The sequence below is a fragment of the Sipha flava genome, unplaced genomic scaffold, assembly GCF_003268045.1.
Source record: "Sipha flava isolate LNK unplaced genomic scaffold, YSA_version1 241_pilon_pilon, whole genome shotgun sequence".
NCBI lineage: Eukaryota > Metazoa > Arthropoda > Insecta > Hemiptera > Aphididae > Sipha > Sipha flava.
Genome location: NW_020272889.1, coordinates 1 through 58,322, shown reverse-complemented (window position 1 = coordinate 58,322; position 58,322 = coordinate 1). Strand labels below are relative to the sequence as shown.

General features: G+C 26.6%; 2 protein-coding genes and 1 pseudogene across 7 annotated transcripts; 2 read left to right on the top strand and 1 right to left on the bottom strand.

Moving 5' to 3' along the window:
- The first annotated feature begins 2,160 nt into the window (after positions 1-2,160).
- On the top strand, positions 2,161-18,102 carry LOC112684139. 3 transcript variants are annotated; one of them, XM_025555471.1, is made up of 9 exons: positions 2,161-2,285; positions 2,973-3,028; positions 7,020-7,103; positions 7,284-7,484; positions 8,777-9,437; positions 12,296-12,636; positions 13,357-13,505; positions 13,601-13,840; positions 17,914-18,102. In XM_025555471.1, exons 2-8 carry the CDS (start codon positions 2,990-2,992, stop codon positions 13,821-13,823), a joined length of 1,698 nt encoding a protein of 565 aa, XP_025411256.1. In that variant the 5' UTR covers positions 2,161-2,285; positions 2,973-2,989; the 3' UTR covers positions 13,824-13,840; positions 17,914-18,102. The 3 variants fall into 3 exon arrangements, with proteins under 3 accessions (XP_025411256.1, XP_025411255.1, XP_025411257.1); XM_025555470.1 differs by lacking the exon at positions 17,914-18,102 and having other exon boundaries at positions 13,601-13,890; XM_025555472.1 differs by lacking the exons at positions 2,973-3,028; positions 17,914-18,102 and having other exon boundaries at positions 13,601-13,890.
- Positions 18,103-29,842: 11,740 nt separating this feature from the next.
- Positions 29,843-50,135, bottom strand: LOC112684129 (nose resistant to fluoxetine protein 6-like). Of its 4 annotated transcripts, XM_025555456.1 has the most exons (14): positions 49,712-49,795; positions 41,857-42,016; positions 37,615-37,835; positions 37,063-37,280; positions 33,266-33,357; positions 32,977-33,170; positions 32,564-32,727; positions 32,333-32,501; positions 32,068-32,261; positions 31,531-31,672; positions 31,257-31,446; positions 30,686-30,828; positions 30,429-30,538; positions 29,844-30,137 (listed from the first exon to the last, which is right to left on the bottom strand). In XM_025555456.1, coding segments are annotated over exons 2-14 (1,929 nt in total). In that variant the 5' UTR covers positions 41,858-42,016; positions 49,712-49,795; the 3' UTR covers positions 29,844-30,046. The 4 variants fall into 4 exon arrangements, with proteins under 4 accessions (XP_025411244.1, XP_025411241.1, XP_025411242.1 ...); XM_025555455.1 differs by lacking the exon at positions 41,857-42,016 and having other exon boundaries at positions 29,850-30,137; positions 49,712-50,132; XM_025555459.1 differs by lacking the exons at positions 41,857-42,016; positions 49,712-49,795 and having other exon boundaries at positions 29,843-30,137; positions 37,063-37,219; positions 37,615-37,730.
- On the top strand, positions 35,006-35,880 carry LOC112684130 (annotated as a pseudogene).
- Positions 50,136-58,322: the final 8,187 nt, after the last annotated feature.

Below are 58,322 nucleotides of genomic sequence, written 5' to 3'. Positions count from 1 at the left end.
ATGGTTTATAGACTATGAAAAAAATTAAAATAATATAATTTGCCTTAATCCTTCAATAACTATTCAATAAATTACAAGGATTATTATACATTAGTAATTTAAAACTAACTACTGCCGGTTTTCTATCCTAGATTAATGAAGAATTAAAAGGAGATTAAAAAAAAAAAATAATAATAATAAAATTAGTAGTGTAGTACTGCTTATACCATGATTAACGGTGTAAGGAGTAGTTGCGCATCATCTGCTAACGTAGTATTACGAAAATCTCATCAACATTGTTTTTATAGTACAAAATTATCTCAAAATTGATGATACTCAAAAACACACTATCACTAGTCAATACTACAATTTTTTGTTGGATCACTTATAGTTAATGTTCGTGTATAATTGGTAGATTATAAAATTATTTATTATATGGTATTTATGACCATTCGTCATGAACGCGTAATAATTTTGTACATGAGTATCAGATTTTATGAAATTTTTAGTATGTATTGAATGTACTCCTAAAACTTCATTTAGGTCAAATGGAATGTAATTTATCTTGTCAAAAATGTTGTTTTAAATATGTTTTCAGATGGCGCATTGAGAAAAAAAAACATTACGTTTTTTACATAAACGTTTGCTATCTATAATTAATATATTTTTTACTTTGAAATGAATATCTTAAAATAATATAATGAAAATTTCAATTGTAATTGTCAACAATTTAATGTTTTGGCATATTACGCATATTAATATTACTACTACTACTGTTATTACTAAATAGTAATCATTTGGAAGCATAATACGTTAAACACTAAACTTTCGTTCGTTATTTGAAACAGAATTTATATTTTGTTACCTATATAATTTTCAAACCGTATTAACAAGTACAATTGCAAAATATTATAATTGTGTTTAACTTATTTTCGCTCCGCCGACCGAAATCAAAACAGAAATTTTATTCGTTTTTCAATGGTCAAAATCAATAATTCGGAAAAATTATTTTCTAAAACAATTTAACGATTAGAAAAACTCGTTAAACCAACTCGAAGCGTTACACAATGTTTTCAATGTTGTAATCGTATAGATCAGTGTGTGCCAGATCGATTTCAGTACTTGACATAAAAAAGTTCTGTTCTTCAAGAATTCGACTACACCATGTCCAATAGGAAATGCACGATCGAACTAAAATTTGATTAAAGACGTCACAAGCTACACGTACACGTGTTGCGTTACGTTGTCGCAATATGATATTGGAACGTAAGCCGACGGAGCGGTTAATTCAACACCAGTTGTTTTAAAATGCGTTCATCACGGTGATATTTGACCGAAAACATCGGAGCGGGCGCAGCGGATTCGGACGTACACTTCGGGAAATCGCTGGTTCAACATATAATGCGCGGTTCGTGCGCGGTTTTGATTCGCAAGCCGGCAACCAAAACTGGTATCGCACGTACACAGTTCGTGTAAGTTTCGAACGCGGTGCAAATTTACACGGATGTGCGTATTGACGTGCCGTGGTTAAATACCCGACGGGTAGGTAAATATTTTGGCTATTTACCCACTATAATATTTACCTACCAAAAATTTGGGTAAATATTTTTTTTTTTTACTGTCCAAACGTAATCATTTTTATTAAAAAAATTTAATTTTAAAATCTGAAGCGTTTTGGTTAGTTTTTAAATTCTTAGATTTATTTGTTTCCCCGTTAAAAGTGGTATTGGTTTCAAAGTGAATGAAATTAACAAAAACTTCATGAATATAATTTATCTACTCTTATCATCAGTCTTGGAAAAACATGAAAAGTCAGGAAACAATCATAAAAAAGTATTGTGATATCCATGTGATTGGGTTTAGCATTAAAAATAAATTTACCCAATTTATCGGGTAAATACCGGGTATTCACCTGAAATTATATTTACCGGGTATTTGGCCATCACTAGGTGTGCGCCACGACCGGTGGGCCGATCTAATAACGCGGGTAAACGTGTAACAATTAAAAGAGTTAATTTTTATCGCGGAGTCGATTTCCACACAGGAGTGGACCTACGGTCGCGTTACGACGCGCGTTCCGATGGGTAGAGCGCAGATCCCCGTCCGGGGGGTGGGGGGAGGGGTCCACCGGTATCGGCGAGCGCGCGCGAGTGTTTCGCTGCAAACGAGATTTCATTGCAATCCAAACGGTCGTGCGCGTAACACGTGTTATACTGCGCTCGGCCCGCAAGCATTGCGGTTCTGTGTTTCGTGTCTACAACAGTTAAGCGCATTCGGCTGCGTGGCGGATTCGCGACTGAACAGAAGTGAGTAAACGCAAGCTTGTACGGTTTTTGTTTTTGTCACATTTACCCCCCCCCCCCCCCCCCCCACCAACCCACGCTTTTGACGGGAGGGCGATGAAAAACCTACACGTCTCGTTATTTCGAAATGAACTTGCAGTTCGATGGAATACTAGTAACAGAGTCGTAATATAGTGCATAGCGCGCAACGGTGCAATTTTCGACAGTATATTTATAATTTTTATCAGAACACGTCTGAGATTAAAAAATGAGTTCAATTCATATTTGGACTAGAAAAATAAAATATGTTATTATATCACGCGAAATCGACGGAGTCGGTGATTTAAAGTCGAAATGCCTCCAGTACACTTCGTTCCGCATAACAAAGTTGATTTCGGTTTTAAGTATAGCCAGATAATTGTAATTTGAGATGTAATAATATTATGTACACTTATCATTATTTAGTATGTCAGTTTGAATGCGCTAGTAATTCAAATAATTATACATATTCGTATGACAATGGACAGTTTCTATAAATATTATAATTCTTTAAATATACACGATATTTTGTATTTTCCTTATTTTAGCGGAGGCTATTATGAAATAATATCATGAATTATGAATATTTTGATCCATTGTCTAACGGTTGTACTTGTATTAAGCAATTGTAATTTCTATTTTATTTAATTCTATACTATTTCGTGTTTTCAGAATAAAGCATTATAATAATGCTTAAATGCATTGACAATACAACAGAGTTTTATAAAGTATGTTTTTATTAATATAAGGTATTTTTTGGGAAAATTCTTCTTATTCTAGTCTTTGCTAAGCTATAGATATATTGTACACAAAATAAAAAAAATGCTTTTGAACAGCAACAAGTCCAAATTCGATAATACACTTTTGTTGTTTGTCCGTTATATGCATATAATATAATATTTCAGATATACATAATTTATTGTCGAAATAGAGATATGGAATTCATTTAGTTTTTTTATTATTTCCCGTCATAATGTAATTTATACGATACCGTATATGATTCATCGTTCAATGTAGTGTACATTTATTCCAAAAATTGTACACATATTCTATGGGTTTTGAGTAAACGTTTAAATTTTGTCGCATCAAACTAAAATAAATTAATGATATTTATTTTACGAATATAATTTTCCTTCTATAAATATATATTATTTAATCCTACAGTATGGGCCATTTTCGGAAAAATTCGGAAGGATTACTTTAGTGTTTTGTGTCCCGAGTTAGTTCATTCCCAGAGGTTTAATAAAATCATTTTTAAACACCTATTTTCAGTTGAACTAATTAAAACAGGACAGTTAACAATAATAAACAGTAAACACTGTATAACTCTCGTTTCTTAAGGTACAGGTAATTATATAGTATACCTACCTTTCGTTAGCATAAAATAAATAATTCTTGCTCATTTAATACGTTAAGGTTTGAATTAACTATACATGAGTCATTAATAGTGTTTGATTCGTTAACAATGGGAGTATTATATATACATAAAACAATTTAATACATTATTGGTGATTAACATAGTTAACCGAAGTGATTATTCAAAAGAATTTCAAACATAAATAATGAATATGTACAATATTGTACATTGTACATAGTCAATGAAAAATTGTTATTACGAAATTTTGACTTCTTTGTTTTCATTTGCAATAATACATTTAAATATGAACTCTAATCTCGTAGCAAACATACGATTAGATGTTTCTATTTAACTTTAATTAAAAATATTAACTATTTAACTTTTTTAGCAAGTTGCTATTGTTTCATTTTATTAGAAATCAAAATGAAAAGGTGAATTGAGACAAAACACAACAAAATTGTCCAACGATATAGTTTAAAAAAAATAGGTTAATGCTACGAAACACAAGTATTGATGAAAAATATATATAATTTTATATTCATATAAGCAGGAATTTTGGTTAAATTTGTTCATCGAAATATCCTACATAATCTATATATACTATTATGTCATGATTACGATCTGTCCGAAGCCAATCAATAGTTTTGCTCTTCCTGTTCATTGTTATTTATCAATTATCATTTTGCCATTAATGTGATACCCTTTTTTTAATTCTATTATGTATAGTTCTGTAATAGGATCTTTGTGATTATTTAATTATTCATTGCAATATAGTTGTTATGTCTTAAAGCATTAAACACCTGACAAATGATTCACATGATAGATGCGGTTAGATTGTAAAGTGATTAGGAATAATAACTATAAGTAAAATAATGTTTCGCTTGAGGAAATTCCTCTCCCTTGAATAATCGTGACTTTATGTTTTCACGTAGTACATAGCAGAGTAGAAGAACAATAATTCTATAATTAAAGATACACACATAGTAAACTGCTAAGTTCATCTTATATAATTTAATAAAAAAAGTGACGTTAGTACTAAAAATATATGAAATGCATAATTCTTTACTGATAAAAATACACAAGAGTCTGCGATAAAAAGTAATACTTATGTAAACAATCAATAACTTCAAATTCCGATTAAATTAGATATAATGTATTTATATTAAATATATATGGTGCAATAAAAATAAAAATATTTGCACATAATGAAGTTGTACTACTATTTTTTATCTATAATATTTAGATGATTTTTGTTTGGTGATAGACTATAGTTTTATTTTTGTATTTTGTACTTATAATTAGTACAAAAATCATTGCTATTCGTAAACCAAAAAAAAAAAAAAAAAAAAACAATAAAAATGTTTAAAACTTATACTTACATCATATTTATAATTCCTTTACATATAATACTTTATGAACTAAATTCCATGTCAAAACATTTAATTTCATTGCATCATTGTAGTTAATTATTATTGTCCGTATTTGAATATAGATATATTTAATATTGTACGAAATAGGACTTGCAAGCAATTTCTTTATCTCTCATTTTGCACATACTGGTCAATTTAATTAGAAAGTATTTTATAATACGAAACAATGTATGAGTTACAAGATTTATAAACCATAATTTTTATTCCCATACTAAGAAAACCACATATTTGGCATTTTGTGACCATATATATAAATAAATATGAACGATTTAGTACTGCTATGTACTATCGATTTCTATATTTTTTAAACTAAATCGGGTTGTTATTGAATTTAATTAATCATAACCACGTGAGCTGGTTGATTACTATAACTATATTGCTGATAAAAACGAAATATCACAACATCGTAGTGATTTGCGTGCACTTTATTAGGATCAATTTACAGCTCGTATAAATTGCGGTTGGTAAGTGATATTATTTAAATCGTTTGATGCGGGAGGATAGAAACAAATTAATTTCCTGTACTTTTAGTAGGACGAAATATTCCATAGGTAGGTACCCTCATTGCCATTAAATAATGACAATCAATCGAACACTTTGTTACTAAATATACAAGTACGAGTATGTATTATAATTGTTTTCGTAATACATGCAAATATCTATCGCTTTAACCTTTGTTGGTTATATTTTTTTAAAATAATACAACATACCTTGAATCATAGAAATAGACATATTTTTAACATTGTTGTAATTGACTGTTGATTTTAAATACAATTAAAATACCCAGGTACGTATTACGTATAGAAAACTTTGATAATAGATATTATTTACAATCATTTTGAAAAAGAAACAGGTTTTTATTATTCTAGACTTATTTATCTTTCATATACTTCAGAGAACTATTACTATTTATTGTATACTATTATACTTATTATTTCTAAAATGCGAAAAATTTTTGATGCTCAACATAAGGAATTACTATATGTCCATTATACAAGTGTGTTAAACAGACCGTAATTAATTGAAGACAAAAAAGAAAATAGATAATATAATATTAAGTATAATGTGCATTACACAGTGTACAGATATTAATGTTGTATTTTATTTCACAAAAAAAAATCTGAATTATACAGTTTTATTTGAAATCATTGAATTATATTTTTACATAGGTACTGGTTTAAATTTTTTAATAAATTATATTTCTTTTAGCATATTTTTTTTAGATAAAATAAATATTTATACTTAATAATAATTGTTTAGAATATCTGCTCAAAATAATTAGTTGGTAATTCCTATTTTTTTCAATAATAATTTAATTTTTAGGGATCCGGATTTTATTGTTTCAATCATTAATACTCGATTAAGAGTTTTCAATGGTTCTTTAAGGACAGACAGAAATAATGGTCAGGCGGCTACTAAATTAATGTTTCCTATGCTATACGGAGTAAATAAAACACTACTCTAATTGGTGTCAAGAGCTGAAAACGACATGTACTTTTTTATTTCATAGTTTAATTCAGTACATGAAGTTTGTTCAAAACATTAAATTGTGGACGTTATATAGTGAAAAAAAGGTTTTTGCCTAATTGTCTATGGGAATAAATTGGAATTCACTTTATAGGGGCGGAGTTATCTTCAATAAAGAGACGCCAATTTTCGGGTTTCTCAGTCTGACCCGTTCTATTATGCTTTTGCTCTTTCAATAAGAATTGTAAATAAACATTGTATTTATATTTTGTGTGTAGATAGTAGATAAGTGATGAAATGTTGGTGCACAGAATGGATTAAATGAAATAAATAAAAAAAAAAATAAAATATCACGACAGTTATATAATATATTTCACGCGAAACATTCGGCGATATTGTATATTATATTTTATAAAATAAAATTGAAAGCAAATGTGCACCATAACAATTGATTGTATTTTATAGATGTTACCGGATATAGATAAAAATAAGCCTGAAAAACAACCAATAGTAAAAATGGCTGGTTATTTGGAAAAAAAAGGTAGAATGGTTAGTATAAAATTAATTATTATTGTGTTAAAATATTAAAAAATGCATTTATTTATATATTTACGAATATATGAAATTGATTAAATTATAAAAAAAAATTTTTATCTTTTTTTTTTTGTTATTATTTTTTAAATTTATTATTTTATTATATTTTATATTATGCCTGTATTAATTTTACAGAGAGTAGTTGGCGTTCGTCGTTGGAAAAAAAGATGGTGTGTACTTGAAGGAAAACTGTTGCTGTACTTTAAGACTCAATTAGAGTACTCTCATCATTTGTCACCTTGCAGCGGTTCAGTCAATATGGGACTTGTATTGTCTATAACACCAAGGGGTCCGTGTCAACTTCAAATTGTCACTAGATCTCAAATTATAATCTTTGTAAGTTTTTTTTATCTCAATCTATATGATATTATTAAAGCGTAGTATTCTTCGTCAGATAAAATTCCTAAAAACAACATTACGATTTGATACAACATAACAAAAATATTTATTTATAGTTCATTTTGATTTTGAATAAAGTGTACACAAATAAAAGAATTATTATTTTTAATGATTATAATTAAAACAAAAAAGTATATAAAATACAACATTGATATGATTGTTATGCTTGCTTTTATTATAACGGTTGTAAAATTGTAACTTTATACCTACTATTATATCAATGTGAGTTAATAGTTTCTATACATTTCAATTTTTTATAAAGAACTATTTGTTTGTATTTCATAAAAATTGATTATTTGTTTTTTATTTAAATATTCTAATGATATGAATTAAAAATTACTATCAATAATTATAGAACTGTTAAAATTTAAGCAAAATGTGTTAAGGTAAAGAAATTTTACGGAAACTTTATGTCATCATTTATAATATAATAGGTACCTGAAATGTTAAATATTTTTTGTATTTTTCCATTGTGTTTCTTAAGAATAAAAATTATAGGAGGAAAAAACACTTATCTTGAACAAGAAATTAAAAAAAAAAACGGTAACCGTTATTATTTTGATTTATAAATGAAATATGAAAGTTTAAATTACATTTAATGAAAAATTTATCGAGCAATTACAACTTAAAATTGTTTTTCTAATTATTTATTATAACATACATTAATTATGATTTAACAACTGTAAAAATGTATATGTATAAATAATTTCTATAACTTTAAAATATAGTGATTTAAATCTTAATTATTTAATATAATTTGGATGTTAATATACATGGATGTATAATATACCTATTTTGATATCTATTTAGAATTGGCCAATTAAATGTACAATTATACGGTATACGTTTTTTTTGAAAACTTAATGTTTTTTTTAATTTAATTTTAACCGATTCTCATTATTCTTAACAATGTTATCATTCAAATAAACAATCAAAAAAATAAATTTTATAAAGCATAACAATATTATTAATAGCTCTAAAGCTTAAATGTCGTGAAAGATAATAAGCACACACTGAAAACAAATTATTGTGAAATAAAATATAGGCTATATATTACATTAATGTGATGATGTTGAAGCGTAAAATTAAGCGTATTCAGCAATATGGGATAAAATGTACTTAGATAAAGAGAATGAGTAGCTATTACATTTTATTAATATTTTCTATAAATTAATCTAACTGGGTTATTTTGATGCTTAAAACCGTTGATTTTGCTGTACATTTTCTAGAGAACGAAATCGAAATCAGAACAAGATGAATGGTTTGTTGCTTTGCGTGATGCTAAAAATAACAATCAGAGTTATACTAAACCTAAAGATAAAAAGTCATCCATTATGGAACTACACCGTCGGATGTCTAACCGGATATCCATGGAGGTCAATAATTTTAATTACCATATCATTAACGAAAATCACTTGCGGTATGGTAGATCGTTACGAGATTCGTTTGATGACATATTCTTCGAAGTGGGCAAGAAAAACGGTCTTCATATTATGTCGAACAGGAGATCATCCGCTTTGCGAAAATCCGAATCTGACAATCGAATCAGTTTTTATAAAGAGATGCATGGCCTCGTACGAACTAACACTATAACGGTGGCATCTCCTGTGATCAGCGAAAAGGAGTCTTGTCGTTCTAGAAGTTTGTCATACGAAAGCATTTACTTTAAGCCACAGGAAAAATATACGTCGATTGAACCCGCGAAATCACAAAGCTGTAGAGAACTTATGCCGAATGTCGTGCATCGAGTATCTAAGAAATGCATGAACAATAGTGTATCGAAAAGAATGAGTAGGTCGGTATCGTTCTTCCAAAAACGTTGTGAAGATTCCGATTCAGACGACTATGATTACATCGAAATAGATGGTATCAAGCAAAAATATTCGAAACGTAAGTATTTATACATCCTTCTAATATTATAACATACCAAGGCCGTATCTAGAAATTTTTTTCGGGAGGGGTCCAAAATATGTTTATTGTAATTTTATTGAATTAATATTTTAACTTTTGATATTTGGTTAAAAATAAGACAGAAAAATATTTAATCTTCTTTTGTTAAAATTAATATATTTTCATATAATATTATGATATAAAATTAAAAGCAGTCAATGATTAATTGGAGCTTAAGTCATTTTTGAGTGAAAATATTTATGTTTTTATTAAAAATAAATAAGTATTTTAAACATTCGTAAAATATTGAAGAAATTTCGGCGGGGGGAAGGGGTACAGATACCCTGGACTCCCCCAGATACGGCCTTGTAACATACTATATTAGGTTATGGAATAAAATGGTTATTTCTAACGACTAACATAACGGCGTTATGTAAAATTTAGATGTTAAACGTAATTTTCAACAAATTTTAATTTTTAATTTTTTTATTTTTAAATATCTATTATAATTGATACTGTTATGGACTTCTGCACAAACTAAAAACAAACTTTCCAACCCCATATTATTTAATACTCAAATCTTATCTCAGTCAGCGTTCGTTCCAAGTAAATTTAAACAACTCAATTTCAAACCAATTTATAATTAACGCCGGTGTACCCCAAGGAAGCGACGTTTCTCCACTTTTATATCTAATATACACTGCAGATATACCTACGTCCTCTTTTACCATCCTCAACACTTTTGCCGATGATACTTGTATCTTAGCCTCCGATTCCGATCCCACAATAACAAGCTTCAAACTTCAACACCACCTCAACTTACTTGAAAATTGGTCCACACTATGGAAAATAAAAATTAATACAACCAAATCTAGCCACATTACTTTCTCCCTTCGCTCAAATAACTCAAATAATGTCCACCAGTCAAACTCTACAATCAATCATTACCTCAAACCAACCAAGTTAAATACTTAGGGCTCATTTTCGACAGACGATTAACTTGGAAAGATCACATATTCGACAAAAGAAAAAAAACTTAACTCCAGATTACATTTACTACGTCCTCTCTTACGATAAAAACTAAACTTAAAACCCAATATTCTTATTTACAAAATGTTAATCTTTCCCCTTTGGTATTATGGTATACAAATTTGGAGTAATGCCGCTCCAAGTAGCATACAAAAAAATGCAGTCATTCCAATCCGTCTGCCTTCGCACTATCACAAAATTCCCCTGGTTTGTTAGTAACAAAACCCTACACTCAGACCTGAAAATAAATTACGTAAACCAAGTCAAGAAAATCGCTTACCAAAAACTTCACAAAAAATTTAGCTCCCATATTAACCTCAACATTAGCTTCCTTGCTACACAACACATCCCGGACAACCTCCCACGTAGACTCAAACGTAAATGGGTTAGAGACCTCCTCCATTAATTCAAGTAGGTAGCTCCATTGGGAGCCCTCCTACATCGTGCTATTTTTCATGTTATGTAATCCTCCGCATCACTCATACTTGTTGTGCTTAATTGTATAGTTGTATATTTCATATTTAAATAAAAAAAAAAAAAAAATTGATACTGTTACACTATAACAGAAAATATCATGTGTAGTAACGCATAAATATATATATATATATATATATATATATATGTATATTTATTTTTTTATAGCTGTATTTAAATTAATTGTTCAAGGATATTATGTAGCATGAATAGTTTATGTTAATGTGGTTATGATAGTATAATAATATAATATAATATATAAATTGATAAATTTTTATAATCAATAACCACAAATATATACATTTGTACTAAAATATTTAGAATTATTAATGACGTTATCTTAAATGGAAGTGATTTTATGTATTCTAAAACCATATACAGATAAAAATTCAAGTACATTTAATAGAGGAAAGTAATAATACTTTGGCAAATTGCCAATTTAAATTTTTTGTATTGTTTTAAACATTCGAGAAAATCTTACTTTCTACTATCTATGAGTATATATTAAACATTTTAAAGTCAAAGGTTTTTAAATCTTATAAATATGATATTTACTAACTTGCGTATACATTTCATAACACTGTTGACACTTTTCTATCGTTTTCTGGTTTGATATTAGTATATTCATATTATATATTTCAAATACATTAATTTTTATGCTTACCAAAAAAAAAATATAATTGTTTAAATTTATAATTTAGATGATTCATTCCGCTTTATAAAATATTTTATTTTTCATGGAAACCAAGATATTTTAATGATATGTTTTTTAATGTATGTTTTAATTCATATTATTTTAATATAATAAATTGTAATAGCATATAAAATGTCAATTAATATTTTTTTTGCTATTTAATTTAATACAAATATAAATTCTGAGATTTCATAAAATATATAAAATATAGTTACCAGGAAATTATTTTAACAAATGTCTAGGTTATTGATCTAGATATTTTTGAGCATAATTCTCTAGATAGAAATGAAATAGAATTGCACGATCCTATGACCATTTAAATCTACATCATAAAAATAAATGTGTATTTTAATTGTATAGTATATGTGTAATATATGTATAATACATGTGTAGTATATGACAATATATAGTACATATGATAATAATCTCTAATTAGCAAGTCTCATATTTGTTTCAAAATATGAATTTTGATACAAAATTCAATCGGGTTCTGACATTTGCCCTTAATATATAATATAACGTACTCTTGTACCTATTATTTTACTTTATTCTTAAAAATATATTGTAAATAAATCATGGTTATTTAAAAAAAAATAATTAATTATAGATACAAAAGCTGCAAATATAATAAATTAATAAAACACATGTTGTATATTTTTAGCAATGACAAATATCAAAGAGTTGGAACAGTATCCTAAGTTGCCACCTCGATTAGTTGAAAAAAGAGGAGAAAAAACCACGTTATTGTCGACTGATACACAGTCCAAAGAATTTCCTAACCATGAAAAAAATGTAGACGTAATATACTCCTATGTAAATAATGACCGTAAGATGAAAGTTTTGACAAGTGACTCAGATTTAATACTTGAATCCGGAACTGAACAATCGGTTGAAGTAGAAGACGAGCCACCTCCATTGCCTATAAAAAAAAAATATAAACCAGAAACATTTGAAGAGAAAAAACAATATAAAATAGTTGAAGGTGCTTACGTTTTTGAAAATGTAAGTATTCTATTGATTATCTGTTTTCAATAGTTTCGTTATAATTTTTAAAACGAAGGAATTTAATTAATAACACATTTAGATATTTGATTTATGCTATTATACTACACAATTATTAGGAATATTATGAATTCTAATGTATAAAAGTTATATTTTTTCCAAATATATGAAAATTAATTTTTGTCAACTTCAATTATGTACTCATTAGATATTTTTTGGATATATTTTATTTAGAAAATATTTACAAAGCATACATATTTACGGTATATTTATATATATAGTAAGCATATATATTTATTAGTATCAATAATTTTCATTGATTTAGTAATTTCGGTTTATGCACACAAGTTTGAACTATTTCTAATGTGAATGTCACTGGTGTTTGTTATTTATATCAATATATTATATAGTGTTCACTCAAGTCATCGACATTTTTAATTACTACACAAATATACATCGATGGAACAAAACAATGTATAGTATTAGCTATATCGGAGTTTATTGAGGTATGAGTCATCGTCACACTCAATTATTTATGTGCATTACGCAAAGGGATAAAAAGAATAGTATTAGAATATGATACGCGTATCCTGTTTCTCGTATAACAACAACACAATGTGCGCTTTTATATACATGCTAATATTAAAACAATGATTGTGCATTTGAATGAACGTAAGGAATTCAGATTTGCTTTTAAATAAACAAAATTTGTATTCATAGGGCAACAAAGAAGTTATTTACGACGTTCCTATTCCTCATGGAAAACTCATTGAACAATTTCGTCGGTTGTCCGTAGCCCGTTTATCACCAGTTAAGCGTTATGCGGATAACACTATCTATGATGATTCATTGGAGTCATCGCTTTACGAGTAAGTTTTGCCGAACAAGTTAAAATACGTCTAATATATATATATATATATATATATATATATATATTAATATTTTTTATTTTACTTTCAACTAGAACATTGCAAATGACACCTGATTCGCTGGAAATCGCAACAATGTTTCCTACGTATAAAAGATGGTCAAACGATTCTGGTTTCAATTTCGATGAACCCAATTCCTTTTCACCTGATCAAACTCATTTTGAGGATTCATTGGAGCCGGTCATAGCCATGATAAATCATGATCGCAAAATATGGAAAAACGTGCCAAACATCAACTCAACCGACTACTTCCGTTGACTATATATTTTATAAATGTAGGTATTAAAAACTGTATATACGTGTTTTGTTTTATTTTTTTATTAAACTTTCTATTAAAATAGAATTAGTTATAATTTGTGTAATATATACTGTAATATTATATATGATTTCAAAAACATTTTCCAATTAGTATAGAGTTATAATAATATTTATCAGGAGCAAAAAAAAAATAAAGATTCAAATGTGTTCCTATAAGAAAGGATTTATTATTAAAAGTTATTAAATTTATTGCATTTTTAGGAAAAAAATAAGATGCTACATATTAATTATTTTTAACCATTTATATTTATATTATAAAAGTGTTTCATTTTACGTGGATGAATGGATTATAGATTTTTTTCTATAAAAAATGTTCTAAAACACTGATATATTACAAATAAATAAATAAATAGTGTAAATGATCAATGTTTATTATTTAAAAACAAAACATTATATAATTTATAATAATATTATATTATAATACTGAAAAATTAAGATAGGTACATAGTATTAAAATTGATTGTATCACAAGCGACCGATTTCGTGGATATGTATGTTAACAATAATATATTGTGAATTATTAACAAAACTTTTTCGTTTTTAAATGTTATAGTCTCACATCATACGTGTACTTATTACTTGTGCATCTAGGTGTACCATAAAATTTGTAGCGATTTGCGGGTATTAAACTAAAAACATATTGTAATATTAGATAAAGTAGCGCACATTAATTGAACCGCAGACTAACCACCCACACATGGTGATGTTATACCTTATTACCAAGGTATTTCTTTAGCAGATATCATATTATATTCGCATTTTAATTGATGTTTTATAAAATGTGTTAATTCTATTTGATTTAACTGGCTTTAATTTGAGACGTAATTCTAACACTTAACATTTTCGTAACTTGGATAAAAACTAAAACGCTATTGTTGTCATATTTAAAAACAGTTATAAAAAATAAATGAAAGGTAGAAAAATATTGAAGAAACGCAAATGAACGTTCTGAACCTCTATTATTTATAATTCATTTTTATTATTAGTCATTTATAGTTTTTTATAACAACGAACGTTTATAAAAAAATTAATAAAATTATATAATATAATATACATTAATTTATTCTGTATTATTATACATTGAGTTTATAGTATGATTAATTACATTACTATATAGCAGGGGTGGTGAACCTATGGCACGTAGACTAAATTTTAATGGCACATGCAAAAAATTGAAATTATTAAAAATTCTACAAAAAAAAAAAAAAATAAATTATAGTATTTATAAAATGTTGGTTATAAGAAACTCAAAGAAACAAATCATATATGATTTAAAAATGATAATATTCCTTATGCTCTTATATTTTTCATCAACTTTAATTAAATCGAAGGAAAGAAATATTTTAACCGATGAAACAATTGCTGTTTGTGTTTCACTAAGAATTACTAAAATGTAATAAAAATAATATAATAAATCTGTAATTTTATTTTTATTCTTAAAAATTATTAGAATTATTAAAAAATATTCTTAGAAATAGGCTTTTGAACCAAAAAAGGATCACCACCTCTAGGTACATATTAAATAATTTAAGCAGCAATATACTTGTGAATTGAATAACAAATAAATACTGTAACATATAAGTATATAAATAAAATAACGAAGGTTATTTTTAATATTGTTATTGGGGAAGTACTCCCGCAGAGACAGAGCTATGTGTGTGAGTACAGGCAAGCAGTTATAGTCACAAATAGAAATTAAAATTTGGTTTTATCTTAATTAAATTTGAATTGTTATCATACGTAAAATAATTCTGTTGTATTAGTTATGAGGTCATTGAACATAGAGTGAGATGATTACAGACATAGATTTTGTTTTCAATATTTTATAAATATTCATTTTTAAAGGGATTTTGCTGCCTTTAAGTTATTGGTTTCTAAAAAACTTTTAGAAAGCCACCTAACGATTGTATATTATATAATTCCTCTACAAATATACATGTGAACTGGGATCATCCGCATCATGATCCTTTCTTTGCACTTACAAAACAAATAACAGTTTAACCAACGACTAATATTATACTTAAAGATTAAAACGCTCGAAAAGTATGCAGCAACAATGATCACCAGAGTTCAATATGGTCGAATTCGGTTCCGGTTATGTTTTGCTCTCGAATTTCACTCCAAAAGGCGCTGACAAGTCGAAATGCCTTTTCCAAATCTGTTATTTCGACTAGGTACATCCGTATCCACGATACCGTGTAGCGTGGTAACGTATTTGTTTCGAACGTTTTTCGGACAGGACGAGTTGACAAAATCAATTTTTTCTTACGTTATAAATTGTATCGATACCTCCGTTGCAACCAATTCGGCTCGTTCTTGGACGATTGAGTTTAGGCATAATTCGTGTACTAATAATAGCATAATCGTAAACCAAAAATGATATTTATAATTATTTCGTGCTTATTTTATTATTTACATTGGTTATAAATAGAAATTCCATTATTAAATTACAATTTATAAACAGATAAAATAAATTAAACATTAATCTGGCACTTATTCTATTATTTACAATGGTTATAAATGGATATTAATTATTATTAATTAGATTTTATTTATTTAGTCATAATTCCAAAAATAATGTGGCTAGAAATTTGAAACTCTTACCCTATAGCAAAGGTATTTTTTTTGGAAGTAATACAATTTTCAAAAAGTACATTTGATTTAAATATAGAACTTTAAAAATACCTAATTTTTTAAAAGCCTTTATTTAATAACATTTTTATTTTTGTATATTAAGAGAGAATGTAATATCACTTAACTCATATACTTACACTTAACTTATAAATAAGTACTTACTTATTTACCGATACTGAAAAAATTTTAAAACAATCGTTAGTCTGAAATTTATTTCATAAGCGTAAATTTTTATACTTACGATTTTTACATCAATTTTTAACATTAAACGTTTATTCAAAAAATTTGGTCCATCTAATCATAATGAAACTTTGAATAATAAATATTTGGTTAAAAAATAAATAATTTTCTTTGTCAGACAGTAAAATGTTAAACAGTTTGATAAGAAAAAAACCTACCGAAAATTAGACTAAAAATGGTAAAATATACTTATAAATCGTTGATTTTTTTACTAAAACTTTTTGATAAAGAAATAACTTATCATTTCCTTAAAAATCAGTATATCTACTACTATGTTTGCCACTCGTCCCGGTGTTCCGGCTGATCATTCAGATTATCCCAGTTAATAGAAGCTGATAGAAAATAACATTTAATATTATATTATTTAATAATAAAACATAGAATAATAGAGTGCATTATATAATTATATAATATGGTAATCTAATCCGTATGGTTGTATACAATAATAATGTATTTTTGTATTAGTCAATAAAAATTTAAATTACAAAATTATATACTTACTTTGTTTTCATATCAAAATAAAAAAAAGAGTCATTCGATAGGTTCTATAGGTTTAGTTTTAAGGATTTCAAAATCTGGTATCCTTACCTATTAATATTATCCAGTTTGAAGACCAAAAACACGAAGGTCGAACTTCCACCACCATTATTCAAATAATAAATTTATATATTTATATAATAAAAACTCATATAGTGATCACACTGTATATAGGATTTTCTATAATCGTGCCTTGAAATCATTTAAAAAATATAATTAGGTATCAAGGTGCCATAAACAGATTATCTGTTAGATATTCTGTTATCTCAGAAAAATTTTTTTTCATGGCCGTGGCCTACTGTGCTGATAATTTTGTGGTTGTTATCGTATTTTTCTATCAATGTATTCAATCAATGAATTTATTTAAAGTAAATAATACTTAAATTAGTACTTTTATTTATTGGTATTTATCTTAGTATTACCTAAGTAACAAACTTATATAATATAATTTTAAAATGTTGTGTATGATAAATCTAAAATCAGAGAAAGTGTTATAACTCAAAATTCAAAATTGAAATTAGAAAAACGTTCACAATAAATATTACAATAATAAAAAAAAAAAATTAGCTGTTTTCTTTATTTCAATGAAATATACAAAAGTATTGTATATTTTTTTTAGTGTTCAAACCTTATTTACTAAAGATAAAAACCATGTGAAAATATTTCCGTGTATGTGGAATTTTTTCCCGTATACAGAAAGTTTTATTTCAAGAATACAATTTGACGTCCGTACACGGAAACTAATCGTATGGATTGTTCGTATACGGATCCGATTCGAATGATTTCAAGAATAGACTCCCTGGTAATGACTATTTTGTTTATCCATTTGTCGTTTCAGAAAAATAAAAGTCAAATCTTTTTATGTTTTTATTATTTTGTGTTGTAAATTGTAATAATGTAATGCATATAATTAGTAAATTTGTAATATTAATATTATTTTGTATGTTTATTAATATATTACAGTTCACAATGAATATATCATCTATCTTATCAATTAAGTATTAAATATAATTAATGTTTATAAAAAAAATTGTAGCAACAACTACTGTTGTTGCTACAATTTTTTTATTAACTTTATTAACCAGTATTAACTTTTATTCAATAAAATTGATATTTCAGCAATACTTGAATGTTTCGTGGAGGTTTTTATAATTTACTTGATTCTTCCTTTGAAATGTCGATACGTATTACGTTTTCAATTGGTGATTCATTTGTATTTGAGGAGATATTTTTTTTCCTACAAATGTTAAAAAAGCATAAATATAGTTGATTCTTATATTTTTAATATATTCAATATTTTCAATTGAAACTTATCATAAATTTAAATTTTACTAATTTTATTTTTATGAGTGATATATTTATTAAATTATCTAAAAAATAAGTTAAGGAAAGTTAATTTTTAATTAACATTATTAGTTGAATTTGTTTGAACACATATAATCATCTATATTTTTCCAAGTGAACCTATAATATTAGTGATATAGTAATTTCATTCCATAAAATTAGACTTTAACAAACTAATAAATCATCAATAAAAATTAAAAATATGTTTCCAATCAGTCTAAACAAAATTAATCTTGATCGTTTCAAATAGTTTATCTTTTCTTGTACTCAACCTTTTGATTGGTCTTGTAGTTTGGCATCCGCTTTTCACTCATGTACCACTTCCTGTTTTCATCCAACCTTTTGGGTTCTATCGTCTTGTTCTAATAGTTTTGAGTATCTATTTGCTTTCATCTATTTCACTGAATATGCTTTCATTTGTGTGTTCTTACAAACTCATTCGCAGCATTCTTTAATAACACCGCATTTCAAAGCTTTCGAGGACTCTTTGATTAGTTTTATTTAGTATCCATGTTTAAATTATGTAAATATTTACAAACGGACTGCGGTTTGGACCTCACTGGCTATATGAACTAAAATTGAGCGCCACTGTATAAGTTTGTGCTCGTTTATTAACCACACTGGAGAGTCGGGAATATCAGTGAATATAGTCACACATATGCAGGTCGAAAATAGAATGTCACGAGTCTATACTGCACTGGTTATGGGAGCGATGATTATCAGCGTGTTGACTTGTTCTTTTATGTAACTTATGAGACCATAGTCAGCATCGTACAACTCATAGGTTGTATATTTAACATGGTTCGATGGTTTTTTATGCATTTTTAATGATGATGCTATGGATGATCTCAAAATGCTATCGGTGTTATTTCATATTAGCATATTAAATAGTTTTAATTATGACTATTATATATTCCGCAATCGGGTAAAGACGAACACCATCTACCATGAGCATAAATGTAATCTTTAAGGATTTCGACGCTATTGACGGGACTGTCTAGACGTATACGAGGCATTAGTTGCCTATATAGTCGTTTTAGGCGTCGTGCACCTTTACAGATGATGATCTCAATAAAATTTAAGATAACTATCGCTTCCGCGGTGAACATTTAGGCCATAGTTTATGTAATATTTATTTTATTGGAAATATTATGGACAATCTGACTCCTTTTTTGTGTTTTTAATCCATCTGTATATATATCATGGTGGTCTTCGTAATTTTCGAGGATGCTTTTTAAATAGTTTTTGAATAAACTATGTAGAGTTTTTTGTTTGGATAGTGCATTAAGTTCTATTATAATTTTATATTTTGTTGTCAATGGTGTTTTCATATTTAGTTATTTGGATATAATATGGGGCAAATTAATTTTGTATTCTTTCATCAATTTTTTTTTTTTTTTTTTTTGTTATATATCCGTAGATTTTTTTGTTGCAGCTCTCCATGCTTCTCCTTCAGGTCCTTGTAATTTCCCTTATTCGTATTCTACATTATCTGTGTCATGAATTCTGTTCTTGGTCTTCCTCTTGCAATGTGTCCTTCAATATCTCCTTCAATTATTTTCTTTAATAAATTTTCATGCCTTAATATATGTCATACATCTTGCCTCTTCATGATTGAATACTTCCATATTTGTCGTTGTTCCTTTATTTTATCTAATACTTCCTTATTCGTTACCTTCTCAGTCCGTGGTATTTTATTTTAATTTTTATATTTTTCTAACTTCTATGAACTTGTTATCGAATGCGGTATTTTAAAAAATATTTTTCGGGTCTTGAAATCAAAATTAACTTAATTAGGATAAATTAAATAATTATTTCGTTAATTTCAAGTTAATTTGGAAGGAAATGAGTTAAGTTAATAAGTTAATTTTACTTTTAACATAACTTTTAACTTATTGACTCGTTAATGTCCAAGCTTGGTCAAATATGACTTTTACTAATGTTATTTAATGAGTGATTAAATTATCTAAAAAAACCAGTTAAGTTATAAATAAAGTAGTTTTAAAATTTATATTTAAATTAAAATTATTAGTTGAGTTTGTTTGAACTTTTACAGGTATATCATCACTATATTCTTATTTATAGATCAATCATGTATATTTTTCCAAGTGAACTTATTATTTTACTACTTTTTAACTTTTTATTATTTAACTACTATTCAATGAAATTATACTTCAGCATACTAATAAATAATCAATTAAAATTAAAAATATGTTTCCAATCAATCTATACAAAATTAATCTTGATCGTTTCAAATAGTTAATCTTTTCTTGTACTCAACCATTTGATTGGTTATGTAGTTTGGCATCTACTCTCCACTCATTCCAGTTTTCATCTAACCTTTTGGGCTCAATCGCCTTACTCTAATAGTTTTGACAATCTATTTGCTATCATCTATTTTACTGAGTATGATTTCGTTGGTATCGTGTTCTTATAAACTCTTTCGCAGCATCCTTTAATAACATCACATTTCAAAGCTTTCCAGGACTCTTTAGTTAGCCTTATTTAATATCCAGGTTTCGCTGCTATATAACTCCACACTCCAAAATATACTTTTATGAAGCATTTCCTCATCCTAGTACTCATGCTGTTGGAGCATTAAACGTTTTTCTTATTAAAAACCGTAGGCTTCTCCTGTTCGTCAAGGTTGAGTTTCCTAGTTATTTAAAATGTTACACATGTTCAAGCAGCCTATTCTCTTCTAGGATATTACATCTATAGATTTGGTCTAATTTATGGTACATCATAACTTTAATACAACTTTAATTTTTCTTCGGTTGATAATCAAATGCTATTTTTGGAGAGTTTCCCGTAAGAAAAAATAACATTAATACACAAATAGCTGAATTGGGTCCCTGATATTTATTTTCTGTATAATATTAATAAATAATACACATGAGAACTTTTGTTAAGAGATACAGCAGCAGTAAAATAGCACTTTCATTCTTATCTCTACTGGTCAGACTAATTTATCCTAATTTATAACTTATCAGAATACTCAAATCATAAATAACAATTTATCAAAGTTATTGATTATAATTAGGAAACTGATTTTAATTTAAATAAATATTTTTATGTAGTTCTAATATTGGAGAGTAATTGACATATGTGTATGTTTCATTTCATTTTGAATGAATTGATGCTAATTTTATTTTAAACATTTTAGTAATAAATATGTATACGTAATCTATATGATTGAAGAATTTCCGTTTTTATTTGAGTATTTATGATGAACGAAAATATATGATTATGTCTGTACAATATCTTATCTAGGAAGTAGGTACAAATTTCAAAAAACTTGCAAAACAATTTAGTGCTTATTTCCCCTAATTTTGGATTAATTAATTTTAATTTATAGAATTAAATAATAGTTGATACTATTTCAAAATTAGAAACTTCTAAAATGGCATTAACCGAGAGCCTAGAAATAGTAGATAATGCCATTAAACAATTAGAACGAGTTCTGGAGAAATTGGAGTTTTAACAAACTCTAAATTACAAAACATATTGGGAAAAACCCCAAAATTTAAGATTGTATAAACGATAAAGAAATACTATTAAACATAACTCCAAAAAACATTTAAAAATAGAGTGCAAATTCATGCTAATTACGTGCTAATTATTGATAGTAAAAAAAATCAAATTTTCCTAATGGGCGGTGTTGGCGTAACGCACGTGATATTGGTTATATTTGCGCCATATTTAGCCAATAATAAAAATTTGGTTAAAATTAAAAGCCATCATATATTAATGGGCCCCTCTGAATACTTTGGGTGTGCCGTCTTAAGGCTGGACTCATATTAAGATGGGCCAGGTACACCCTGGCCCTCCCTCAAGGCTGATTTACATGTTACCAGTTGGCGTACCAGTCAAAGTCGCCAGTAATTGAATGCCAGCGACTGGCAACGTCTAAACATAATTTTCCAGCAACTGGAGAAAGCCAGTGGGCACTAGCGTGCCAGCAGATGGCATTGCCAGCAAAACAAATATTTTTATTTTACTGGCGTGAAAGTTTCCCCCTCCACTAAATCGCCACAACGAAAGCAGTTAACTGTCATCGAGTAAACAACAATAGTCATGTGCCGACTATTGGATTATAACAGTGATATAATATTTTATTTATCAATGATAATAGTACATCGTACATGTGCGTGAAACTACTGAAACTGTGAAAAGTGAACTTCATAACCAAGGCCGGATTGGACAAATTCGGCCCACCGAGTTTTCTGTATGTTACCGGCCTACTTACTAACTAGCGGCCCTTGTCCAAATTTCTATAATCGCATATTTCAATAGGTGCACTAATTTTCAACTTAAAACTATTAATATTTTCTGTTAGCGGCCTTCACAACTTAAAAGGCCAAAAATTGTCGCGGCCCACCGAGTTTTACCCAGTAACTCGCCGGGTCAATCCGGCCCTGTTCATAAATATATTAAAATATTATAAGACAATGTTTATAATTTATACAAGACGTGATAACGTGTACACTATAACTCGGTACTCGAATTGATAAAACACTACAACCACTGGTTAGCACTTATACTAGTAACCAGTGGCGTATTTATTGGGGATCTGGGGTTCTCCCCCCCTCCAAAAAAATATTTGAAAACGTCAAATTTTAAAAATATTAGTAATATAATAATTTTAGTTTGTTTATTCAATAAAGTATTAAAGTATAATGAAAATATATATATGTATATATATATATATATAAAAATATTAATATCGCTAATAATTAAATTGCAATCGGATAATAATAATAAAAATCGACCGCACGGCACTCACGCACACATGGTACATAAATAATCTGATATGGGGAAATAATAGGTCGATAAGAATATTAATATCTAAGTTTGTGACCAGGGGTAGATAGGCCCATAGAGAAAAAGGGATTTTCCCTGTGGGCCCTCGCCCTATATATACCATTAATTTTTTCATGAAAATTTATTATTTTTTTTTTTATAGTTAAATTATTTAAATTAAATTAGGATGAAAAAATCTAATACATTTTTTATAGTCAAATTTTTTTTTTCATTTTGGTGGCCCCATTAAAATATTTCCCTGTAACAAAAAAAACCACCTATCTACCTTTGTTCGTGACTGTCACGTCTTGTCAGTTGTCAATATACACTATGCATCTATGCGCAACATAAAGTAATATAAAATACGATTAATACGTTCATACGTTTAATTAAGTTCGATTTCATTAATTTATTTTCATTTAACTGTTGAGTTGGTATTGAAAGAGTACTTTAATGGAGCCAGAAAAAAAAATTAAAAACATTGGATTCTTATTTTAAATCAATTGAAGTCAATAGTTTGATTTCAATAAGTTAATAAAAAAAACCTAACAATAATTTGATAAAGAATATTTTATACTAATTTATAAAATTATTTCACTATTAGGTATGACATTTCCCCTCCCAAAAAATAAGTTTCTAAATACGCCACTGCTAGTAGCTGCCAGTAGCTATTGATGTGCCGTAGGTAAATACCCGACGGGTAGGTAAATATTTTGGCTATTTATCCACTATAATATTTACCAACCAAAAATTTGGGTAAATATATATTTTTTTACTGTCCAAACATTTTTATTAAAAAAATTTAATTTTAAAATTTGAAGCGTTTTGGTTAGTTTTTTAAATTCTTAGATTTATTTGTTTCCCCGTTAAAAGTGGTATTGGTTTCAAAGTAAATGAAATTAATAAAAACTTCATAAATATAATTTATGTACTCTAATCATCAGTCTTGGAAAAACATGAATAGTCAGGAAACAATCATAAAAAATTATTGTGATATCCATAGGATTGGTTTTGGCATTAAAAATAAATTTACCCAATTTATTGGGTAAATACCAGGTATTTACCTGAAATTATATTTACCGGATATTTGCTCATCACTATTACTAGTGTCGTGTAAACGATGGGCGCCAGTCACCTGCCAATTCCAATTACCGCATGTCAGTGACCTTTCAGTTAGCATGCCAGTAGCCATGCCAGCAACTGGTAACGTGAAAAAATCAACTTTTAGATACGTGCCTGGTACTATCCAGTGCAAATTACCTAAAATATGCTCTAAATCACACATAGATAATTCTTGTTATAGAAATGAAGCAACGAAACCAAAGAAATTGATTTATTTATTTATTGAAATGTTCTACTAACCAATTACATGAATTAAAATTTAATAGCATTCGAAAATATCATTAAATAATAACATAAATAAATTTAAATTTAAATACAACAAAAAAAAAAAAAAAAAATTAATATTAAATAAACATATCAAGTTATATGTAATGCTAGGTTAGCAGAAACGTGATTTTTATAAGAGTAGAAGGAAGTATAAAAAAACGGATCAATATTATAACTATTTACAGAGTTCATGTTTCTTAAAAGTGGTTTATTAGTTACATAATTTGTAGTTTAAGATTTTAAATAGAATAAGTTAGTTGATAATATTAATAATCATCAGTAGGGCCTCGGAAGTTGATGACCTTAAAAATATCAAAAAATTACCTAAAAAAAATATGCAAATATGACATCAAAATTAAAAAAAAATGTCCTTGAAAAATTACCTAAAAACATTACTAATATTTGTTTTAAATTAATAAAAATACATTTTTTTTAAATATTTTACTGTATTTTACTTTAAATATATCAAAATTTACAAACTACTCAAAATATGACATAAAAATAACAACAAATGTTCTTAAAATATGAAATAAAAAATTACAAATATTTGTTTTATAAATTTATCGAAACTTACAAATTACTCAAAAATCAATCATTGTATTGTACAATTAGAGAGTATTTGATGATATCAAAAGTAAATGAATGACAATTATCTGATCATAAATATTTATGATTGGAAAAGCTTGTCTCTACGTCCACTGAAGTTATTGGAAGTAGTGATGGGAAAAATACGGATGTTTAAAGTTCGAAATCTGAAATCTGAAGTTTAGTGTAAACCCGGATTTCGGATTCTAAAATCTAGATTTTACTTTGAATCCGGATTTCGAATTTAAAAACATTGAATTAGTATTCTTTTAAGAATTCTTTATAGTAAATAAAAAATAATTACACATTCTTAAAATTAAATGATATTTTAAATATGTTATTTATAGATTTTAGTACTCAAACACTAATTTTATTGTAACTAGAACTTTATTTAAAGCAACTAACAAAATAAAAAAATACATCAAATAACAATGTATAAGTTGAAGGATTTCAACTAAATTTATAAGTTACAGTATAAGTATTAAATTTAATTAATATCACAATTTACAATTATCGAAATAATTATAAATAATTATAATAATTACTATAAACAAAAATAATAGTTTTGTATAGTTTATATAAATATTCAGGGCTGGCCCAAGCAAAAATAGTGCACTAGGCAAAATCAAATTTTGCCGCCTCTAAAAAAAAAAAACTGAGCTCTTATTTTAACTTAACCATAGGCGTGCGCACGGGGGTGGCCGGGTGAGCCGCGGCCCCCCCTGCGGACTGGCTTTTTCTTTAATAAATGTATATCTATACTATACAAGATAGCGAACATTTTTACATTTTACATAAATAAAGTGAAGCCCGTTTTAATCTTATAGTATAGAATTGATATCTGTGAATAAATGTAATAAAGTTATTAATTATTAATTAGACTAATCAGAACTTGCATATAATATAAAAATTGAAGATGTAATTGATACATTCAAAAAACTTTACTCCCGTGGACAAAAGTATGGAGTTGTAAATAGTATAATAATATATAAATAAGGATTTCTTAGATATAAATTGTGTAAGTTTAAATAGTATTTATTTTCATATTTGCATATTGAATTAAATAAATAATTTATAAAATTTAAAATATTTAATTATACTAGTAGTCTTTAGTACAAGAATTTTTGGTTCACTTTTTTAAGGGGCCCCCCCTGCGGACAAAGTTTGCGCACGCCATGAACTTAACCCCATCCTCTATTTTCTATGTTACATATCTACTTTTATTTTATGGATAACATTTTAAGTAAAAATACTTAAAAATGATTTCTATTACTATTACTAAAAACTCATCATTACCGCGAGTATCGGATATATAGTTATATATTTTGAATAATTGAAAACGCCGCGCGTAGGCCGTAATATAAAGTAATATAATAACTTTAGACAATATTATTTTATTATATAGGTAAGTGATTTTCACGAATGAATTCATTTAAATATTTTTCTTATAAAACACCAATAGAACTAAAAAAATATTCGAGTCAATTTTGAAGTTCTAGGTTCTAGATAGATAGGTGTCTAGTTCGTCTATACCTTGAGCCGGCCCTGTAAATAGTAATAAGCACAGAAGTATTTTATGATTTTACAATTAAGATATACTAAATAATAATTATAACCTATCAAGTTAGTATTTATGATAAATTTTTACTTTGTTTTGATTTGTGACTTGATGTTCAGAACATAATACTGTTGTGGTTAGTTGCAGTGGTTTCAATAACTTGACAATAACTTCACATCGATCCTAATCTTCTTCAATAATTTCTAAATGTTATGCTGTTCTATATTTAAGTATTCTCTGTCTGATATAACAGCTACAAAAGCTGTAATAAATATCTAATACTCTGCTTTATAATAATTTATTTTATTTTTCAAGAATAAACATTAACTAAATTGTTATCGAATTTTATCAATTCCTTCGTAAAAATGACTTAAAACATAAAAATGCACTAAAAATGTCAAAAAAGTGAATAAGTCTAAAAAATGCAAAAAAAATTTAAAATACAAGTTACATTCTTAAATGTCTTAATGTATGAATAATTATTTATTAAATATTTAAAGAACGCCTGCACACTCGAAATCAAAACACAAATCAGTACTGTGAATTGACACTAATTTTTACTGACCATTTGAGGACTATACTGTCAGTAATATTGATCGTGTGAGGGCCGCTTAAGCCGTATTGCGAACTCGAAAATCGGTAAAAGCACAACAAACAATGGCTCAACAATAACAGAAATTTTATGTAAACAACAATTAATTATGTTTCGTTTTGTTCTATTTACATATTAAAATATCTAAATCTAATATAAATATTATGTGTTTTCATGTCAATTGTGATTGATTAGGTTCAATATTAGCTGAACGGAAAATTAACAACTCTATCATTAGCTCTATCATTAAGTGTTATTGGTTGTGCCAAACAGGCAATTAATTATATATATTTAAAGTATTTCTGTGAATTATATATTTTTTAATTTATAATATACAGCAAGTTAGTTACCATTTTATACCATTTTACATTTATTTTAGTTACTCCTCTTCTAGTTATAAGCACACACTAAACACATACATAATAAATGTAAATAAATAAATAATCAAAAATAAAATAAATACACACATAACACATAATATCATTATTAATGTATTAATTTGTTAAGAATATGATTCATTAACCACTGTATAGTATATTACTATATTAGTAACCGTGTTCTATTTTTTATACATATAGTACTTGCCTCATATGTTTCCGTCCTTTTGCTTAAGATAAGTTGTTACTTTTTTTATTTTATTTTTTTTTTTTTTGTTTTCCATATCTAGTATTATTTGCGATAAAATAAAAAAAACACACACAATTCGTCGTCATATAATACGTAATATTGGATCGTGAATAAAGGTCGATCGTAGAAAGCAAGTGACTTCATCAATTATTGTGATCTCCAGTTGATAATAATAATAATAAACACAATTCATAACAGTAATTCTATGAAACGATAACGCATGGACTAATAAGACGTATAATATACAAATAGATACACATCCGATAACGCGCAGCCAGTGTAATTATCTAATTTTATCTTATTATAGCTCACGCACACTAATATCGATTTACACACTCACATTCATGAACGGTTGGTGAGCCGCCAATACAACATGTGAATGTAATTGCCTAAATTTTACTCCTTAATAAATGACCAGCACTAACCCCCGGAGTGTATTTGCCTTTATAGCACTAAGGTGAACACTATATAATATTATCGACGTTATCGTTAATCTAATAGCAATATGGCAAGTTTATAATTAATATTAACATTATATACAATTATACATTAACTTCATCGGATGTTGAAAAAAGTTTTTCGCACTACAAAAATATACTTTCAGAAAATATTCGTTCGTTTGATATGGAAAATATAAATAAAGTTCTGATTGTTCGATGCAATACGTTTATAGTTATGACAGTTACAATAATCTATATGTTAATTGAATTAATAACAAATAAACATAATTTTTCAAATAACTTTCGTTCTGTTTTTTTTTTTTAGGTTGAAAAAATTACAATCCATAAAAATCACCCAAAAAAATTTTGAATTTAATAAACCATAAAAAAAAATTGTTTTGTATACTTAGCACATTTTTTTTTTCATATTTAATAAACATTTTTTTACATATTAAACACATTTTTTTTGCATATTTAACATTTTTTCATGCAAATTTTACAATTTTTTCGTGCATATTTGCATCCATATTTTGCCTTTTTTAGCTTCTACAACTTCCGAGCCCTAGCCATGTGAAACAAGTATTCGCACGTTCATAATTTGTTCTGTTTTGACAAATCATTCATAATGAATGTTTTAACTGACACGAGTAACTTCAAGTAGAAACTATTTTACTTTTGGTAATTTTCGATGATCAGTATTGCATTATGACAGAAAACTGAAACGTGTGAACACATGCTCATTTTATATTTTCATTAAAACTATAATTTATTTTGTTGACAATAATTTTTTACTTATTTACTATACATACCTGTTTTATACATATATTAATTTTAATATTTATAATTTTTAAAATTATGTTAAAATGGCGTAACGAATACATTAAACAAGATTTGGACAAGATTTAGTACATAGCATTATTTTCTGTTAGTTTTCTAAACGACTTTTATGGTCCAAATTGTAAAAGTATCGGCGTTTGATGAATATACTTATTGTACTCCTGAAGAATGAAGTATATTTATAAATTTAACATAAACCCTTAAACTATTGATATCTTATATTTTCATAATAATAAAAAATAACATATATAATAAACTCCACGTTAAGACGTGCAATTTTTTTACTCATAATATTATAATAATATAAATATAATTTTCAAACACAAACGTAATGTAATGAATTATAAATTAAAATATGAAGTCTTGCTGATAAATGATACTGGTCATATTAAATAAAAGAAACATATATACCATAATCGCATATTAAAAAAAAAAAAAAAAATGTATATTCATATTCTAAATGTAAATAGAAAAAGCTAGGAACTGTGTATTTCAATTTAATAAAGTTATTACTATAAAATAAAAATAAATAAAAGTACATTTGTTTGATAAAAATTATTTCCAAAAGTTGATGTTTTTATAATTTACTTGAATTTTCTTTTGAAATGTCGATACATATTACTTGTTCAATTGGTAATTCAATTGTATTTGAAGAAATATCTTTTTTCCTGTAAATTATAAAACAACATATATTAATTGATTATTATATTTTTAGTTGAAATTTATGAAAAATAATACGTTAATTTAAAGTTAATTTGAAGGAAATGAGTTAAGTTAATTTATCAGTAATAAAATAAGTTAAGTTAACTTAACTTTTAACTTATTAACTCGTTAATGCCCAGGTTTGGTTTAATTTAACCAGCGAATAAATACTAAAGTGAGTTAGTAAGAGTAGACATCCTTTAAATTATTTAAACTAACTGAAAACAAATATAGTTAAAAATAAAACAATAATTTACCTTCGTCCAAACAAATGCTTCGTCAAATTTCCAAACGGTCCTTCGACGACCATGTATAATATTAAACTCATCAAATAACATTTAAATGAATCAAAAATCGACAATTCCAACTGAAAAATATGAATTTATTAAGTATAAATTAATTAAACAGTGCATTATAAATAAATAGTAAATATAAATATTTATTCCAGGATGTACGTGTATTTATATATTTTAAATATAAAAATTCGTATATTGAATTTTAATATTTGCCTTACCAAAGTTTTTGCTGATAAATAAGTAGGTTGTCGCTGAGAACTCTGCGACATTTGCATAAGAGGTAAATTGATTAAGAAAACACTGTATGAGAGTCTTCCCAAAATCACACATAATCTATTTGTAAATATTTTTGAAAGCAATCCTGTAATTAGTACAAATAAGTTATGTTGTGTAATTTTCACAAGTTAAGTATATTACAAATATCAATGTATTGTGTATTTAAATTTAATATTTTAATCATGAATCCTAACGGCATTTCGTTGAGTAAATTTCTAATCATAGAAATATCGTTCTTTATTTTGCAAACGGAATGAATTACTGTATTCTAAATATTTTTTTATAAAAAAAATGTTGATGATTTTACCAATATCAAAACATTCAATCATTAAATGTATGTAATTCAATAAAATTTGTGTATTTGATTGTAAAACGTATTTGTTTATAAAATTCGTTTTCATAAATAAATAAATTTCGGATTGCAGTTTATAATTTAGTCATTACAATGGATACTGTCGAAAATTGATTTTTGAACTTTGTTTCTAATTTTGATTTAATGATAATTCAAATTACCATAACCAGTAGTTAAGTGACAAATAGTAATCCATGCACCAATTGTTGTCCAAGTACAATGACTTAAAGTAGCATATAAAGCATGTTCAATTGGAGAATAAAGTCTATCATATTTATAAAATTCTGCCCCAAGAAGTTGAATACATACACAAACCAAGGTAATGAGAATGGATCCAGCATAGACAGTTATCTGTGAAAAAAAAATGCTTCTCTTATTTAATATGTATAAAAAAATATGGATATTTAAAAAATTAAAATGCATAAAAAAATGTACTTGTGAAAATTTAAATTTTGATTCTTTCAATTTTTGTCCTATAAAACCCATTGCCAAGCCAAATATAAAAGGGATTGCTCGTAAGTAAGGTTCTCTGTATGTTTGATTAAATACTGTGGAACCTCTTGGATTATTTAAGAATCTGTAATAAATTTTATTATTATCATGTAACCTAATACAACAGCAACAGTTATAACAAAATACTAAACATTCTAGTGTTAAATAAATTTTATTTTATTGAAAATGTATTAACTATCTAAGTAGAAAATTCACTAATCAGTTGTAAGTGGATATTTAGGAAATAATATTGATTTTTATTGACTGCATCAATAGTAATTATAGCAATTATAGTTACATATATATATATATATATATATCTACAATATATACATCCATAAAAATAATAAAGAATGTTTTTGAAAGCTTGGATTATTGTGAAACCGTTATAGCAATCCTGTTACAGCTCGTAAAATAATTTTGTTTACAACTTGATTTTTGATGTATGACCCTCAAATTATCTATTTTTCAAATACTCACGGCAAATCAACTTTAAGTATTCCATCAATTTTCCTCACATACGTGATAACAAATGGCAAAAAGAGCGATACACCAATCAAAATACCAATTAAATATTTTCCGTATTTTTCATTTTTCGTATAAACACAAACAGTTATTACTCCAATGATGAAAAATTGTATATCACACGATAAGTACCAGCTCACCAAGAGGCACTACAACAGTCATATTTATATTTATATAAAAATATTTACTAAACTATTTACAAACGTAAAATAAATCTTACTTGGTACTTGGAATCAAAAAAATTACTTATAAACAGTACGTTTGTCCACCAATAGTTTTTACATAACTCGGCTTCTTTCCATGTATTTTGTGGCCATAGCGGACCGTCTCCAAGATGCGGTATAATATTAGCAGTTATCGCCATTATCATGCAGTAGGTTGGTAACATTCTAAAATGGTTAGAAAACGTTATTTAATGACTCTAGACTTAACATTTCACGGTAATCATTACCTTACTACTCTATAGATAATTGGATATACAATTTTCATCCAAATTGGTCCAGATTTTTGAAATACTGGAGTGATTGTAATGTAAATGAGATAGCCGCTCATGAAAAAAAATGGATCAACTAAATTCATGCAGGTTAACAGAATGTCTGGTCCATTAATATACATCTATAATTATAATTTATATTTTAATTTTAATTTTTTATTTTCTCTCTAATCATGTATTTAAAGTCTATGATCTAGGAGTAAATTAATATATTAGTCTATATTAGATTGAATTTTAGTAATTTTTAGAAAAATTTAACTGTGGATCTGAATAATATTCATAGCGTAAACAACATTATACTTATCTATAAATATATAAATCGTATTAGTTTAATATATAGAGTCATATTAGCTACTTTACTTTAAACTTACATTTTCGACTATTTTAACATTAGTCATTGGATTGCCTCCTAAGTACATAAATCGATGACCTAAAAGAATGAACATCATCGTCAGAAGTTTAATTCCATTAATTAGATTTAATTCATTATTTTTATCGTATTTTAACAAATCTTTGCCAGATTCAATGAATGAAAATGAATATAAGACTGAATGAATATCGTTTGCTGAAATTTAAAAATATGAATGTATTTCAAACAATTTTTTTTATAGTATAAAATGTTTTGTATCTAGAGCAAGTGAAAATTTGTTAATACTTACTTTTTTTTAGGTGTATCTTTTCGGCAAGATATGTTTGTGTACTGATATATCGTAATAACACAGCAAAGAAAAATGAGTACTACGAGAATTGCACTAAACCAATAAAAACATTTTTTTTGTAAATTTTTGTAGTTGGTACTTGATCATTTATATATATATGTGTGTGTATATATAATTATATTACTATTTATTATTATATATATATATATAAGTAAACAAGGGTGCCCATATGAGGAGGTAAGGGATGGATATGTCTCCCCCCTGGAAAATGTCAAAAATCTTGGAAAATGTTATCTTCCTATTTATGAATGGTTGATAAATAAAAATGTTGTAACGCCTTGAGAATTTTCCTATGGGCGCCTTTGTTAGTAGATAACTAATAGTTAAAAGATTTATGTCAACATAAAAATATATGTGTCTGAATAGTATTTTTGTAAAATAAAAAACGAAAATACTTAAGAAAAAAAGAATTCATTTTGACAAGCCTGGGAAAATGATAATTTTTAACTGAGTTAAGCTAAGTTGATGGAAAATATTTTAAAAAACAATAAAATAAAAGCTACATGAACATTTTCAATTAACTTATTATCTTATGTTTAGTTATTTATTTTTTCAATATCTATGTAAACACCCTGTAATATGGATGAAAATAATAAAATCATAAATATTATTGAACACAGAAAATAGCCAATAGTTTTTTCTATAAATATTATTAAATTATGAAGTAATGATGAATATAATTGTGTAGTGTAGATACCAAAAGTATACAAAATGCCGAAATAAATACAATCTTTTGATTTAGTAATACAGATAGTTAGATATTATACATAATTAATTATTAATATTTATTATTTATTTATTATAATTTTTATTAATTAAAAATAACATGGTATTTAAGAATGTACTTATTTTTTTAACTCAGAATACGTTTTCAGGGAAGTAAGTCTAAAAAATAACCCAATTGGTTTCAATTTAAAAACAACTTATTTGTGACGAAAATATTTTATAATATATTCTTGAGAATTGTACATTTGTGATTCGTATCTACTCGTAAATTAATATAATAATATTATGACATATTACTTCTTAGTTATTAGTATTTATTAATTATTATTATTTTTATTATTGCAATATACCCGTATGATACAGTATGGTATAACTTTATATGTATTTAATTACGTATGCTGACATTTAAGGGTAGAACACGATTCCGTACGGTCCTTATCAGCGTACGGAATCGTACACATTTTAAAGCATACGATTCCGTACGTTTTGTACCTAAGATTTTAGTGTAACGTTGTCAAATTTCTAAATAAGTTAAAAAATTATGTAATTATAAATTTACTCTATTAATTTATATAACACATATACGTATTATACGTCGTAGATATCATACAGTATCGGTCGACATCGACATCTTCTCAAAGTAAATCGCAATAACACTATTAGATTTGATATGATTTTTAATCATTACAAAATAATTTATCAGTAACAAAAGAATATATTTGTGTATGTAGGTACATCAAAACCAAAACTACTGATAATCTACAGCATACGACATAATATCTTGATAATAAATTAAGATAGGTATCAATGTTTATTTTCCCTAGTCGTCGCATGCCAGTCGATAACCACATCGTTTTGCGTAAAGTGCGGTGCGTTATAAAAATATAAAAAAATAGTGAACATGGAAAATGAAGTTAAATTTATAACTTCGGAAAAAGGAAAACCACTGGTATTATTTAATTTCCATAAATATCGGCTTATACGAACACGAAAAGATGGTTTAAAAAAAATGGTTATGTATACAAAAATTGTGTTATGCTAGGTTAGCATTGTGATAAATGGAAATTTAATTCATCAAACATCAAATGAACATAATCACTGTGAAAATTCAGCCCAAAGTGTCGAAAGACATGTACTGAGAGAAAACTGTAAACGCAAGGCAAGTGGATCTATTTCTATCCGACCTATTAAAATAATTCAAACAGAACTCTTAAAAAGCGTAAATTCAGAAGAAATTGAACATAGCGATATACGGTCAATCAGAAAAGCCATGTATGACAAACGACGACAAATATACCCGGCTTTTCCAAAATCTTTAATTGAATCAATTGAACAACTCAAAAGTATGCACAATAATGATGTACTTAAATTTAAAGGTGAACAATTTATTTTTGTACCTGATAACAAATTATTCGTTTGTATAACTACAGAACAAAATCTTAGATGTATGATTAATTCATCAGATTTTTTTGCTGATAGTACTTTTAATTACGCGCCGAAACATTATATTCAGCTCTATACAATTAATTGTTTACAAAATGGATTTTATATACCCGTAGTTTATTTTTTCTTGCCTGATAAATCTAAACAAACCTACATTGACATGTGGTTATTTCTTCAAGAATTAAGTGAAAAATTAATTTTCAAAAGACTTGTTATTCAAAAGTTACATTTAGACTTTGAGATAAGTGCTCATGAAGCATGTAGAGGGTGTTCCCAAATGTAAAAATTCAAGCATGTCGATTTCATTTAGGGCAGTGTTGGTGGTGAAAAGTAAATATACTTAAAATGTATTATTTCTTTATAAAATGATAATATTCAACGTATTAACTTTACAGATAAATTCTGAACAGCGACTCCGAACAGCATATACAAATGACGACGAGTTAGGAAAATGGTTAAAACTATTTTTCGGGTTGCCATTTCTATCACCACTTGAAATCGAAAATGCATTCATTGAACTTGTATCTATATGTCCTAACCTAGATATAGGATGTTTATTTTCTGATTTTATATTGAAAACATACGTAGAAGATCACTGTTTATTTTCACCGAAAATTTGGGCTCAAGAGCCATCAGAAAATCCTCGGTATGTATAATAATATATAACTATATATGACTTTCTTGGAAAATGTTTTCTTCTTATTAAATAATTATAATTATTAAGAAACATACTTGCTTAAAGTGTATAAAAACATACATAAAGTATTTTAAACTAGAATAAAAAATAAAAAATATACAGATAAATCGTATCGCCAATTTGTTCATAACCACCACGATTAATTTTTGTGCGCGTGGCCTAAAAATAAATTCTAACATGATCGACTCAGTAATCGTCTGCGATTTACCGGTCGACCAGTTTTATCATATAACTACATTAATCTTATATAAACGTTTTGTTTTCATTTATTTGTTTATTTTACTATATATTTTAAAGTACAACAAATGGATCTGAGAGTTTCCATAGAACATATAATGCCCAGTTTCATAGTCCACCCCCTTCAGTTCATTTGGTTATAGCAGTTCTAAAGGAAACACAAGAAGAGACTTGCACGAAAATAAGATCTGTGTCTAAAGGACGTTTGAATCAAATGGCCTTAGCCGACAAACAGCGATTACATCACACAATAACCGAACATAACAAATTATTAAATCATAGAAATATAATAAAATATTTATCAAGTATTTGTATTAATTACCAAGGTATCAAATTATAATTATTAAACCATTTAAAAATTATATATTTTAAATGTTTATATTTTTTTATTTTTAAATGACAAAAATTAATAATAATAATAATAATAATAAATAATAAATGGCAACGTTGCATGGAAAATCGTACGGAATCGTGTTGTTTTTGGGATCATTTTATAATCCATTGTTTGTTAGAAATCGTACGGAATCGTATTCCCAAAAAGGTAAAACGTACGGAATCGTGCTTTACCGGACATTTAACACATAATGTATTTTCTGTAAATTTAAATTTATTAATATTTTTAAACATCAAATTACCTGGTTATATGAAATGCTATACTGTAAGGATACATATCTTCCTTGACAGTACATAAAATTGGATCTATTTTAACAACAGTATTGATTTGTTCTGGTAAGAATACTTTGTCCAATTCATTTTGCAACGTTTTTTGTAAATCTGACGACGAACAAGAAGCTGGAATGCAAATTCCTAAATTTAAAACATTTCGTGGAATTTGATCTGGATAATTGATCCACTGCCATAAAAAAATGAATACACCATTTAAAAATTTAATAATAAATCAAATTAAGAAACTTAAAGTATAATGTAAATAGATTTAAAGATCACTTAAAAAGCCACAATATATTAATTATGTCAAAAACTGTGAACAAAAAATATTTTATTTCATCTTTTCTACAAAATATTTATTATTTTATAATAATATGAATATCCTAAAAATGTAATATATATGTATATATTTTTTCTCCTACATAAACAACTAAAACTTCAATATATAAATTATTTGTTTTAATTGTAAATAGAAAAATATTATTTTCTAAAACTAATCAAGTATTTGTTGAATATTGTACCCCAAGTACGTTCTGCCATGCATAATAACTTCCTATGTTATTCCTATTGTGTACTTCGTTGTGACTGATTGTGTTCTCCGCAGACGGTATTAGTTTTATTTCAGATAAGCAATACTGGCCTTTAACTGGATGATGTATATCAATACACTCATCGTAAAATCCCATATGAAATGTATTCCCAGATAGAAAACCGTTTGGATGTCGAGTCCATGATTCTGCCACTGAAAAGTAAAATATGTATTCGTAGAATCGAGATATTGATTTATTTTACGTAGGTCATTTACTTTAATCGTGACTTTATTTCTTATATTTCTTCGTGATTTTATTAACTTTATAAATTTAATATTTATAATTATATATATAATAATTTAAAAACTATTAATTATTAATTATTTTTATTGATTTTATATATATCTGACGATAAATTTTTAATTGGAAACCGTTCGTACTTTACAAGCAGTGTTATACATTATCTAGATAAAAATATTAATCTTTTTATCTTATCTAGATAATAATAATTTGAAGTTTGTTTTTATCCATCTTTTTAAATGAAATGGTAATCTAAGATAAACTATCTAGATAATTTTGAAAAAAGATAATTTTTTTTTGTGGGAAGTGAAACGAGGAATAATAAACACTTAAGCTCGGTTTACACGCAACGACTTATTGTACGTTTTGCTGGACATATAAAATTAACAATAAGACGTACATTTTATAAAGTGTCTACACTTTCCAACTTTTACTCAGTTTTCCATCCCAGTTTCAACTGTATTTCTGTTCATTATTCAATAGTGTTCAGTTAATTTAGTGATGTTTAACAATATGGAAGAAGCACTATTGTGGTTTACCATAATTTTCCTAATACGTGTGCAGCAGAATTTCGTAGATCAGACATGTTCGCAAGAAAACAAAAAAATACCATGTGAATCAAATTTTGTATTATTTATTAAATTGTATAGGTTAATATACCTACTAATAGTAGGTCCTACTATAATATATTATAATTATTAAAAACAAAAAAACGAAATTAAGTTGTTAAAACTATTAAGTAAAAGAGAAAATTAAACCTAAAAAGGACGAAAAGTTGTTCTATACACCAATTTTGTATTTATATGTGACGACATGTCGTTCAATTTCGCGTAAAATGAATCCGTGCCCATCAGTCTTTCGTTCCAATCTTGGATTTCATTCCGATTCAATAAAACGTACGATTTACTGTATACACGCTCCGTTTTACTTGATACGATTAGTCGTGTTCGATAAAACGTACGATAAGTCGTTGCGTGTAAACCGGCCTTTAGTATTACCGTATGTACTTTTTAAATTTTAAGTATTCATATTCTATAAACGAAGAAAAGGTATTGTAAAATTATTTACACAGAAAACATATAAAAATGAACCTATTTCAAAAAAATACCATTCAATTTTATAAGGATTAAATTTCACAATATTACAAAATCTTTTACAAATTTTAACTATAAGTTGGAATAAAATAACTTAACCTAACTCAAAAAAAATATAATAGGCTGATATAATATATATATTTAATATATTAATAATTATTTTTTTTAATTATTCATAATATCTTTTATTTTCATAAAATGAAACAAATACAATTTAAACAAGAACAAATAAATAATTTCATATTATTTTTTAATTATAGAATCAACCGAAATTAACCGGTTCTAGATCCCTTACTCTTTTAATAAACCGAAACCAAAACCGAAACGGGAACCGAAAAAACCTATAGGTTCCAGTCTCTGATATGTATACCTAATAGCTAATAGTATACTCATATAATAATAATATAGACAATAAATATGTGAACACATGGACATAAAACGTCAATCATTGGCTGGAACGTCCATAAATTACAATGTACAAACTTAGATTAAAGTAATAAATAATAATAAAGGCAACCAGTAACCACTGAATAGTGGCTACGGCTATATAGTGTTAGTGTATATCATTGGTTCCCAAATTGGGAGGCGCGCTCCTCTTGAGGGGTGTGTACATATTGCTTGGGAGACAAAAGCAGTTATTACGAAGTACAATTTTTTTTTGATAAATTTCGAATATTCTAAAGTTTATTTGTAAAATACACAAAAAAAAGGTAATCGATTTTTTCAATTTATAGAAGAGAGGGTGTTCGAGATTTTTGAAAGTCTACAAAGGGGGTGTAGAACAGGAAAGGTTGGGAACTATTGGTGTATATAGATCTTAAATCGTGTTAGTGAATACTGAAAATAGCAACAAGGTAACAGTAATCACTTATTAAGGCGCGTTTACACGGTGACAGTACAGTCATGACAGCACTATCGTATAGTAATGCAACACCTACTGTCACATGAAGATGAGCGTTTACACGGTGATAATAATTGTCATAACAAATATTGTGTTTCGTGCGATAGCTAATTAAAATTGACTAACAGTGTCGCTAGTTTATTTTATTATTCACTTTATTATAATTTATAATTAACTGATTCACTTATTGTTTTAATTTTGCCTATTCTTAAAGTCAGGTATACATTTATCCCATAAACAAGGATGTTCTTCGTAATATTTTAGAAATTGAATAGTATCAAAAACCATTTTGAATTATAATTTCATTTATATAATTTTCAATTAATTATTATAATTAGATATATATTATTATTTAAACATTTAAATTAATTGAATAAAAAACTGTAGGTATATGTAATAATAAGTAATAATTGATAACAACAATACAAAAATCGTACTACGGTAGTAGTTGACAGTGTGGTAGTCACTGTTTACACGATAGAAGTGGCTGTCACACTGTCAACTAGTTACTGTCTACTATCTAGCAGAGCTAGATAGTTCGACAGCTGGCAGTTGACAGTGTGGCAGCAACTGTCATTATGTTTACACGGCGACAGTCTTATGACAGTGACTATCATGACGGCGACTGTCGAGTGCTACTGTCATCGTGTAAACGCGCCTTTAGTTATTGATAAATACGTACGGTTAAATTAAATAAATATACCGAAATATAAAATAGTTTTAAAATTATGATATAGGTATTTAATCAAATATGAGTTTCATAAATATAATATACATATATACATACATACATACATTCATACATACAGATATGCATTAAAAATTATAAATTGTCTATCAGAGACCAGTATTAATAACACTAATAATACTATTTTTAGTATCCTACATTCATACTTTGCTACGTTAACATATAGTATATCTCAGTATTCACTTACTCGATTGAAGGTTAGGTTAGGTTAGTACTGTTAACGAAGTAACAGTAATCACTTATTAGTTGATAGGTACTTATTGGTAAATACGTACGGTTAAATAAAATAAATATACCGATTTATATGGAATAGTATTAAATTGATGATATATTTAATCAAACATGAGTTTCATAAATATAATATACATACATAGAGATATGCATTAAAAATTATAAATTGTCTATCAGAGACCAGTTTTAATAACATTAATAATACTATTATTAGTATCCTACATTAATACTTTGCTACTTTAACGTTCCATCGACCTTCATTGTTATTAGTTATTTTCGGCTGTTCGATGTTAATAACTAGTTGTCCCTATTTCTCAATTTAACATGGATAAATTTATTTCTCAAAAGAGGAAGCGGATCCATAAAGATGATTTTGACATTATAGGTATATGTTTATATCATAAAAATCATAAAACTAGGTACATTTTTAATTATACATTATTTATATTATAATAAATTAATTTGATCTGTAAAGTGATTAATAACATAAAATAAAAAGAAATAAAAATAGTTTATTTATAATATCTTAAAATATTTATGTTTAAAAAATTTGGGTGATAAAAAATAAAAATAGGTTTCTGTACTATTATCTGTCTAAATTAGCAAAATTAATTTAAATTATTTTAAACCAATTAAATCATAATTAATAATTAATTTTTTTATTCATAGAAAAATAACCATTTTACAAATGTAAGTTCTAAATGATGAAACTGTTTAAAATTATGTTTTTATCTAGTTTTATCTGTTTTTTATTTAGATAAATGTGGTTATCTTTTATCTATTATCCAGATAAATTTTTAAATATTTATCTATTATGTTATCTAGATAATATTTTGGTTATCTATGTACAACACTGCTTACGAGTATAAAATAATCCAGACTAAACTTCTATTTATTTATTTATTTATATATTAATTTACTAGTATAAACCATTTAATATTTTTTAATTTTAATTTTACTTTTTATTATTTCATTCGATGCAGGTGATTTTTAAGGAGTTGACTATAGGCAATTATTTACACGCCTGCTTGAATGCCTTGCTATATTCTCCTTTCTAGTAAACATGTCGAGGCGAGCCGCTAATCACCTAAGCTATGGTGATAGAACCAGTTTCTCCAACTGAAACCCGTATAATTATACGTTTTTTATTATATTATTGCAGACGTAATTGGCAATTTATTATAAATATAATCAACAATATTAAATTAAAAGGCTAGATTATTATTTACGTTTTAAAATTTAAATAAAAATAATACAAGATTAAAGTAATCATTTAAAAGCCTGTTTTTAGTTTAAATCATCAGTTAAGCCTTGAATCAATAATTTCCGGTTATAAATTTCTATTATTTTTACTTTTAAATGAATTTTAATTTGTATGACTTACGTTTTAATATGTATTATCAATATATATAACTAAAAGTATAAATTTTCATTTATGTTTTTCAAAAGTATAACATTATCGAATAAACATTATACATTATTCAGACTACGCATGGGATACAAAACGTTACCAGTTTATTCCAACGCTTATTACAACATACAGAAGAAAGAAATTGAAATTCTGAAATTTGAACCACAGATTTTGTACCCGACCAATGCCGTAGATTAAAAAAAATTAAAATGTAAAAATATAAGAATATAAACTATATATTTATATAATTTTATTAAGAATAAATATCATTGCAAATGATTATATTTTCTAGGCAATGACAAATTTTTTTAAGGAATTCCAAGGAAATATCATCATTTCCTGATTGTCAACATTTCCGGCAGCATATATAAGAGTATGACATTTATAGTGAGTCATAATGTGCCATTATTAATGACGTATTAGGTGTATTTGGAAAAATAAAGTTTTTCATTTAAAGTTACTGTAACAGGTTTTGTAAGATCACTATAATGAAAATAATAACAAAGTGTTGTACGATAATTATAACCGGTTGAATTAAAACGTTATTTAAAATGTTTCGGATTTTTCTACGCTGTACATTGGTAGCAGTGGCGGTCAAATGATTTTGTCATGGAGGGGATATAGCTGATTTTTTAACAAACACTATATATAAAAATCTTTATTTTTAAACATGGAAATTATATTATATTAATGATATTATTAAATCTATTTTTCTGGTTTTTTTTTTTGCCAATTCGTCCAGTACTTCGTCTACAGTTATATTGACAACCTCACGACGAACAATCATAGTGGTTAAACCATTGAGACGACTCTAAAATAATATAATTACACAGTTCATATAATAATATAATATATTATGTTAAGTATTAAGTACTACATTTAAATTTCATACATTCTTATAATTTAACTATAAAGGAAATGAAAAAAAATCTAAAAAAGTTTGTTTCAATTAATATTTTAGTGTTGTTTGGGAGGGATCTATCCCCTCATTCCTTCCGTTTGATCGCCACTGATTGATAGGTATATTAGTCAACTCCTCCAGACTACATTACTAGATACTACACTTCTTATTTGTGTTATAATCTGTTATGATTTGTATCATTGTTTAATATAATCATCCAAATATTTTTATAATCAAAATCACAAACAAGTACCTACATTATCAAGATTTTCTCATTAAAATAATTCGCAAGTCTGTTTTTACCTATCTGAGATTATTATATACTTGATTCGTAGCAGATTTCAGTCAAATCAGTCCGTACAAGAAACATGTTGATGAATTTGAACAGAAACGTGTAATGCAATTGATATGTTATCCTTTACTTAGCATTATAATTTGCGCTTGAATTACATATATATTTTCATTGCATTTTTCATGAATTAAATTAGAGAATACCTGATTACTTTTTCATTAAGCCTGCACCAGATGTTCATATGTTATGGTTGGAAAGTTTATAAATTATTTGAATTAAATATATTTTGGTTATTCAATATGATAATAAATATAAAAAATGTTATAAATAAAATAAAATATATTAAACGTTCCAAAGGCAAATAGTACAGTGAATGTAGAAAATTATTAATAAAAATAAAAACTTAAATATCAATACGATTATTAATTATAATAATGTAACATAATTAGATATAAATACTATTATGAAAAAGGAAATCGAAATCTTTAATTATATTAAAATCCTAAACCACTATATTAATAGGCCAATCAATAATCGAATTCTAAAAATTTAAGGCAATATAATTCAACCAATGTTATATATCTGGCAATATGTTATGTAATAAGCTATTAAACTGTATAATATTTAATTGGGTATAGGACACTAATTTTAGAATATTAAAACCCGATTAGTGAATCATTCTCAAAATTCCAGGTCTTTGCACCCGAATTAACCAAAACCCGAATAAAATATTGGTTTTAACCCGAAACCCGAATAATTTTTAATTTTACAATCTTTGTGTGATATACCTTTTTGTATGTATTTTTGTGATTATTTCAATTTAGTTGTTTAATAGTAAAATAATTCTTCACAGGAATAATTTCACAAATAATATACAAAATTGTTAATTAATCTTAATTTATCTAAATAAAGACAATAGCAATACATCATATTGACAGTTGTGCATGAATGGTATGGTATGTTGAATGTTCAAGTGTAAATAACTGGGATACTATTTTTAAAATTATCCCAAGCGGATACGTCGTATTATTATAATTTAATAAGTAATAGATCTTCTACGAATCACCGAGTCATTATTTATTGCAATACTGTAAGTCTGAAATATAATTGATGTCTCGCATATGATTACCTAAATTGTTATTCACATTATTCGTATTTGTTCAGTGTATGGCGTGTAGTACATATGTCTATGGCGTGAATTGTCAATTTTGGTTGGTGTAATAATTTCATCGTAACATTCATAAGTACAAATTATTATTATTTTTGTATTACGCTATGTTCTAGTTAGTGCGTTTTTAGTGTGAGCACGTACCACAAACCATAGGCAGAAATTTGATGACATTTGTGGGGGGGGGGGCTGAGCATTATTTGCTTATTACACCTATAGAGACCACTGTGCGCAATTATTTATTTCAACAAGGCAATTTATGAAATTTGACAATTTGACATTTTTAATCAACAATTTAAACAAAAAAAACAATTAGGTGCCTTATCTTAAACATTTTTGGAATAGGTATTCTAAACAGAGATTATTAATTAATTAAATTAAACAACCTATATGGGTATTATTACATATTATTAATATTACATTAATTGCGATCGTTCCAAGTCATGACAAGAAGTTTGTAAAATCTTACAAATTTTATTTTATTTTTATCACAGAATATTTATTTTTTAATTCAGTTATTAAAAATGCATTTTACAATTATTATAATTATTGTATTTTTAGTCTCTTAACAATTTTTAGAGTTAGGGGGGGCTAAGACCTGTTCTTTATATTTATGGGGGGGTTTAGTCCCCTCAAGACCCCCCCCCCCCCGAATTTCCGCCCATGTCACAAACACAAACGCAGAATACAAAATAGTTTGTTTTTTGTCGCATGCGATATGGCCGCATTAATTAGGAATAGGACATAGTGTTAATACTTTTAATCTTAATAGATATTATAATTTATAAGCTTCATACACATATAAAATAACCCCCCTCTTCCCGAAAATAAATCATAGTTACACCATTGCTTGAAATTAACATAATGATAGTTTGGTCTAAAAAACTGTTGCACAGTTGTATAAGAAATTGATATTTTATTACATAGTTAGGTAACAAAAAATATAAATATTTCATTAGTGGAGGGGGGCTCAGCCTCCCCACAAACCTCCACCAATGAAAAATAATATTTTTCCTTGACTACTTAACACCCGTATTAACCAATATTAATCCGAATAATAACGGTACCCAAACATTTGTTTAAATGTTGTATTGCGGTATTTTAATATCCAAATATATTCAACACCCGAAACCCGAAACCCGAAAAAATTATTCGGATGCAAAGCCTTGCAAAATTCCATACACGCAACGAAAGTAAATGAATATAAAAAATGAGATATTTAGATTTACATCGTACTGAAATTTGAAGTACCTTTATATTAAACAAAAAGAAGTATCACAATAAAATTCTATGTACATTTTTTTATTTAATTTTTGATTTTTTTATTGTAAATTTGTTTTAAGTACTTTGCCAAATGTCCCTAAAGAGATGTTTTATAACATTTTAGTCATGGGACAAGTTATACGCTGTACCTAAGGGTTCTGTGGGACAATCATGAGGGTTCTGCGAAATGTTCTTGAATATTAAGAACAGTAATAATAATAATAATTTACAGTAATAATAATTGCAGAATTGAAGTTAAGTTAAAACGTTAGGGTTTCACGAAACAAAAAATATTTACTAAGGGTTCCGTGGTTGTACAAGTTTGGGATCCGCTGCTCTATTCTATATAACTTAATTTTAAAAATAAGAACATTAATTGTAAAAACATATTGGAAAACGATGTATTATCATAATTATTTGCTAATAACCGTTATAGGAAAATCTTAGGGATCAATTAAATAATAATAAAAAATTTAAAAAATATATTTAGTCAAGATATATTTATTAATTATATGTTACTTTATATTTTATTTATAACAAATATTAGTATATATATATTATTATAATGAATATTTATATTTTATTGGAAACAGAAAAAATATTTAAAATTGTCTAAAAGATTTTTTTTTTATTTAATAATACTTTTTATCATTCGAATGATTTCTAAAACATAATGAAATATTAGAATATTTAATATTTTGAAATAAAAATAGGTATGTACATCAAATAAGCTTCATAATTGTGCTGATGTTAATTGTAGATTTATTGTTCACAATTTATTTTTTATACTTCTTAAAACTAAAAAAGGGTGTTTTAAGTAAATGGCAATGATAGTAAGTTTCTTGTTTATATTCTAAATTATGTAATTTGTGTTTTATTATAGGGATGTCATGCACAAGTAACGAGTCGTCAGCGTTATAACTAGGGCAGAGAAGTTATAGGAGTTAAGATTGGAAAAATATGCATACAAATATGCACATAAAAAAATTGAAAATATGCATTCAAATTCATTAAATATGCAAGATAATATGCACAAAAAAAATTAAATTATATTTTAGAAAATAAAAAAATTAGATATAAAATAAATATAAAAATCATTGCATTGCACAATTAATTTTATTTTAAATATTTCCTACGTCGAATGATCGCTGATGTTAGTAAGGTTTTCTTCAATCTCAAATTTTGGATTTATTCTTAAAATAAATATTAATTAAATTAATACAAAAATAGTTTTAAAATAAATTTTTTCTCACCTGATAAATTATTGCATTGCACAACTAATGTTTTTTTTAATATTTTCTACGTCGAATGATCGCCGATTTTCAGCCAGTATGGTTTTGTACCGAAAAAAACTTCTTTCGAAGTCTGTTGATATTACTGGTGCATATTTATAAAATATTAAATCATTTCCCGTTAGGTCTTCTGGTAAACTATCCGTTGATGAACTTTCTCCATTCAAAATTTTTAAAATTTTTAATATTATTGCGAACCCATAATATTTTTTTTAAAAATTGGTTAAATTTGGTATTTACTTTCATTCCAACGTCACCCGCAACTTCGTCCAATTTCTTTTTTGTGAAAATTACTGTTGTTATTGAATCAGTTAGGTAATGATACTCCTTGTGATTCTAATTTAGTTATGGTTGATGGTAAAAACCCATAATTTGAATGTATAAAAGTTAAAATTGGTTCCATTGAAATTTCATTTAGAAAGGCTTTAGATTCTTTTATAGATACAGCTAGAATCAAAATGTTGCATAATATCTCGTTCTTGCTTAAAATATTGGCAGTTGTTATGTAATAATGTAATAAGAAGTAGCTTCAATCCAAGAACCCCAACGTGTAAGTACAGGTTCGGGAGGAAGAGGGACTCCGGGAGCTTCTGTCTTAAAAAATAAAACACGCGAAGGTGCTTTTAAAAATACTTGCTTTCCTTTTGCTACTAATTTATCAACTCTATGAAAATGACTCCGAATATTTTCTACCAATCTATGTAATCTGTGTGCTACACAAGTAATATGGATTATCTTGGAGTACAAAGCCTATATAGTTGTACTTGCTTTTTTCATGTATGGCGCAGCATTGCTTAAAAATAGGAGGACGTCATCATGACGAACACCGTTGGGTCACAGGAAAAACATTGAGCTGTCAAAAAGTTTGGTTATTGTAGAAAAATTAGCTTTTTCTAAAACTTCGGTATTTAGTAAATATATTTTTCCGGATCTATCCTTCAGTAAAGTTCCGATTATTATGTTTGCAATATATCTCACTTGCACATCTGTCGTTTCATCTATAGAAACCCATATTTTATTTCCTACCACGTCTTTTCTAATTTGATCAATAGCTTCTAAATAGCAATCGTTTGTATAAGTTTTCCTCAACGTAGATACACTAGGAATATCATTTAGAGTATATTTTTCAAAGAACGATCGGAATTGAACATTAGAAATTTTATCTAAAGGAATGTTTGCACACATCAAAGCCTTGCATAAATCATGTGAAAAAACAGATTTTTTGTTTGACGGCTGTGATATAAATTGTTGTTTATTTTTTGCGGGTTTATTTCGACGAGCTAATAATCGTTCGTGTTTATTTGTTTTTTATATGTTGAGTTACTGTAAATTTTTTATCAGCACTTACTTTAACTTCACAAATCTTACAATAAAGTAGCAAATGTATCTTCATCAAACTGTTTCACATACTTGTTAAATATATTTGCATTTATTTTTGACATTGTGCAAAATGTTAGCAGAAATGTTAAAAGAAAAAATGTAAGCATGGAAAATACAACAAACGGCACGCAGTTTTGTATCGAACGACACTTAATACCATACTAACAAAATTACTGACGAACAGTGAACTCTGGACACATAATAATATTGATATAAAATTAATAGAGATACTTAAATGCCAATTACTTCGACATAAAACTAATAAGTTATAATAATAAAGATAAGTTATCTTCGATAACATTATCCAAATGCTCAGCTAAAATATATGTGTACCTATAGTAAAGTATATAGTCTACATGGGCATCAAATGGTGTACAATGTATTTATACTATATAGTATATAATAGTTTTTATGTAGAATATGCATGAAATATTAAAAGAAAAAAAAAATTTAGTTTTCAACTGTGGGGCCTATGACTTATATTTATATCTTGGTTTGCTATAAAATAGAGGCCTAGAATAAAACATGCAAATCCTATAACTTCTCTGCCTTAGTTATAACTATTATAAATTACAATTTCTAATGTTAACGTTTATTACTGTTGCCATTTTGTCATTATTTTTAAATTAGGTTTTATATAAGTGTCCCTTATTTAGAGATTTTCCCATTGAAAAGCAGTAAAAATGTCGCTATCGAGAGGTACTTGGTATTATAACAAAGTATTCATTAGGTGAAGTTTAACTGTAAATCAGTTTTTCACATTTACTATAGTAAGAAAAAAAAAAAAAGAATGCTAGGTGATATTTAAGTCTTTGTCATTTGTGGTTGAATTTAATCAAGCTCGAATTAGCAAGAAACGGAAATAACATTTTAATGCGAATTTTAATTATTTTAAATGTGTAAGTTAAAAAAAAAACATAATTTATAAAATATTACAATATTTAATTTTTTATTTTAAAAATTGAAATGTATAGGTAGTAGATACCTATATATTTATTAGGTACCACGTTAATTAAAACAAAAATAATGATTAACATCTATAATTTTACACTTACTATAACAAATGTAATATGTTTGCGTAACATTAGTATCCATATTGACACTTACTTCTTACAGCCCAGTTGGTGTGATTTCTTAAGTTGCGATCGTACATCTCGGATTGCTTTCGGCAAGCGGTGCTCCCAATATTTCGCACGGTGAAATTAGCCAACGCGCGATAAAACAAATCGGAGGCCCACAACTGAGGTTGCATTTGGGTATTATTGGTTTGGCCGTTGATTTGAACAAGCATGACCGCAACGATTAACACGACCACCAATCGAAGCGACGGGTAAAACATTTTTTTTTAATATTAAATATTATTATACCGAAATCAAACAATATAAGAATAATTTAAAATCTATTTGAAAATTGTCGAATAGTTGACGACTACGATCTATGAGCATAACCGACGGAGTTGAAATCATTAGTGTTCTCCGTCTGCCACGAGAATGATGTCCACCTCTACCAGTCCAGTATTCTATCCACACTATATCGCAGTATAATTTACAAATATTATAACATCCTTCTTTCAATAACATTCAACCAGGATTGAAATGTTTAATCCGGTATAGTATAAAACACGTATTATACGTACATATAAAACGTATAGTATAAAACAAGTAGTTTTATAGGTTTTATAGGTTTTATATTATATAAAAATAAAATCCCTTATAAACAAAAAAGCATTTATAATTTAAACACAATTCAATAAGAAAATATAAATTATAAATAAGCAATTGTGGTGCTATTAATCTATTGTTAATAATTATCATTATTTTATTACAGATGTATTTACCATATAGTAAATTCATTGTACTTGGAATATTTGTAACACTTTTAATATTTTATATTAATAGATTATAAATGAAAAACTAAAATAGATATGTTATATAAAATAATAGAATTATACGTTTTAGTAATTTTATACGTGGGATATTATACGTGCAACGTATATAACGTTTTATACACGTATATTACCATCCCTGCTTTCAACGGTTATAAAGTCTGGAATTACTGCATCAATAGAATATTTTTGTATTTACCAAGGTCAATAAGAACTGTATAAGCGGATTTTGTACCAAACACAATGAGTGTATACCATTAGGTGTCTAAAACTATACTTATAACCAGGGCTCGTAAGTTCATGCCCTAAAAAATTCCTAAATAAGCATGTATTTATGCACTTAAAATTGGCAAAATATGCTTTGAACTAAATATCTAAAATTATGCACTTAAAAAATCATAAATAATTCTTGAAATAAGATGAACTATCTATTCATTTTTTTTATAGTTATATTTTATTTTTTTATGTCAATTAAAAAAAAAAAAAAAAAATTTAAATACTATTTAATACTATTCTTGAGCCTTTATGAACTGCGTATAATGTACATCTTTGTCAGTAATTCATTTTAAATCTGAAACTTTTGAAACAAATTTATTCATTAAATGTACGATTATCAAGAAGATAAAAAAAAGATAATACAATTTCTATTTTTAATTTTATATATATTTTCCATTTAAATTTTTGATAGATTCTAATAGAATGTTTTATAACAGCGGTTCCCAAACATTTTTTTCAGCGGTGGCATTTTTTTTGGACTCAATTTAGCCATAATAATATAAATATTATTTAATTATTTTAATCATAATGTTATTTACAGGAGGAGTTTTAAAAAGTTGAAAATATTGTAGCCGGCATTATTTCAACCGAAAATATTTTAGCCGACACATATTTCGTCCGAACCGTATTTTAGCCGACACATATTTCAGTCGAACCGTATTTTAGCCAATAGTATTTGTCATTTGAGCATTGTAATATCATACCGTGGTAATAGTTTATACCACGGTTATAGATACCATATTATGATAGTCAGATAGGTACTAGTCAGAACCGGCGAAAGCTATGGGGTGCCAAACTGAAAATTATTTTTATTTAATTTATATTTTAATACGCATTAACAATCTATAATTTTATAAGTTAATAATTTTATTACAATATTATATAATCAGGTAATAAAGTTTAAAGTTATAACACAAAATACCTACTTAAATTTTATTTAAACTTACTAAAAAACTTAATTTTACTACCACTAAAATTAGGTAAGGAGGGGATTAAGAGCGTAAAAACATCTTAGATCATGTTATATCCTTATCTATAACCTAATTAGTAATACGTTATAAGATAGTAGGAGATAACATATTTTAGGAGTATCGGCTCGAATACGGTTCGATTAAAATACGAGTAGAATCATTTATTTTTCATCTAGAATACGGATCGGCTAATATATTATCGGTTATTTTATGCGCTCCCACTTACAGACCTAAAATACAAATAATGGGAATGACTTTAATAATATAAAAAATATTTTAAAATATGTTAATAATAATATGTTTTATTAATTTGTTAATTATATTTTATATAGTAAAATATAAATTGGAAAATATTTGTTATTCACTTTAATTCACACAACATGGAAATACTAAGTAAATAATTGAAAATATTTTATAATATTATTAATTTTGATGTTAACACATAACACGGTTTATTAGTAGGTACCTACCTATAAAATTATTGATAAATTATTACTCATGGAATATTAAAATAAAATAATAATAATAATTCCATTAAATAACTAATAACTGGACAAAACAGCAATATTGTAATATCACTAAATTATTTAAAAAATAGATCTGTGTACGCGGCCGCTGCATAATAGTAAACAAATTACACTTACCTTTTTTTTCTTATTGGATATCAAAGTGTAATAAATGTAATTATATTATGTATAATGTAATATTGTAATATAATATAATATTACCCAATAATATTTCCTAAATAAATTGTATATACTAGTTACGATTGGGAAACGTTAATCCATATGGTTCATGCACTGTGTACCGCGCACCACCAGTTTCGTTAAAAGTACCCGCATTTTAATCCAAAATTGGAGGTGGGTACTCGCCGTGTACTCCTGTTTACTTCACTAACAACTGCTAATAACATATTTGAATCAAAGGGTATATCATATGTAAATATGTTATATAAATCAGTAGATAAGTCACTATCATGCGGAACATCTGCATCAATATTGAAAGAGTCGGAAGTTATGTTTCCTTTATGTACTTGATGAGTTCTGTCTTTTAAATGATTTGAGTACTAATATTTTATAGTAAATTATCTAAAAACATAATTCAATTTTACATTTTAAATTGTTAATTTTAAGTGTAAGAACCTGGATATAGATATAATAATTAAATTATTTTTAAAATCTTTTTTTTATTGAAATTTAGAATTTATGAAATACACTTTTTATCAGGGACCAGAACTTTGATGTATTTTAAGGTTCTAATTACAGTTCAGTTCATAGAAAAAAGAAATTGGTTCTGGTTTCGATGTCGATTCTCAAAAAACTAAAATTTATGTTTTGATTTCTTTTCGATTCTTAAAAAATGAAAAATTTGTTTTAAGTTTTAATTTTATATTTATTTAAGAAATATATTGTTTCGTTTCAATTATTTAAAAATATTATAAAATATTAGTATTGTTAAATGGCATCAGTTATGGTGACCAATACCAATTTTTAACCAGATATCCTTCCAACAACTTTGGACTAAGGAGAAGGCTAAATAAGTAGAAAATTTACTTATCATGGTCACTAAATACAAGACCCGGTTTGAGATAACCTTTTTCGTTTTTTAAATGTCTACTTCTTTTAATAGTGTCATATTTTTTAAAATAAACTAATTAATAATTATAAAAAATTTAATGTCATATATTATTTAAAAATAACAAATTAATAATTAACAAACATAATTTTTTCAAAGAATACAGTCATAACATGCTCTAAGGTGCGTCCACATCAGAGAAAATATGTGTGTGCGTTGTATTTTGAATTTTGACGAACATGCGTGCCTTAAATATTAGACGAGTTTGAACCGAGTGAAACATATTTGTATGTTGTGTTGGAGTTCGTGGCCTACAACGCACATGATCGACCGGTCGTTTATCTTCCGGTCATGATCAAAGAAATTTATGTTATGCGGGATTATTTTGAACGATTTTATTTTATTACACACGTTTTATTACGCACGCGGCGCATGATTAGTGAATAAATCATTTGATTTTGATAGTTTTTAATTATTTATTTAATTATATTTATCAATGAAGTGGTGCTAAGATGATTGCATTCTACTCATACTAGAATAGGAAAATCCTAAAAAAAAAAGATTTAATAACTTAAATTCTTTACAAAGACGAACCAGAGTTAAAATATGACTTATTAACGCAGTAAGAGAACATTGCAATACTTTTATTGTTATCATTAATTACATTTATGTTATTTGTTGATTTGCTAAATTTGACTTTTTGTTTATTGTAATATAGAAGAATTGGTGGAAATTACGACGGATAATGTAGAACACATTTTAATCGAAGAATTATTATCATTCCGATGTGATGTACGAGTATGATCACATTCATTTGGATATTTGAATATAGATGAACTAAGCAATGAATAATGTAAGCAAATGTTTAGGTTTGAAAAAAACAGATATAGATCGACCGGTGCAATACGACTGCGCACCAAATTATATGTGTATATACCATAGTATGTATAATAATATATGGACAACATAAAGTAATGTATACAATACATACTTTATATAATTTGCGTATACATGCACTCAAACTATTAATTCACAAAATGCACTTTTTCAAAATCGAAACGAAAAGTTGATTGAGCTAATGATAGTTATAATAATAATTAACTATATGACTATCAGTAAAGAAAAAAAAAACAATTTTTAATAAAAAAAAATGTTGACTATTGACCATGTTAGTATATACTTTTAGCATAAATGTAATTTAAAAAAAAATAATTTTTAATCAAGCCAACGATGATAATTTGTTGACAGTTCTAAGCCTGTAATAATTAGAAAGGAAACTTGTGAATTAATAGGTAATAAGTTTGAGTGCATGTATATGAAAATTATATGTAGAAAGTATATATTATATACATTATTTTATGTTGAACATAAATTATTATACATAGTATATACACATATTATTATTTGGTGCACAATCGTGTTGCACATTTTTTGTGCAACCATAGTGTAATTAGTCGGGTCGAAAAAGGAAAAATTGCGCAATCATGTTACAGTCTAGATCGACTAAGAATGTTAGATATACCGGATATAATAGAGTCCAAAAAAAAAATATCGCGTTCCAGGTAACTAAATAAAATAATTATGATTATTTCTGGATTTAAAACGTAATATTATGTACGATGTACTTACATTAAAATAAATATTTTTTCACTACTATTTGTAGATTTATTGAGATTTTATGTTTGTCTTCATCGACTTACTTACCCTAATAGGTTATGTGACTTGAAAGCAATTTTTGGATTAAGTTTTCCTTACTTATGTGCTATATTCAACAGAGGCGGTTGGTCAGGGGAAACTTTGAGACTGCGTCTCCCCTTAAAAAAAAACAGCTACCTTTAAATAATGACTATTTAAAAATAAAAATGTAAAAAAATATTTTTATCTGAACTTAAAAATATGTTTTATCGTTATCTTTATTTATTATTATAAGCTGAAGATCACAAAATCTAAAACCTATAACAAGTTCGATAGAAATACTATTTTGGTAATTTCAACGATGGTCGTCGTTTCAGTGAAACTAACATCCGACAGGTTCAACCGTAATGTAATGTTTCGGCTTGTTGGACGGAGAGGGCCAAGAAGAGTAAGCTGCGTATTATAGACACTATTGAAACTGGGTTCTCGACAATAATTTGCGAGCCACCACGCCGTCATCTGCTTTTATCTACGAGTTTGCAGAGAAAAAAGATCGTATAATTGAATAAATTTATAAAAAAAATTTAGCATTAAATTAAGTTAAGAATACTAACTTAATATTAAATTACGTATTAAGTATAATTAATTTTCCAATAAAAGAGATTTTCTTGTATGTTGTTGTGTGGAGTTTATGTTTAATAATTTAAGTCTCCCCAGAATATATACTATGAGCCGCTACTGATATTCAACATGTACTTTAGCAGAACGGATGTAGAATTTTTTATTCGATGTTGAAGTTAGTAAGTTTTGAATATTATCTCACTGGTTAGCATCATTGTAGGGGTTTAAACATAGTACTTGCCGTAATAAAAACAAAACCTCTAAGGTTGAAAACCACAAATGCTCCTTTTTGTTTTCCATTTTAGAAATAAAAATAATTGTAAAATACGAAAAGAAACTTTCAACTTACAACTTACAAAAGCTTCGATAATGATGTATTATCATGTTGTATTATTACCTAAAACCTAATTTAATTTAATTATTATTATAAACATAAAATTAATATATTGTCAGCAAACGCACTCATACACATACACACACCATCTTCATGAAATGCTGACCAGATATGTTGCAATAGAATAAAACGCCCCCCGAAAGACGTGATGTTCGTTCGTTCTACTGCCATCGATGTGGAGGACGGAACGCTGCCCGATTTACGAGTCATTCATTTTTTTTTTTTGTATTAATAAATATTTTTTGTTGTCTAAAATTAAAATGTTTTAAATATAATTATAGTACGAGTAGGTGTTCATATTTAATAATTTCTCTACTTTACGTTCTTGTGCGAGTATATGAGAAAGTTGGTACATTTACAAAAAGGATATTAAAACTATATTGTATTTCAAACCTCAATCCAGTGCTAGATCATATTCCTTGTTAGTTTGAGGGGAAAGTACAATATAGTTAGGTAAAGGTTACCTCATTCTTGAAACATCCAGTGCTAGATCTTATTCTTTGTCAGTTGTTTTGAGTGTAAAATAACTTTAAAGCTACTAAAGGAAAGTAAGCCTTTTAAAAAAAACCTGTTTTATTTAATAGGATAGTCTATTAAGCAGTGCTAGATTGTATTCTTTGTCACTTAAGAAGGTAGTCTGGGCCAATTATAAGGTTTTTCTTTACGTGCTTGTTTGACGGTTAGAGTGTCCAATAACCAATTAATCTAAAATTAATTTTATATACTTTATATTTTATAGTAAATATCGTAGTAGTATTAACTATTTTTATATATTATTACGATTAGGTATGATAAAATAAAGTAATTCCATGTTGAAGAGCATAATTATTTTTTTAAATATCTATATGTATTATTATCACAGATTAATTGTCATATGTTGTGTGATAGTATAATTGAAACTTTAAATATATTTTTGGAAAAGTGAAAAGAAAATATATAAGTATTTAAAAAAAATTATCAGAAATAATAGTATTGAATAATTTATAAATAATTATTATAATTAATTATATATTTTTAGGTGTACTAAGTTTTGTACAATGTAAGTAAAATTTTTATAATTTCAATACATTTTTAAAAAGAAAAAGAAAATAATGAGCGAAATGTATTTCAATAATAATTTTAATAGTTCGATTCGGTTCGAGTTCTTAATACTTTGAAAATGTTCGGTTCGAGTTCTGTTCGACTCATCACTTCTTATAAATATAACATCAACCCTTAAACTATTCGTACCTTATATTTTCATAATATCTCTGCACTTACACGTGTATTGTAGTTTATTTTATCGAAATACTATAATAATATAAATATAACTTTTATACTACAAAAGTAATGTAATAAATTATAAATTAAAATATGTAATCTTGCTGCTAATTGTATTGGTCATATTAAATAAAAGTACATTAGTTTGGTAAAAATAATTTAAAAAAGTTGATGTTTCAGTAATACTTGACTGGTTCGTGGAGATTTTTATAATTTACTCGATTGTTCCTTTGAAATGTCGTTACATATTACTTATTCAACTGGTAATACATTTGTATTTGATGAGATATCTTTTTTTCTACAATAGATAAAAAAAAACATGAATTAGTTGATTGGTATATTTTTAATTGACATTTATCATTTATTTCAATCATATCAATCTTATTCAAATGAATAATACATAATAAAAATAATCAAAAATTTGTTTAATTTTAAAATTTGCGTTTGAATAGCTGAATTTGTGTTGAACATATACATATTTTTCTAATAAAACCTATAAATTAAGTAATAGTTTTCTTTTACCCAATGAAATTATACTAAGACAATGTTTGTATTTAATAGTCACGCCTGGTTTAACTGGTTTCGATGTTATCGAATATCGATTGTGTATTAATAATATTAATTTATATCATGTTGCATATGCAATCGTTGATAGCTAAAATAAGTGTGCATTTTACTTTCTTTCCGTAGACACCTATACTTGTACATTATTCTCCACACATTACACTAATAAATATCAATAACTAATAAAATTATGTTTTTTATCAAACTTTAAAATATTAATCTTGATAATTTCAAAAAATTTCTCTCTTCTTGTATTCAACCTTTTGATTGGATTTGCAGTTTGATAAACGCTCTCCATTCTTCCCTGTTTTCAGCTAACCATTCGGGTTCCATCGTCTTACTCTGATGGTTTTGAGTATCTAATCACGTTCACAAATTTCACTGAGTATGCTTTTGTTGGTAAAATAATCTATCCAATTCACTCGCAATATCTTTTACCAACAATAAAATTCAATGCTTCGAGGACATATTGGTCAGCCTTATTTAATACCCAGGTTTCTTACCACACTCCATAAATATATTTTTATTAAGTGTTTT

Bases quoted from the DNA above. Each gene is read 5' to 3' on its own strand.
- LOC112684139 (XM_025555471.1), top strand. From the start codon at position 2,990: ATGCTTAAATGCATTGACAATACAACAGAGTTTTATAAA. The intron at 7,104-7,283 runs GTTAGTATAAAA...TTAATTTTACAG, and splicing joins TGGAAAAAAAAGGTAGAATG to AGAGTAGTTGGCGTTCGTCG. The intron at 13,506-13,600 runs GTAAGTTTTGCC...ACTTTCAACTAG, and splicing joins TTGGAGTCATCGCTTTACGA to AACATTGCAAATGACACCTG.
- LOC112684129 (XM_025555455.1), bottom strand. From the start codon at position 49,943: ATGTTTTACCCGTCGCTTCGATTGGTGGTCGTGTTAATCGTTGCGGTC. The intron at 32,262-32,332 runs GTAAGATTTATT...TGACTGTTGTAG, and splicing joins TTTTTGATTCCAAGTACCAA to TGCCTCTTGGTGAGCTGGTA. The intron at 30,138-30,428 runs GTAAATTATTGT...TATAATTTACAG, and splicing joins AAGCATTTGTTTGGACGAAG to GAAAAAAGATATTTCTTCAA.